The following is a 72,089-nucleotide window of genomic DNA, read 5'->3' as shown; positions in this document are numbered from 1 at the left end:
TATGAACCAATATAACTGGGAAATAAACAAAAAGCTCGAATAATATAGATACTTTTCAAGAAAAAAGGAACTAAACCTGATTTCAGAAGTCAAAACAACTTCTATGTCAGAAATACTGAAAGACATCAAAAGATCTGCCTTTTCCAAAACCACCAGTACCAGACAATTCCACAAGGAAATGTGGGTACCTTTGAAGAGCAGACATTTCCAAATCTATTTGGCACAGGAAAAAAAATTCAAAGTTTTAAAATAAACACAATGTTGATAGAAAAAAAATTGAGGAATTGCCTGAGAAAAATGAATAAAGCTATTTATGAATAATTAGCTAATACAATCTAACTACATTAAAAGAATATTAGCAAGACTAAATGGGCTTATTCCAGGAAGGCAACGATGCTTTAAAATAAGGAAATCAGTAACATTCAGTAACATAAATTATCCTATTAGTAGCTCCAAGGAGAGAGTTATATGACCATTTTCAGGTGCTGGTAGGTATTCGACAATATTCAACTATCTTGTTTTAAACACATCCCCTCATAGGAACCAATGGATACTTCCTTAACATGAAAGCATTTCATCTATTTATATGGTTAGCTATTTTAGCTCCAAAGCCAGCATTTTCCTTAAGAGTGAAATATTTGAGCGCTAGCTGGTTTGGCTCAGTGGATAGAGTGTCATATTGGGGACTGAAGGGTCTCAGGTTTGCTTCCTGTCAAGGGCAGATGCCCTTGTTGTGGGCTCAATCTTCAGTAGGGGGCCTGCAGGAGGCAGCCGATCAATGATTCTCTCTGATCATGGATGTTTCTATCTCTCTCTCCCTTCCTCTCTGAAATAAAAAAAAAATATTTTTTAAAAGGGTGAAATATCTAAGACATTTCTGCAAGTAATTAAAATAGTGCCGAAACCGGTTTGGCTCAGTGGATAGAGCGTCGGCCTGCGGACTGAAAGGTCCCAGGTTCGATTCCGGTCAGGGGCATGTACCTGGGTTGCGGGCACATCCCCAGTGGGAGATGTGCAGGAGGCGGCTGGTCGATGTTTCTCTCTCATCGATGTTTCTAACTCTCTATCTCTCTCCCTTCCTCTCTGTAAAAGATCAATAAAAAAATATATTAAAAAAAATAATAATAATAAAAAAATAAAATAAAATAGTTACAATTATTTATTGTTAGCTAGTATTGTTAATCTCTTCATGTGCCTAATTTATAAATAAACTTTATTATAGATATGTCTAGAAAAATACAAAGTATATCTATTCATGATTTTGGGCCTTCACTGTAGGTCTTAGAACCCCTACGGATAAGGAGGAACTACTGTCACCACTTAGTACATATTGGGGTCAGTATTCAAATCCAACTTACCAATTAATGCTATTTCTGTACTTGTCTTATCTTCCCTATGGAAATGATCATTTTTTCAAAACAGTCTAACTTTTTATTTGTTTAAATTGTCCATTGAAGCTATCTCAATACCTTAAGCATTATAATCACTCAATTCATATTTTTAAAGTATATTTTATTGATTACAGAGAGGAGAGGAGAGGTGAGGAGAAGAAGAAAGAAAGAAACACCAATGATGAGAGAGAATCATTGATTGACTGCCTCCTGCATGCCCCACATGGGGGATCAAACACACAATCTGATCATGCTGATAAAAATGGTTGAGTATATAAAAATTGGAGGAGAGCCCTGGCCGCTTGGCTCAGTGGATAGAACGTTGGCCTGTGGACTGAAGGGTCCCAGGTTCGATTCCTGCCAAGGACACATGCCTGGCTTGCAGGCTCGATCCTCAGTAGGGGGTGTACAGAAGGCAGCTTATGAATGATTCTCTCTCATCATTGATGTTTCTATCTCTCTCTCTCTCTCTCCCTTCCTTTCTAAAATCAATAAAGAAATACATTTTTTAAAAAATTGGAGGAGACAAATAAGTCCCTCCTGCAGAAGACTCCAAATAACCTATGGAGTACTGCATGTAAAGGAGGAGCTACTCCTGTGCCCTGAGTGGGGCCACTTGCCACAAGGAGTAGTAATTTTATAGTGGAGAATGCTGACAAATACTATTTCAGTTGAGTCCTAAATTATGTTGATAGCTTCTGCCTTTGATGTAAAAAATGGCACTTCACCTTTAAAATCTTCCTCTAAAAAACACATAAACCTGAGCTAATCATAAGAAAAACATCAGACACCCTGGCTGGTGTGGGTCAGTTGGTTGGGTGTCGTCCCATGCACATATGGGTTGCTAGTTCGATTCCGAATTAGGGCACATGCCTGCGTTTGGGGCTCAATATCCAATGGGAAGTGTGCAGAAGGCAGCCAATCAATGTTCTACTTGCAGGTTGATCTCTCTCTCTCTCTAAAATCAATTCGTAAAAACTGTTTTCTTAAAAAAAAACCATCAGACAAATACTTTCCCAAATTGTCAAGTTTTCATATAAGCATTTTGTCAAAAACAAATCTGAGAATCTCTGACAGCAGAGAGAAACTGAAAGAGACAATAAAAGTAAATGTAACTTGGAATTTTGGATGTGATCTTTTATTAAAAAAAAAAAAAATATATATATGTATATATATTATTGATTTTTTACAGAGAGGAATGGAGAGGGATAGAGAGTTAGAAACATCCATCAGCTGCCTCCTGCACATCTCCTACTGGGGATGTGCCCGCAAGCAAGGTACATGGCCTTGACCAGAATCAAACCTGGAACCCTTCAGTCCGCAGGCCGACGCTCTGTGCACTCAGCCAAACTGGTTAGGTCTAAATGTGATCTTGGAACATAAAAAGGACATTGAGTAAAAACTGAGGAAATCTGAGTAACAGATTTATTAAATAACATATAGGCATTGATTCATTAACTCTAACAAATGTACCATAATATTGTAAGGTGTTAATAATAGTGGAAACTGTAACTGAGGTAGCATGGGGGTAGTTATATGGGGGGAACTCTCCCAATTTTCTAAGCAATTTTTTAAATCTAAAACTCTTCTAAAAAATAAAGTATCACTAAGTGTAAAAAAATAATAAATAAGAGAAGGGGTCAATGAAGAATAGAAGAATGAAAACAATGAGAAATATAATCTATTTTTTATAACAGTCTTCAAAACAGCGCAATATAAAACAAACAATTCTATAAACCGGCACATGATAATTTTATTAAGCAGGAAGGTTTAACATTTTTTTAATTATAAAAATGTTTTATATAAATTCACAAAGCATGTTTGTACAGCTTAACTTACACATATTAAGAACTATTCACATCAATGAATAACCGTTGAGTGAACCAATTAGAACCACGTCCCAGGTCAAGAAACACTATATTGCCAGTCACTGGGTACCTGACTCAGGCTCAGGAGAACCCTCGCCCCCCCCCCCCAATGGTCCTACTGGCACCTCCAGTGTCCAACCCCCATCCCCCCATCCCCCCATCCCCCCCCCCCCCCCCCCCCCCCCCCGCCACCCCGGAATTAGGGAGAAGCAGCATTTCAGCGTGCAATCCTAGTCGTTTCAATCATCACAGAGGAGCAGCCCGAATGTGCAAGGATTTCCCTGGGAATTGGCTCTGGAAGCATTCTCAGCCTGGCGGCAGGATGCCAGCCTGTGCCCCTGACTCATGGGCATTAAGGGGCTCCTGATTTTGCCCTGGGGCTCAGTTCCGCAGGGGGAAGGTGAGGCTGGAGTGCAGGTGCCTGGCTCAGGGACACAGGTGTTAATAGTGATTGAACCTAAGTGCCATTTACCAAGTGCTGGGTGTGTGCCAGGCAGGCTGGGCTGCAGGGAGGCCTGGTCTCATTCAGAGGGCAGGGCAGCCAGGGGAAGTGGCAGGAGCCTCATTTCCTCATCTCCATTTTGCAGATGAGGAAACTGGGGCTCAGGGAGGCCTGAGTCAGCAACACCCCCCAACCCCCTCCCCGCTGGCCCCCAGGTCAAGGTTCAGGAATCGGCCGGTGATCCCTCAAGTCCAGAGCCCTTATGCTTATGGACTGAACTAATCTGAGCCTCCCTGTCCACAAGAAGGGAGAGAACAGGGCCTGGCTAGACTTGACACAGTCCTCCCAGGCTCTGAGGGGCGGTCCCAGCGCCATGGGGGCGTGGCGTCCTCCTCCCAGGCCACCTGCCAGAGAGGATCCAGGGGAAGGGGCGGGGCATTCACCCAGGAGCTGTGCTAGGTGGGGACTGGCCAGGTGCATGGAGGGGGCAGGGGTGTTCACAGGGATGTTCCTTAGGATGACGCACTGGCCATTGGTGTAAAGAAAATTATTGCCCTTGGGGTCGCCGCCAAGGATTTTGGAGACGCCCCTGCCCATCTGGGGGAGGCTGGCGAACACCTTCTCTGTGGAGACACAAATGCAGCAGTGCAAGATAGGGGCGCCCCGCCGGGGTCCCTGGCCTGGGGCCAAGGACAGAGGGGAGGGGAGGCCAGCGGGTGCTCAGGGCAGGTCCCAGCTGGGCACCTGTCGCCTCCACCTGGAGAGCCTGCAGCCACTTGGAAGGAGCTGGGGGGGGAGGGGGGGGAGGCGTGCGACTTCCTGGTCCTTGATCCCCGCCCACCCCTTGGGGGGGCGCGAGGGCTCCCCAGGCTGTGTCCGCACCTCCAACTTTGGGGGTTCCCGGGCCAGGGTTCCCGAGGGCGGCGGGGCGCTCGTGGGCCTGTGCAGGGGCCCTTCCCCGGCGACCGTGGACCTCCGCCGAGACGCCCACGCCCCGCGATAGCCCAGGGGGCCCTCAGCGCGGGAGCCCACCCAGGGGCCCCTGGCCAGGCCCTGAATGATCTAGGGCAGCATCCTTGCCCACATGTTAAGGTGCAGAGCTCGCCACGCCCTGGGGGACCGCCGGAGCTGTGAATTGGACCTGGGGGAGGCCAAGCTGGAAAGGACCTGAAGGAGGCGCCAGGCGAGCCGCAAGCAGAGAGGGCGGTGGGAGGCCTTGGCTCAGAGGTCTGCTCGCACCCTGCCCTGCACACTGCCCCCGCGGACCCGCGCCTGCTCGCCCCCAACTTTGACCATATACAGTGGGGCCTTGACTTACAAGGGTCCCCACTAACCAGTTTTTTGAAATATCAGCTGTCTCTCCGCCAATTTTTTGCTTTGAGTTGACAGAGTAATTTGAGTTAGGGAGCTCCTTAAGGAGCTTGGTCTTGGAAAGAATTAAACTCGCAAGTCAGGGCCCCACTGAATCCTCAAGTACTGGGCTCCGGGCAGACTCCCTTATCCCCACTCAGGATTTCTGAGCTTGAGATCTGAATTCCCTTCCTTCCCTCTCCTCCTCTCAGGCCAGGGCTTGCTCTCAGGTTCCAGGAAGATCAGAGTTTCCATGGGCAAGTGTGGACAGCAGCTTCCAAGCCAAAGAAACCTTAAGCAGGTTCTGGCCTCTGGAGGAGCTTTGTGGACTCTCACTCTGTGGTCTCCCCTCCCACTGTGAGCTGAATCTGTAGCTGGACAAGCAATGGGTCGGTGCTGCCTGTTGCTACTTGAGCCAATTTATAGGGTTGAATCCTATATGAGCGTTTATTCCAGTACTGCCAGCAGCATGGGAGAGCAGCAGGTCATCCACAAAAATCTACTCTGACCCCCACCATAAACCAGCTGCTTACATTGGGTAGAAGGACAGAGATTACATGAGGAAGTAGCAGAAAGGGCAAATGGGCTGTTTACAGGCATACAAAGGGCTGGGGATCTTCTGGGCTGGTGATTCTAGTTTCTGCAACAGGTTGTTAATCTCCTGGTAATAGGCAGCTCCAAATGGGAAGGGAGGGCTTCATTTCCAGGTGAGCTCCCAGTTCCTGAGTGCAGCTGTTAGCCAGGGTAGACTGTGTCTTCCTTAATCAGAATAAAACAATCGCGGTTAACAGAGCATGATTAATATTCCTGACAATTATAGCTGGTTCCCCAACCTTCTATTCCTGTCACTGTCAAACCCTGAGTTCTCCAGGGAAAGAAACGGGCCAGCACAGGCGCAGGCTGCAGTATGGCTTCTGAGCAATGCGCCTGATGTTCAGTGTGAATGAAGCAGAAGGTCAACCTGCGAGTAGAACATTGATTGGCTGCCTTCTGCACACTTCCCATTGGATATTGAGCCCAAAACCCAGGCATGTGCCCTAATCAGGAATTGAACTAGCAACTCATAGGTGCATGGAACGACACCCAACCAACTGACCCACACCAGCCAGGGAGTCTGATGTTTTTCTTATGATTATCCAGGGTTTATGTGTTTTTTAATAGGAAGATTATGAAGGTGAAGTGCCATTTTTTATCATATCAAAGGCATAAGCTATCAACATAATTTAAGACTTTCACTGAAATAGTTTGTGTCAGCATTCTCCACTATAAAATTACTACTCCTTGTGGCAAGTGGCCTCACTCAGAGCACAGGGTGTTACTCTTCCCTCCTTTCCGTACAGTACTACATAGGTTATTTGGAATCTTCTGCAGGAGGGACTTATTTGTCTCCTGCAATTTTTTAAAAGTATATTTCTTTATTGATTTCAGAGAGGAAGGGAGAAAGAGAGAGAGATAGAAACATCAATGATGAGAGATAATCATTGATAAGCTGCCTTCTACACATCCCCTACTTGGGATCGAGCCTGCAAGCCAGGCATGTGATCTTGGCAGGAATCGAACCTGGGACCCTTCAGTCCACAGGCCAACACTCTATCCACTGAGCCAAGCAACCAGGGCTCTCCTCCATTTTTTATTTACTCAACCATTTCTATCAGCATGACTCAGATATTTATATTGGTAGTTATAATTCAGTACTACTTTCTATTGTCGCTGAGATTGTTTGTCCTCTGGCCATTGGGAACCCTTTCCTTGGGTTCCTGTGCCCCTTTGATGTGTGCCCATTGATGTGTTTGTTTTCAGTATGTCCTTAATTTCAGGCACTACAAGATGCTCCAGGCTCGTGCTGTGTATTTCCTGCCCCGGTCCTGGAAACTTCTTCCTTCATCAGCATCTCCAGATCTGCCTTTTAGTCTTCTTTAAAAGTATCAGGTTTATGTTTTATCAATCATCTCTATTCTTTTTTTATCATCTCTATTCTTATATGTGTGTTTTCCTTTATTATTTTTAAGATTTTTAAAAACTATGTTTATATTGATTTTAAAGAGAGAGGGAGAGATAGAAATAGTGATGGATCGGGTGCCTTCTGCACACCCTGGGGATGGAGCCCACAGCCTGGAATAGACCCTGAGACTTCTTGGTGCATGGGTCTACACTCAGCCATAGAAGCACACTAACTGGCCTTATTTCCCTTTTTATCATCAATCAAACCTTTTCTTTTGCATAATTCTGTCTGTTTTTCCTAATTGCTTGAGCTGAACATAAAAATCAAAATATTTTTAGGTATGTAGATATTATTGTAGGTATTATGTGGAAAAAAATTTTTAGCAACTTAACCAGAATTCCCAGAGTAAACAGAAAAATTAAATAATGGCAACCAAAAATTGCCCAAACCCAGAAAATCCAAAACATCAACTGAACTTGAGCAGATGTTTCTTTCTTTTTTTAAAAAAAGTGTATTTTTATTCTTAAAAGGAGGACAGATACCATTCTTTTGATAGGGTGGAAACTATAATCTAATAGAGAACCTCAATTCATCTGAAAATATTATTTTAGATATTAGAACACATATAAATCGGTGAATAGGGGCTTAAGTTTCTTATATTTGAATAGAGGATTAAGTTTTTCTTAAGTTTTCTTTTCAAGGCCTGTTGGAAGCTATTAGGGAAGCGACTCAGCTGTGAATCCAGCCAGCAGAACCAATAAGCATGGTCAGGAGGACCCATCAGTAGTCAAAAAATCATCTCGTTGCCTGACAACTGATGACAATAGCTGACATCTGCAGACCTTCAGGACTGCATGTAGCTGCATTCCATTCCCTAGCCCCGGGGTGGGCAACCCCTGACATGCATGCCAAACATGGCACGCCAGTAACTTTGGCTGGCACCAGAAACCCTCTCTTATAACCTTCCAGTTACAATTCTTTTCTTAATATCGACTTTTTTTATTTTTCAGATAAATTCCGTGTAGATGCATCTTAGATAAATAAATAATTTTACATAACACGTTATCTTAAAGACCATAGACATGTATTGATGAGAGAAGGGAAGAGCAGTTCCTATGCCTCTGCCTTAACTCTCCCTGCCTTCCTAGATCCAACAAGTGTTTTGGTTTCATCTACGTACGCTTGTGAATCTTTGTTCTCAGTGATGAATTTTGTTAAGTCTTGTTGTATGTGTGTATTCCCCACGTCCCATGTGGTTTAGAGTTCAGGATCTGGAAGAGGAGCTGCACACAAATGAAAGAGAAGGGACAAGAGATAATTTGGAAATATTGGGGGACCAGGCAGGCAAGTCCAACTCAAGGGGAAGGACTTCCACTGGTGCCCAGGCCTCACCAGCCTTTTATTCAGCTTTGGTTAAACATAAAGCCCTTGGTCAGGCAGGTAATAGCAGTAGCAGACAGGCTATCATAAAGGTCAGTAAATACTAGAAGGATTTACTCTAAGACTATTTGATCAGGAAATAGTTTGAGCCCCCATTGTCAGGGCTAGACAATCAGTGCAAAACTCAGGCCCTGCCATGGGTACAAGTGTCACCAGCCTTCTGGGATCCTTCTTTGCCCTTCTCTGCTAGTGAAGACAATGGGTAGCGTCCTGCATCTCCCACAAGTCTCATAATAGGAGTAGCCTGACGGATGAAAGTAGTAGCTCGTGCATATCTTTGAAGGTCACAAAATATAAACCTGGTGTAAAATCTCTGTCATCAGCGATGCAGCCCCAAAAGTCCCAAGGATAATATCAAACGGAGTCATAAAGTTTTCTGTCAGACTATCAGTGTACGTCTATACATTTAAAAATAAATGTATTTTTCATCATCATATACTGTGTTATTGTCGCTCATATAATTTTTATCATTTCTTCAAGGTTCTTCTCAAATGTACACTTTAAGAGATATCAAGTAGGTGTAACATGTTCTCAAAAAATTAGGGTTGGCACGCAGAAGAATTTTGAGTCAGAGATTTTGCTGGTTTTGGCACGCACTCACAAAAAGGTTGCCCACCCGTGCCCTAGCCTCTTCCCCTTTAAAATCCTGTCCTCTGCACCTTGCTGGAAGGCAGGACTTGATGCCTGTAAGCACCCTGCCTTCTTGTTTGCTAGCCTTCTCAATAAACGCCTAATACAGTGGTTGGCAAACTGAGAGCCAACCAGAGCCAAATATCAATAGTACAACGACTGAAATTTCTTTTGAGAGCCAAATTTTTTAAACTTAAACTATATAGGTAGGTACATCATTATTAACATAATTAGGGTACTCCTAAGCTGGCCTTTGCTAAAAACGCCCTCAATCTGATTGAGGTATATTCGCTGAGGTCGACCCCTTCCAACTTTCCCATTCACACTCGTCTTGTATGCTTGTTTCGTCTATCTCTTTTCGTTCATCCTCTCTATATGTCCAAACCATCTCAACATACCTTTCTCAGTCCTCAACACTACATCTTCTTTCACTCCACAACGTTCCCTAAAATTAACTTAATCAACTCTACTTAAAGTTTTAAGTCAACTTTGCAGTATACATGCAGGCCGGCACATGGTATTTTGTGGAAGAGCCACACTCAAGGAGCTGAAGAGTTGTATGTGCCTTGTGAACCGTGTTTTGCCAACCACTGTCCTAGGCCAACACAAGAAACACAGTATTCAAATTGCATGCTTTAACAAGAGCAACATGAAATCTCATTTTGACACAAAGACAGGTTAAAAATACAATAATACCAGCACCGGCAGACTTCCTTAAATCCCTTTCCTTTCTGATCTGGAATTCTCTCTGCTACCTTATATAACAACATTCATTCATTCTTCAATATACAAAAAAGTAGATATTTAGAGATATATCACTGAATGAGTTCTACAACAGGCTCTTCTCTCTTGGGGAGATCTAAAAGCCAACGCTTCTGCTGAATGTTGAAGAGGGGAACAAGACATAGTGAGACAGCTGTGGGGGGGGGGTGTCCTTCACTTCATTCTGCGAGCACAGGAGTTGTGCTCAAAGGTTAGCATAGGAACTAAAGATGCCAAGAAATATCCCAACATTATTTTCAAGAGAAAGATTGTATTAATGTCTCTGAAAAAGTTATAAAGATGCCAGGAAGAGATATTGAAGTTATCAAGTTAAGTGAGAAAGAACACAAAACTGTATGTACAGTATAACCTCAACTATATAAAAACAAGCCAACCAAAATCTGCCCTAAAAAGGGCTGAAAACTCAAAATGTCAAGTTAGTGATTGTGTTTAAGCAGTGTGTCTACAGTGTTCTTTTTCTTCCTGCTACTTTCCTATCTTTTCCAAAATTTTCTCTACAGATTTTTTAAAAACTGTTACACAAAAGGAAGCCTAATGGAAGTACTGAATGAACTGAAGTCCAGCCTATAAGCAAGTACTTGCACATTTATAAACCGATAAAACATTGCAGGCTACTCCCTGGAGTACCTTCCCAGGGCTGTGAGGGCTTTGGTGCCTCCTCCAGCCAGGTGCAAAGTGTCACCAGATCGTGTCTAATGAAAAATGTTGAGCCAAACAGAGAAGCCATGGAGTCACAAAAAGAAACAGAAATACCCACACTCAGCAGGAACTCACTCATACTATGGCAGTATCTCCATACACCAGTTTACAGGAGGACAGCTATTTTCTCCTATCTTCTTTGCAAACGGCAAGTTTCAAAAGACCTATCATCATGGTAACTGTAAAAAGCGAATTCTGGTGTAGAAAAAGTAATAAAACAGCACTGGAACAATAGTGAACAGACAAAGCGCACAACTCAGGAAATTATAAGAAGTGCTTTCTCTAAAAATGATTCCCATTCAAACGTGTATTTACTGTACACGCTCTAAGGCCCCCTGTTTTCCTCTGCAAAAAGGGACAAACCTCCCAAACCCTTTCTACCAAAGTATCCACTGGTTTGCTCACTCAGCAAACACTGATGAAGGTTCATAATGGGAGAGGCCGTGGGGTGAGAAAGGGCAGACAGATCTGTCCCTGCCTCAAGGTCACCTCAGTCTTCTCACAGCAGGAGCCAGCCACTTCGCCAACCACAATACAGCCATTAAAGGCAGATGCCACCGCTTTCTTCCAATCAAAGAAGAGGCTGCAATTCTCACTGAATTATTGACACGGAACTTCTTCCACAGAAGAACCTTTCCCTTCATAAACTCTTCTAGGGAGGGCAGACAGTACATTCATGGACATTTGCCCCTGAACACCCCAATACCTAGTGAGGGCTTTTAAGCAATGGAGCATGTGACACTGTAAGAATGAGACCCTGAAACCGAGAATAAGTGACCAGTCCTCTATCTAGATTAAGACTAGCCTCTTCCTTCAACAACTGAGAGTTAGGAGTGCGAATTTCCATGAAATCTTGAGTCTCTTCCGTCCGTTAATTTTCAACATGCGCCTTTGTCCACCGCTCCTGGTCTTTCTTCACAGTTGGCTGGTCTTCCAGGTCTGTGCAGAGCGACCTCCTAATGTCCAGTCCCTGTAATTGTCAGGCTTCACTAGGCTTCGGACAGTGGGAGGCAAAGGCCGTTGTGGCTTCGTCCGGCCTCACACATTTCTGGCTGTTGGCCACACGTCGGAAGCCTGCCATCTCGCTTCGTGGATCCACGGTGCCCAGGAAGATTGGCTTGAACTGGTTCATGCCGGCGTTGACGAAGAGTCAAGTCAGCTGGGGTCGCCTTGGGCCGCACGGAAGCGCACGGCACGTGTCGGTGGCCATGGTGGTTCTGAAAGAAGCTCAGGAAGGCGTCCTGGAGGGCCGACGCCTGGGCTGGAGGGGGCTCGGAGGAGAGGGGCCTGGGGCTGGGGCCCCGCTACAAGGGCGATCTTCCCATGGCCCGCCGCCTCAGCCCTCCTCTGACTGCAGCTGCCACCAGCGCCGCCATCTCAACTCCTCTTTTTTTTAAAAAAACACAAATCTATATATATATTTTATTGATTGCAGAGAGGGAGGATAGAAACAGCAATGATCAATGATGAGAATCATCCATCTGCTGCCTCCTACACGCTCCCCACACTCCCCACTGGGGATCCAGCCCACAACCCAGGCATGTGCCCTTGGCAGGAATCGAACCTAGGACCCTTCAGTCTGCAGGCCCACGCTCTATCCACTGAGCAAAACCAGCTAGGGCGTTTTCTGCTACCCCTTAAAGCAATCTTTCTCAACGTGGGAATTAGCACTTTGCGAGCTTTTACCTTGTGGGATAATCTGAAAGCAAAAACAAACAAAAAACATAGCGAACACAAGCCTGTTTGGGGGACCGCATTGTACCTGGGTGTGGGCCTGTGTTGAATTTCCATTTGCTTTCTATGGAGCCATAGCCTTGCAGACAGGTTATTTGGTTATTGTTATTTGCTTCTGAGAGTCTCATGCCCTAATTCTCCATGGACTGAAGACAATCTCTGAATCCAGCTTGTACCCCTTGTTTCCATCTCTCCTGAGCCTTTTGCCTTTTTTTCATTGGCTGTCAATTCTCATCAGCTGTTTTATTTCCTCAGTTCTTTATGAATTTGAAGTGTAGGGAAAGTGGACACCCAGGGTTCCCTGCCTTCCAAACGTTATCTGTGTTCCTACCGTTTTGAGGTTGTACAAGTCATTTGATAAAAAACTGACCACGTATAAAATCAGTCTCCTCTCAAATATCCCTCCCTTCTTAACTCTGGGTTCTAGCACCTTCCTTCCCAATGCCCTGGAGGAAAACGCAGCATTACTGCAAAATGCAATCACAAATGTTGCTGTATTTTACGTAGTTGAGCAAAGTGACGGGGAAAATGGCAAGTCATGAACAAATGGGGACAGGGCAGGAAGAAAGTAAAAATTCATAAATTGAAATCCTATTGCCCCAGGAACTTCTGACTCATTGGCTATAAATCAGGGGTTCGTGGCCACCTCCTTCGGTTTTATTAATTTGTTAGAACACCTCACAGAATTCAGAGAACGTTTCACTTACCATGTTACCGGTTTACTATAAAACGTGATTGTGAGTGTCGCCAAAGGAGGAATGCAAGCAGCTAAGAGGGGTAAAGACTTATGAATTTATAAGGTCATCTGGAAAACTGGATAGGCTGTGCCCCAAATTGAGGCCAACATGCAGGGACAGGGAGTCAGAGGTTTTAGTAGACTCTAGGGGGGATTTTTCTGGGTGGAGCATTCCCTGGGCAGGTCCTGAGGGAGAGATAATGGCCTTAGCAAGTGGAACAGTGGTCTGAGCAAAAGGGAAATCCGTTGTGAAGTGCTCCAAAGGTCAGGTCCCCGGGAGGGGGTGTTGATTTCCACAATTGGGTCACACCGAACAGTTACAGCTCAGGAACAGCCAGATGGAGAGGTGCACAGAGCAAGTCGTGGGGCCAGGTGAGGAGCATCACCACACACACTCCCAACACCTCCATTTCTTCACCAATCAGAAAGCTCCCCAAACGCTGTCCTTTTTGGGTTTTAGGGAGGTTTTGTTCCATAATCATGAATAATTGAGTCGGTGGCCGGTGGAATTGATTGGCTCTCCAGCCCCTCTTTCCCCCCAGGAGATGGGGTTGGAGTGTGGGTTGGGGCTTCCAACCCTCTCATCACAAGGTTGGTTTCTGGGTGACTAGTTCCCATCTTTTGGTTACCAAGGGGCATTCTGAAAGTCACCTCATTAATATAACAAAAAAGACCTGTGTAGCTCTCAGCTCTTAGGAAAGCGAGGGTGTGCTGCAGAGCCAACCTGTGAAAGGGGCGGAGTTGCACTCCCTCCCCTGGTTCCTGGTATAAGTGGTCCTCTTTCCGAGTGGGCAGGGGTTGGGAGCGGAGTGTAATCCTGAAAACCACTGGGGTCCTTGGGCTGAAGTTCGCGTTCAGAGGTTAATTTGACTCCTCTCGAATTCCCAAGGGTTTTAGGAGCTCTGTGCCAGAAACAGGGATGAAAACCCAAAATATTTTTATTATACATCACAATTCGCATAAAAATTGCCTATTTTTATCTTTACATTCTTTATTAGTTAAGGAATTACAAATGTGTCCTCACCCCCCTCATCAACCCCTTCACCCCCACTCATGCTTTCATCCCCCTGTTGTCCATGTCCATTGCTTTGGCTTATATGCATGCCAAGACGAAATACGCACTGGAGAAAAAACTCAAATGCCCCATTGTCTCCACAGCGGGAGTCACAGAGCAGAAGACAGAGCCCTCAGGAAAAGCAGCAGCAGCGCCACCACTCAGTAGACACGCTCGAACTCCGTCTGGTTGGGATTGGTGGGATTGCGGCTCTGGTGAGTGGAAGGCTGGGTGACCTGGCAGCCCTTGACGCGTGGTGGCACCAGGTACTGGAACATGGATGTCTGGTGGGTGGAGAGCATGCCCTTGAGGTCTGAGGGCATGGGGTCAGACCAGAAGAAGTCATGGTTCAGGGCCTCGTCGCTGTCGATGCGCTGCTCAGGGTCCAGCACCAGCAACTTGTCGATGAGGTCCAGTGCATAGGGGTCGCGCACATAGGCCTTCAGCCGATCCTTCACCTTCCGCTTCTGGCCCTTCACTAGCTCCAGTTTCTCAAACAGCTCGTACTTGTGCACATTTGGCCACACCTCAGGGGTGATGGAGCCACAGAGCTGGCTGATGAGGGCAAGCTGGTGCTGCTCTGTGTTGCCCTGCATGATAGGGCTGCGGGTCCACATCTCCGCCATGATGCATCCAGCCCCCCACAGGTCAATGGGGGGGCCGTAGTCCCGCTCCCCGAGCAATAGCTCCGGGGGCCGGTACCAGAGTGTCACCACACGGTTGGTATAGCGGTTGGGCTGGCTGTTCTTGGCCAGACTGAAGGCCCTGGCCAGCCCAAAGTCTGCCAGTTTCAGGACCCCGTCTCGGGTGATGAGCACGTTGGCTGGCTTCAAGTCCCTGTGCAGGATCTTGTTCCTATGGATGTAGTACAGGCCATTGAGCAGCATCTGCATGACCTTCTTGATCTCAGACAGCGTGAACCTGACTAACACGTTGCTCAGCAGCCCTGCAAGGTCATGCTGGCAGAAGTCCAACACCAGGTATATACTGCCTTTGCGGCGGTTATAGGGGGAAGCTTTGGCTCGACAGATCTCAATCAAGTCGATCACGTTCTCATGTTTTAGAAGCTGGAGGATCTTGATTTCCCGCAAGGCCGTAATGGGGAACCCCTCCTTCTGGTTCTCCAGCAGGACTTTCTTCAGAGCCACCTTTTGGCCGGTCAGGCGATGCTTTGCCTTAAACACCTCCCCAAAAGTGCCTTGGCCGATCTTAGTGAGCACCTCATATTTGGTCACCTCATCACAAATAGGGGCACTCCACGGAGTCCTATTGCTTTGCCATGGCCGCCTCTGCCTCCAACTCGCCATGGGCGCCTCCAAAGCGCCACCGCTGCCTCCAAGGCTCCCCATGCCTCTGCAGCCGCTGCAGCCACAGCCTGCACCTCCACAGCCCCTCTGGCTCCGGGTCTCACCTCCGTGTTCCAGGCCAAAAGTATGGACTTTTAAACTGTGTTTTTCAGCCTGGCAGGTGTGGTGAAGGGTTGAGCATCGATCCATCATCCAGGAGGTCTCCAGATGAACTCCCCAGATTATGAATTGGATTCCCTGTATGGGGCACGCAGGGCCCCAAATCCCAATTCCAGGTGAAGGTAATGCAAGATCCAGGGAGACAGTATCCACTCCAGAGCTGGCTTTCAAATGCAACCCACATCCTCTTGGGCCTGACTTTATACCCGGGCCATAGTAATCTCCTCATTGCCCATCCAATGCGATCTTGGGAGGAGGCCTCCTTAATCCTTTCACTTGGAGTCGGCCACATTTTAAAGCAAAGTAAAAAGGAAACTCAAGTCCTTAAGCCGATTAGGATGTTAAAAATAAAGGAGTGTGCTAAAAATACAGGAGTAAGTGAACCTACACAAATATTCAAAAAGAGAACCCACCCTAGATTAGCAGTAATTAATATCATTTTCTCAGAACCTGATAGATAATCAATCAGAGGAGAAAGTTAAATACGATGAAAGTTTGAATAACTGTAACAACTTTGATCAGGTAACCTACAACCACATAACAAATGGAAAATGCTCTTAAATACGTAGGAAACATTTACAAAATCATATCAATATAAGACCACAAAATAAAGATCAATAACAATTCCACAGAATTAACATACTGAGAACCCTCTTGATCACAATCTAATAAAATTGAAAGGCAGCGATGAAAAGTCTCCCACCGGCCCCCTCCAGACTGCCTGGCTAAGTCACCATTTTCCTGACTTCTATTCTCATTATATTTTGCTCGGTGACTAATTTTAGGTGCATTCTTAGAAACTGTCAAAGCACTCTCATTTTGATAGCTTGTGATTAATTTTGAACTCCTTTGGGTTTTCCACCTCAACCTTTATTGGTAAAAAAAAACAAACAAACAAACAAACAAACAACAACAACAACAAAACAACAACAAAAAAAAACAAACCAAAAAGACCCCCACAGCAAGTCACTGTTGGGGCATGATGTGCAGTGTGACGAAATTTACATTTGTGGTTGTGGTTTTAAGTAAGGTTCACTTACTTTAAAAGAAGGACAAACTTCTGTTCAAGTTCTGCAGATGTTTGGGATTTCCTAGTTTGGGGCAATTTTATTCCTAGAAAAATACAACATTCCATAACTCAATCACTAAGAATCTAAAAATCTCAACAGGCCAATAACAATGGAAGAAATTGAAGCAGTCATCAGAAAGCTTCCAGCAAACAAAAGCCCAGGACAGGGCTTCACAGGGGAGTTTTACCAAACATTCAAGGAAGAACTAAAACCTATCCTCCTCAGATTACTACAAAAAATTTAAGAGGAAGGAACACTTCCAAGCTCATTCTATGAAGCCAGCATCACCCTAATACCAAAACCAGGTAAAGACAACACAATGAAAGAGAATTACAGGCCAATATCCCTCATGAACATAGATGCCAAAATCCTCAACAAAATCTTAGCAAATTGGAAACAGTAGTACATCAGAAAGATCATACACCATGACCAAGTAGGATTTATCCCAGGAAAGCAAGGATGGTACAATATAAACAAATCAATACATGTGATACATCACATAAACAAATATTGAAAGAAAAAAACCACATAGTTATATCAATTGAAGCAGAAAAAGCATTTGACAAAATCCAACACCCATTTTTGATAAAAACTCTAGGCAAGGTGGGAACAGAAGGATCATGCCTCAACATAATAAAAGCCATATATGACAAACACACAGCCAACATCATACTCAATGGACAAAAACTAACACCATTTCCCCTAAGAAAAGGAACAAGACAGGGATGCCCACTCTCACCACTCCTGTTAGATATAGTACTGGAAATATTAACCATTGCAATTAGACAAGAAAAAGAAATAAAAGGCATCCAAATTGGAAAAGAAGAAGTAAAACTGTCCTTATTTGCAGACGACATGATATTATACATAAAAAACCCTAAAGACTCCATCAGAAAACTATTAGACTTAATAAATGAATTCAGCAATGTAGCAGGATACAAAATTAACACCAAGAAATCAATGGCATTTGTATACAACAATACTGAACTTATAGAAAGAGAGACTAAAAAAATCAATCCCATTTACCATCGCACCAAAAAAATTAAGCTACCTAGGAATAAACTTAACTAAGGAGGTAAAAGACCTCTACTCAGAAAACTAAAGGATACTGAAAAAAGAGATAGAGGAAGACATAAACAGTTGGAAGAACATACCGTGTTCATGGATTGGTAGAATCAACATCATTAAAATGTCCATACTACCCAAAGCAATCTATAAATTCAACGCACTTCCCATTAAAATACCAATGGCATATTTCACAGGCCTAGAACGAACTCTCCAAAAATTCATCTGGAATAAAAAAAGACCTGGAATAGCTGCAGGGATCCCGAGAAAGAACAAAGTAGGTGGGATCTCAATACCAGATATCAAGCTGTATAACAAAGCCACTGTCCTCAAAACTGCCTGGTATTGGCACAAGATCAGATATATAGATCAAACGAATAAAATAGAGAGCCCAGAAATCAGCCCAAACCAATATGCTCAATTAATATTTGACAAAGGAGGCAAGAACACACAATGGAGTCAAGATAGTCTCTTCAATAAATGGTGTTGGGAAAATTGGACAGATTCATGCAAGAAAATGAAACTAGACCACCAACTTACACCTACACAAAAATAAACTCAAAATGGATAAAAGACTTAAATGTACGATGGGAAACCATAAAAATACCAGAAGAACCCAAGGCTACAAAATCTTAGACATATGCTGAAGCAATTTCTTCACCGATACAGCTCCTAGAGCATTAGAAACTAAAGAGATGATAAACAAATGGGACTACATCAAAATAAAAAGCTCCTGCACAGCAAAAGAAACCATTAAGAAAACAACAAGAAAGCCCACTGCGTGGGAAAACATATTTGCCAATGTTGTATCTGATAAGGGCCTAATTTCCAAAATTTATAGGGAACTCATACAACTTAACAAAAGGTAGATAAACAATCCAATCAAAAAATGGTCAAAGGACTTAAATAGACACCTTTCAAACCAGGACATTGAGAAAGCCAAAGACATAGGAAAACTTGGTCAAAAGTCACTAATCATCTGAGAAATGCAAATCAAAACAACAATGAGGTACCATCTCACACCTGTCAGAATGGCTATCCTCAGCAAATCCACAAACGACAAGTGCTGGAGAGGATGTGGAGAAAAAGGAACACTGGTGCACTGCTGGTGAGTCTGCAGACTGGTGCGTCCACTCTGGAAGACAGTATGGAGTTTCCTCAGAAAACTAAAAATGGAGCTCCAATTTGACCCTGTGTTCACACTTCTAGGAATATATCCCAGGAAACCAGAAGCACCAGTCAGAAAGAATATATGCACCCAAATGTTCATAGCAGCACAATTCACCATAGCTAAGATCTGGAAACAACCACAAGCTCTTTGCATATATACATTTACATGTCAATAAACTCTTTATTCATTCTGAAGTTCTTGAAAATATTCATCAAACATAGAAGACGACTCATCTTCATGTTCCTTTGGTTCTTTAAATGCCAAATCTTCTCCATACTGAATGGCAAAATCAATATGCTATAATACAATGTTCATGCTTTCTTCATCTGACTGATCATAAGGCAAAAATCGAACCATGCTGTAGTCGTCAATCAGTCCACATATAGCATTAGTCAATTTTTTGAATTTTTTGCTTCTTAAGTTACTTGGGGAATCATCTAATAAAGAATACATGTCTGGATCTAGAAACTTCTCAATTTCCTTCTTAGCTTTCTTACTCAGCAGGTCCATTTTCGTCATGATGTTAACTTGTGGAATTTCTAGAGAGATCATTGCACTCAAGGCCGCCAAGACACCAGAAATAAACTTAAAAGATTCCACCATAAACTGTGAATCGACCAGAAAAACTCCACAGACTCGGAACTCCCACTGTTCTAGCTGCTGGACCAGTTGTTTCATCACAGGCAGATGCGTATACAACTCGATCTGACCTGGACAGTCAAAAAGGATGTAGTCATCCTCTACGTGACCAAGACAGTTCCGTAGCCAGTCAAAATGATTGGCGAAGTACTCCATGCAAAACACCAATCCTCCATTGGGACCGAACCGCAGAGAATCATCCTCCATCACGTCATCCACCTCGATCAGTTCCCGGATGTCAGCCATTACGGAGTAGTTGAAGTGTTCTGCTGCAGGATCAAGGTTCACAACCTGGACAGACGGATTGAGGGCTTCACAGTGCTGGACCATGGTGGCGCAGTAAGTACTCTTCCCGCTGCCTGCGGGGCCCATGACCAGCTGCGCATACCGAGGCATGTCAGCTCCCCAAGATCCCACCCCGCAGCAGTCTCCAATTGTTGGGGTCCAACCCCAGCAAGTCCAGGGGTTCCCAAAGGTGTGGACGGAGTTGGCGAAGAAGGAATGTCACGGAGACAGCGTTCAGTCGATCAGCAGCCTGGCCAGGATCTCCAGCCAAGTTCTGTCTGGGTCCTCCAGCCAGGTTCTGAGATAACTGTCTGGTTGCATCTGTATATATACCAGTTGATTTTTATCCCATCAAGTTCTATTCCTAAGGTTAGGGGCGTTTGTTCTCTCCATTCCAGGGAGTAAAGATTATGTGGCTTAAGGGTGATTGTTTGTAGTTAAAGCGATTAAATCCCCACCTGGCACTTAGTTTAAGGGGTTTTACTGATAAAAATCCCCACCTGGGGAAGCAATCTTTCTCTCGGACAGGTGACCTTGGTGAAAACACATAGTGCAAAGGGGAGCCATCATATTAAGAACATTATGCCATATAAGCCAGGTCCCTTGAAACATATGCTGTGCAGATGTTTCTTCCCTGCAGCGACTGTGTCGAGCAGCAAGGATGGACTAGCTTGGGGCAAATTCCCCCCTTTTTATTTTTATTTTGTTATTTTTCTTTTCTTTCTTTCTTTTTTTTTTTTGAATTCAATCTTTCTTTCATGAAAATGTCCTTAATATTCCATGGTTCTCTGGGGGCACTGGGAGTCCCCCGTACCCAGGATAGCAGATGGATGAGCCCTTTCAATCAAATAAATATAATTTCTCTAAGTGGTGTTGCTAAGTTAGAATCCCATATCAGGGGCTGCATTTGACAATTTTGATATGCTATCCTGCACTGATATGTTAGGGGAAAGAAGGAACATAGAAATTGCTCAGTGCTCCAAAAATTACCAGTTGATTTACCCTTGGAAACTCACTTGTTCACGTTTAAGAATTTTCAGGCTAGATTTTTTTTTTTCATTTTTACTTTGAAATGTTAGGACTTGTTGCTTATTTAAATAAGTCCCAGTTGGAGAAGCATGTAAAAGTTACAGAGCCAAGGCAACATGATTGATTGTCTGATGTGAATTTTGGGTATTAGTTAAATGGAATAATATCATAAACACATAATGAAATTAAAACTTAAGTTACACGACAGAGATCAGAGACCAATAAATTAACAATGTGATAGTTGGTCTGATGGAAATTGCCAAAATCATTCATTCCTTCTTCTTAGGCAACTGAAGAGTAATCTCTTTTTCTTAATTGGTGTATTTAGACCGGGGTGGGCAAACTTTTTGACTCGAGGGCCACAATGGGTTCTTAAACTGGACCGGAGGGCCGGAACAAAAGCATGAATGGAGTGTTTGTGTGAACTAATATAAATTCAAAGTAAACATCATTACATAAAAGGGTACGGTCTTTTTTTTTTTTTTTTTTTTTTTTTTTAGTTTTATTCATTTCAAACAGGCCGGATCAGGCCTGTGGGCCGGAGTTTGCCCATGGCTGATTGAGACCGTTTACAGTTAAAGTAACTGATGTATTAAGGCCAAAGTCTTCTATTTCATTATTTGTTTTCTGTTTGCTTCTTCTGTGTGTCATTCCTCAGTTTATGATTTCTTGCCTTTCCGTGGGTTATTTGAACATGTTTAGGGGGCCTTCTTGATTTAATTGTAGAGCTTTTACGTGTATGGTTTTGTGTAGTTTTCTTTGAAGTTGCTCTATTAAAATATATATATACACATGTGACTCATAGTCCACTTTTAGTAAAGTAGAAACCTCTGTTGCATTTCATTCCCTTTACTCTTCTCACTTTTAAATATCATTATCTTTAATATCAGATATTGTTATAATTTTTGTTTTAATCATTGCATGTGAAATAAAACTCACGAGAAGAACCCCCATGGGGGCCACCACGAACACCTGGCACACACCCGGCTGCCCAGCTGTGCGCCTTGATTCTGTTAGTAATGCAGCAGCCATGTAGGAGAGAGGCAGGTGTCACTGGTATACTCACCGTGTACCCTGGAAGAACTTCCGGTCCCCAGTGTTGGGAAGTTAGTGACTGAGGCTCGTGCGCCATTTAGGTCCCCTACAAGGAAAGAAAGATGGTCATAAAGCGAGGCTGTGCCTGGTGCCTTGGGTTTGCCACCTGTGTCCCTGGGCTTCCTGTTGCCTGTGTAGATCTTGGAATGTGGTGATCACGGAATCTGGTGAGGGGCACACACCCAGCAGCAGGCCTCGTGGAGGCAGCAGGCGCTGGTCAGTGAGTGGCTGGGGATCGTTGACCTACACCACACCCCCCTCCCAGGCGGCCTTGGCCAACTGCAGGAGGCCTGTGCCAGGCTGCACAGCTCTGCAGCCCTGGACCCGTGATGACCGGGGCTCCTGCCACCCGTTATGTCCACAGATGTGTCTGGGAAGCTGCTGATCTGGGACACCATGCAGAAGGAGCACCTCCTGAAGTACAAGTACCAGCCTTTCGCTGGGAAGATCAAGGACATTCCTTGGACGGAAGACAGTAAGAGGATCGCTGTGGTCGGGGAAGGAAGGGAGAAGTGAATCTGGCCTTGGCCCTCCCCTCCATGTCTTCTTTCTGGGTGTCCCTTGTGGGAGGGGTGACTTCAGTGTGCCAGCTGGGACGAGTGTGTGTTCAGCCCCCCTAGGTGCCAGGCTCTGAGCCTCCTCACAGAGGTGTGAGCAGCACGGGCCACTGGCTCCTTCAGGGTGGGCTTCAGTGACATGTAACAGTACGTGAGCTCCTCGGGGTTTGTCTCAGGGTCCAGGCACCTTCTGTCTGTCTGTCTCTGGAGTCCTAGAACTCCTGCCACCATCATGCCCACCTTCCAGCACAGGAAGCAGCAAAGGGAGGCAGTGAAAGAGATGCAGCTCTCACAGAGCAGGGTTGGGTCCCTCCCAGCAGCAAAGGGAGACTGACATTTCCCAGCTGAGCACATCACCCAGGTTCCCTCACTAAGGAAGATAGGGTGTGTGGACACTGAGTAGGTGGCCCTCAGTGGCTGCTGCACTCCCAGGTCTAGTGACCAGAGAGGAACCCTGGTTTTCTTATTCCAAGTGCAATCAGGGTTTCCTCTGGGGTGCCATGGCTGCCCTCCAGAACTTGAACTTGGCAGGCATATGCCTGTCTCCATTATTGGGAGCCTCTTTGTAATGTGTATTATGGTAGGTATCAGTTCTTCCATAGAGTTTCAGATCATTCTTTTTTTAATGTTTTTATTGATTTGAGTGAGAGAGGCAGGGAGAGGGAGAGAGAGGTAGAAATATCAATGAGAGAGAATCATCGATCAGCTGATCCTGCATGCCCATATGCAACTCGGGCATGTGCCCTGACCAGGAATTGAACCGGCAACCTCTTGGTGCATGGGTTGATGCTCGACCAGCTGGGCTTTCAAATCATCCTTCTTGGTCTTAACAATTTCTTTTTTATTAGATTGCAAATAGTAACCAAACAATACGGTTTCATAGAATGCCAGCTGAAAGCAAGGCATCATCTCCCCTCAGAGGGGATGGGAGTTGTATTTTGTGGTCCTGCCCAGTAAGGAAACTAACCATAAAACTGGTCTCCTGGCAGATGCTTTCTCAGGGAGGCTTGCTGGCCCTGGACCACACAAGCACGGACCTCTGGCCCCTTGCGCAGACACATGGTTTCCATGCTTTTGACAAATACCGTATAGAGCCAAAATCGCAGTGCCGTCAGTGTGTGATTTGGATGGGAGTGTGGATGGGAATGTGAAGCGTGGTCATGAGCCGGGGCTGAATTGGACACTCAGCTTCCCGTGTCTCATCCAGCTTCGCAGGACTGATTGTTGTTCCTGTGACTCCTCTCGTTGGATAAAGGTTTGGAGCCATCTTCCTGTGGGACAGTGGCTCTTCTGTGGGCGAGATCACGGGACACAACAAAGTCATCAACAGCGTGGACATCAAGCAGACCAGGCTCTACCGGCTGGTGACGGGCAGTGACGATAACTGTGCCGCCTTCTTTGAGGGGCCACCATTCAAATTCAAGTTTACCATTGGCGTAAGTGGACTTCTCTCTGGAGAGTGGCTTTGGGTGAAATTTGTGGTTTGTATTTGAAGCCAGTGGAGCCTAAACCTGTTAGATGCTGATGGCAGAGGTCACAGCACACACCATTGGTGTGCAGGCAGAAAGCAGGGTTTGTGAGGGGACGCCACACGGTCTCCAGTCCTCCTAATCCTGCACTAGGACAGCGTGGATGTTCCGGTTCCAGCAGGAGGGGCCCTGCATAGGGCCGGGCTTCGTTCTGGGATGCAGTGTGCATTTTGGGGTGGGAGTCCCGAGCACCTATGAGCCATGTGACTAGACCAGCATCCTGGCCTGTAGCTGAGTTAGCAAGGGAGCCCAGGGCTGACGTCAGCCTGATCTCTGGTTGTGCCATCTTGAGACCAGCTGAGCCACCAGGGTGACAGGAGGTGGGCCTCCAGAGACATTCAGACTTGTCTCCAGCGCCTTCCCGGAAAGGTGAGGGGCAGGGACACAGCTGTAAGTGGCACATGAGAGGAATTAGATGCTGTGAATGCTCTGGTGAAATGCCCCACGTTGTGGGGTCTCAGTCCCAGCTTTCCACGTGCTCCTGGCTGGCACAAAGGCTTGACCTTGGCTGACAGCAGGTGGCTGCCTGGACAGCGAGTGGCCTACGGAAGATTAGAACAAGCCTTTGTCCCTTTGGTGTCAGGAGATGTAGGTGGAGGGCAGTCTCCTTTGTTCTCGGTACAGCTGAGGCAGGTGAAGGGCGCGGGGCTGCCTCTCCAGGTACCCTACAGCGGAGACCTGGCAGAGGGGGAAGCCAGGTGTGGGAGGGGCAGCAGCTAAAGAAAGGCCAGGTGGCATTCCCAGGTCAGGGAGGAGCCATGTCTCGGAGCCCCGAAGGGAGGAGGTGATGGTGGGCACATGTGTCTGAGCCTGTTTCTCTCCAGTCGCTCAGGACCAGAGCACAAGGCAGGTGGGACCAGGGAGGGCTCCCAGAGGGGACACCTGAGCTGTGGCTAGCCCACCTGTGCACACTGGAATCAGGCTGTGGAGCCCGAGGTTCTGTCCTGTCAATGACATGGACTCGGGTGCCTGACTTAATCATCACCTAATTGCTTGACGCCTCCATTTTCTCAGTAGGGAGAGGGAGGAGATGACAGAGGGCGGGGAGGCAATGACAGGAGGATTTTGGGAGCTTCGGTAAGTGCTGCTGTGACTAAAGGTCAGCAGGAGGGGACCAGCCATCAGGACCTTCCACATTGAGATCGCGGAGGCTGAGCCCACAGCTCGTGCTGTGACCCCACCGGGCTGATGCCCCAGTCCAGTAGGTGGCGGCCAGGTTGGACAGCCGTGAGATGCTCAAGTTTGGAACCCTCCCCAGATGCTGCCCAGACTGTTCCTTCTTTTTCCCGGCCCCTCCCACAGAAAGGGCTATTTTTAGCCTCCCTCTTTGGTTAAAGGAATGTTGGGGCTCCCTCCCTCTTTAGGTTAATGGGCTATTTCAGGAGCAGACAGCAGTCTCCTGCTCTTCTGGACACTTGGCTCCAATTGCAGGAAAGGCTGAGAGGAGTGTTTAAAGCCACCCAGACCTGACCAGGACTTGGAGTGGGAGTGGCATCTGTCTGAGGGGCCCCTCCCGGGAGCCTGCATGGTTCCCGGGCCTACAGGGCCACGCCAGCACCTGCTGTGGACCATGTCCCACAGCGTCGGGGGGCAGCTGAGTGCTGTGACTGAGGAGACAGGGACCGGTGCTGGGGGGCAGCCTTTAAGAAGAGAGGCAGTGGACGTGTGGAGTCAGGAGGGGAGGGCAAGGGCCTTTCAGGAGGGCGTCCTGACTTCAGTGAGCCAGGTTGTATGGGGGGTTCTTATTCTCTCAGGGAACCAGTGAAACTGCAGTTTATAACAACCCATCGGTGGCTCAGTGCCTGTAGTCTACCGCCTGTTGTACCCTGAAGCCCCGAGGCCTGCCTGCTGTGGCGAGCTCCCAGTTCTTAGGGAGGGAGCCCTGCCCCCTCTTTTTTTCTTTTTAAATTGTTTTTATTGATTGATTTTAGAGAGGCAGCAAAGGGGAGAGAGAAACACTGATTTGTTCTTCCACTTATTTATGTATACCTTGGTTGATGTTTGTACATGCCCTGACCAAGGATCAAACCCACAACCTTAGTATATTGAGATGACACTTTAACCAACTGAGCTACCTGGCCAGGGCTATTTTTTTTCTTAACAACAGCCATACTAATGGGTGTGAAGTAGTATTTCATTGTGTGTGTCTTTTTCCTCATCTATCATCCTTTTATTTCAATAGAAAGAAAATGACTGAGGAAGTATAATTAATTTGACATAGATAATTCTGGGCTGAGCATTTCAATATCAGAAGCATTTTAAGGCTATTATTAAAACTCGTGGTTTTCACATCAGTGCTTTTAAAAACTCCCCAGGTGAGCCCGGCTGGCTTGGCTCAGTGGTTGAGTGTTGACCTATGAACCAGGAGGTCATGGTTCAGTTGCCGGTCAGGGTATATGCCCAGGTTGTGGGCAGTTGATCAATGATTCTCTCTCATCATTGATGTTTCCATCTCTCTCTCCCTCTCTCTTCCTCTCTGAAATGCATAAAAATAGATTTAAAAAAAAATAAAAACTCCCCAGGTGATGCAAATTCATGGTCGAAGTTGAGGACCAATGTTTAGAACTTGAAGTCCAGGGAGGAATTATTATTGCAAAGCCCAGGCGGGGCTGGGTGTGCCCTGTGGAGGCTGCACCTCCCTCCATTTTATGGGAGCTTGGGCCACTCCATGCTCCAGCCCTCTCTGGACAATAGTCTTTTATCTCTAGAGTCAAGACAGTGACTGTCCCTGAGCCATGGGCCACCCCTCTAGCGGTGAAAGAGAAGATCCATCTGCTCCACCAGAAATCAGAGTTTGTGGAGAAGAACATGAAGCATTTCTCAGGTAGGTGGGCTTGGGGGAAGATAGAAGGTGCCTGCTACCTTCCTCCCAGAGATCCATGTAGCCCATAGCCCCCAGGCATCCCTTCTCCATCTCTTATAGTCTTCTGACTCTGCCTTCAGCCTCCTTCTGATCTGTCCCCAGCTGGGGAAATTAACTCCAGTTCTCTTTCTCCTTTAGGAACCCTGCGTTCAGAAATGGAAACCTTCAATGGTAAGTACTGTGGTGGTGGTATGTGCTGAGCAGGAGTTATTATGATATTTCCTTGTACTTTTGATTTCTGGACATTATTTAGAAGAGAGTGAGAAAAATACCTGTAACAAAGGCAAGAGAAAGGTCATAACAGGCCCTCACAGGTTCTGTGCGAAACTCCTTTAGCTGGATCAACCCATCAGACCAGAGAGGCCCTGGTGCCTGGGAGGAACGGGGTTATAGCCAAGCAGAGGGGTCAGGTCCTGAGCATATGGGTTCTTGTCTTTCCTTGTTGTGGGGATCCAGGTAGACTTAGTCCTCTGAGTGGGAATGCTCGGGATTTCCCCCCTCATCTCTTTTTTCTCTGTAGTTCCAGAACTAATTGATGCTCAGGCACATGCCGGTAAGTGCCAGATCAAGGCGAGTAGTCTTGGCTTGATGGATTCCTGTCCATGTTTTCTGGAGGTGGGGTGAACCTGAGGGGCTGTTGCCCATTAACTCCCAGCTAGGTATCCTAATTCTCTCTGCAGTTAATGTGATTCTGGATGCAGAAACTGCCCACCTCAACCTCATCATCTCTGATGACCTGAAGAGTGCTAGACTTGGAAACCAATGGATCCATATGCCTGACAGTCCAGAAAGATTTGATAGCTGCATTTTTGCCCTGGGCTCTCCGAGCTTCCGCTCTAGCCGTCATTACTGGGAAGTGGAGGTGGGGGACAAGACAGGGTGGGTCCTGGGTATCTGCAAAGCAGCCACAAGCAGAAAGGGAGCATGACTCTGTCACCAGAGAATGGCTACTGGGTGGTGATGATGATGAAGGGAAATGAGTACCAGGCATCCACCTTCCCCCCGACCCGCCTGCGGGTGAGAGAGCCCCCCAGGCGTGTGGACATCTTCCTGGATTACAAGGCTGGTGACATTTCCTTTTCCAGTGTGACAGCCAAATCACACATCTATACATTCACCAGCTTCTCTTTCTCTGGGCCCCTTCAAGCTACCTTCAGCCCTGGGACACATGGTGGAGGGAAGAACATGGGTCCTCTCACCATCTGTCCAGTCAGTGACCAGGGGCCTCACTGAAAGCCCTACACTTTGTATCTCTTTCCCAACTCCCAGCTTTATACTTTGAACTTATACTCTCCCCAGTTATTAATGAACATATATTGGGTTCTGGGTGCTTTGGGAAATATAATAAATCAGAGAATAGTCCTTGTGCCCTAGGAGCTTATGGAATAGTAGAAATAAGCTAGGTACACAAATAATGGTAAACCAGGGGTGAAGAGAACACATATGCTATGACATGCCATGTTTTTTCAGAGTAGAAAGTGCACGGCTTAATAAACCCTTGTTTGGATTAACACCCTAAGCTGCTCCTGCAACAGAGATTCCACCCTCATGTTCCCTCAGTACCCATGGCAAGGATATGTCCCCTTATTTTATTCTCCTCTGTCTTGAGGACTTGTCTAGGGGAAAAAAATTAAGCAAAGTGGCTTACTATAAATTTTTTTGTATCTGGATTAATGAACTATGGTTCTTAAGAATATTGGCTATGCCTGATAAATAAATTGATTAGAAAATTTAATCATAATTCCATTTGCTGTCACTTGATTGATTGCTGTGAGATACCTTTTCCCCACTGAACACCATGAAAGAGATGGAGCTACTGTGGTGGGAAAACATTTGACATATATTCTAAGTGTCAAATTTTCTGTCCTAATCTCTGTCTGAAAATCTGTGGGAATATTATGTGCTTTAGTTCACAGATGTCCCTCTATCATCACCCATTTAAAGACATGTAAAGAGAAGGGATATAAGGGGTGGGGGGATCCAATCAAGATTAAACTCCAGATACTTCCTACCGCACCTCCTCTTTCCATGTCTTCACACTAGAGCCAAATTGGACCCCAGTTCTGCGTGGTTATGACCAGACCACGAAACACATGCTTTGCTGTCTTCACCAAGCTTGGATCTATGCGAATAATCTATATGCTCACACAGTTCACATGCCCTACTTGTTTAGCTGTTCCCTATGGTTGGTCATTTATTACTCCCAATTATCCCTTACTAATAACCTTTTCACAACCAGCTTTGTATATATTTTCCCCCACCTCCCTGTACACTTATTTTTTTCTCCTGTTATTACTAAAATGGTTCTAAAATATAAACTGTTTGATGACACCTGCTACAGTGGCCAGATAATCCTTCAAAAAGATTTAAAAAATGTTTCTGCCCAAAGCAATGTTTGACTTTTTTTTTCTTTTCTGATTTAACAGAGATGTAATGGGGTTTTACCTGTGTTTTATAGCATTAATATTTATTGAATATTTATTTATTTATTTGAAGGAATCCTCAAAAGAAATGGAAACTTATTTCTACAAAAGGACTATAACTGGTTTCAAAGAAGAGTGCTTTGGGTGATTTCTGGTAATTCTTGGGAGAAAACAAAACAGGGAATATAATCTTAAAACCAATGGGTTAGAACGGAGGATTGAAGTAAGTAGGAAAGTATACCTTTCAAAAAATAATTATTTAAAACCCCACAAGCTAAAAATAAATAAAGAAAGAAAGAAAGAAAATGAGAGGAGGAAGCAAGATGGCGGCGATATAGGCAGACGCGTCCCAGGTCTTGTCCCGGAGCAAACGGAGTAAGCAGCTGAAACTAATAACACCCACCCCGAATTGGCAAATTTACTCAGCTGGTGAGACGGCTTGCAGCCTGGAAGGGCAGACCTCCCCTGGAAAGGTTAAAAACCAGGGATCTGGGCAGGAAAGTTTGCCAGACCTGAGCCCAGAGGGTCGGAGGGAGACCGCATGGCAGACAGCCGCGTCTCTTGGGACAGACACAGACCCTGACCAGGGTAAGGAGTTCCGCGGGTTTGCTGGCGCCAGGAGATTTGAGATTTGGATTTTGTGATTGCGGAGAACTGAGACTAAAGGGGGCATCCTGAGGAACTGATCAGACCGTGCAGTGCCCATAAGAGAGGAGCGTTTCCCAGACCATGCAGTGCTGGTAAGAGGAGCGTTTCCCAGACCGGTAAGAGGAGCGTTTCCGCGGCCGGCCGGCGTTTGTCTGTTTCTTTGTTTTCACTGAACCCTGCTCATAGGACAGTTCGGATACAGACACTCACCTGTGCTGAAGAGAGGGTGAAGGTGCAGACGAGGGGAATCTGGGGAGAGGCTGAGGAAAGAGGGGGAGCCGGAGGAGGTGGCAGCGAATTGAGTGCTGAGACCCCCCTGGGCCCAGGACTGGGGCAGCCATTCCTCCAGAGGGTGGAATTCCTCCCCCCAGCCCCCCAGGCAAGGAGCACAGCCACACCCAGATTCCACCCTGTATGAGATAAAGGACTAAAACAAGCTGATTAGTCCCTGGGAGTTACCAGGGTCTGGCCTATAGAGGGATTTTCAGTCCCACCAACAACACAGAGCAGGGTAAGGATTAAAAAAGGATAGAGAAGCTGTATAGCCTCAGAGGCCAACCCAAAAACACTGCCACCCAGAGGTTGAGCCACAAACTGACTCTTAGGGGAATACAAATTAAGGCAGACTGGATCACAAATACGGCCTGCTTTAAAATCAGGACTGTGATTTACAACACGGAGGAACAGTGTAATGCAGGCAACACTCTCCTAAATACCTGGCAGGACCAAGGCGAACCAGGCTGAAGAGTAGAAGAACCGAAAGACCATCACTACTGCAAATTTTTTCTTTTTCTTTTTCTTTTTAATTTTTTCACCTTTTTACTAAGAAACCAATTTTTTTTTTCTCTTTTTCTTCTTTTTCCATCACCTGATTTTACCCTTTCAATTACCACATTTTTATTTTTAACCAGTATTATTACTCCTACCATTTTACCATTTTTTAAAGTGCCATTTTATTTTCTCTTTATTTTCTTTTGGGATTAGTGTTCTCCATTCTATTTTCATCGTTCCTTTAGCATTAATTTTCCCTATCTCAATTCCACCTCTTTGCTAAAACCCTCTTCCTTACTTTTCCCCTTTTGGTGTCCTGTTTCTCTTACCCTATTCCTGCTCCAGACTTTCCCAATTCCCTCTTTTTACCCCCTGTCTAATTCCACCCTACTTATATATCCTATTTCCAATCTACTGCTCTAAATCCTTATACACCTATTCTTTATCCTTCTTCACTTTCCAACCATTTTTTTTTCTCTCTTATCTTTCTATTGTTTTCTTGATTGTTGAATATATTGGGCTTTTTTTTTTTTTTTTTTTTTTTTTTTAATTTGTTTGTTTGTTTTGTTTTGTGTTTTTTCTTCTTTTTTAGGACTGGTTGTGAGGTTGTTTTTCTTTTTCTTTTTCTTTTTCTTTTTTTTTTCTGCTGGTTTTTCCCTTCCCTCCCCCACCCCACCCCAGCTATTTTTGTGCTTCTGTTTTCCCTTACCCCTCTGGATATTATTGGTGGTTTGTAGTTTGCATTCATCTCCAGGGATCTGTTGCTGGAATTTGTTGAGATTAGTGGCAGTTCTATTGGAGTTTGCTCCTCATACGGGGAGTCTCTTCCCCACTTCTACTTCATTCTCTTTTTTCGCTCTCTTTTTTTCCCCCCTCTTTTTTCCAATTCTATTTTTGCACTCCTTTTTTGTTTGTTTTTTTCTTATTTTTCTTTTCTGTTCTCTCTTTTATCTTCTTCTCTTCTTTCTCCCTTATCCCCTAATTCTCTTAATTCGGGTGGTCACCTTTATTTGGAGTTATTAATATTGTGAATATACTTGTGTTCAGTGCCTGGTACGTTGTGCCTTGCTCTGTTGTATTTTGTGCCTTTAAATCAACGCAGCAGATCCAAGCAACAGCAGCCCCCTGATCACCGCAGCCTCCTGATCACCACAGCCTCCTGATCACCACACCCTCTGTCTGTGGAACAGCAACTGTACGTGAAGCCTCCCCCCACCAGCCAGAAGAGCCAACACAGCTGTGAACAACACCCACCAGAGGAGCTGCTGCCAACTGGAAAGCAGCTGCTACCGCAACCGTCTGAGCAGCAACCACAACCCAAGGAGCCCCTGCCACCCAGGGAGCAGCCACTGAACACCTCAACATCTACATATGTCAGCGAGATCAAACATGGGTAGGCAAAGAAACCCCCAAAGGAAAGAAAAGGAGGACTCGCCAGAAAAGCAGCTAAGTGAGACAGAGATATGCAACATGACGGAAAAAGAATTCAGAATAAGGTTCCTAGAGTACATGCACCACATGTTCAAGAAGCAAGAAGAAACAGATGAAAAACTCAACTACTTATGCAAGAAGCTAGAAGAAACAGATGAAAAAATCAACAACTTAAGTAAGTCCCAAGAAGAAATGAAGAGTGACATAGCTTCAATAAAAAACTCCATTGAAAGTATCAACAGTAGACTGGGAGAAGCGGAGGACCGAATTAGTGAATTAGAAGACAAGGAAGCAAAACACACTCAAACTGTACGGCAAATGGAGAAAAAAATTAAAAGACAGGAGGAGAGCCTAAGGGAGCTTTGGGACAACATGAAACGAAACAACATACGAATAATAGGGGTGCCAGAACAACAGAAAGATGAACATGGAGTAGAAAACCTATTCGAAGAAATAATATCAGAAAACTTCCCTGAGGTGGGGAAGAAAAAAGTCACACAAGCCCAGAGAGTCCCAAACAAGGTGAACCCGAAAAGACCCACACCAAGACACATCATAATTACCATGGCAAATGTTCAGGATAAAGAGAGAATTTTACAGGCTGCAAGAGAGAGACGGAAAGTAACATACAAGGGATCTCCCATTAGATTATCAAATGATTTCTCAACAGAAACACATCAGGCCAGAAAAGAATGGACGGAAATCTACAAAGTGATGCAAAGCAAAGGACTGAATCCAAGAATACTCTATCCAGCAAGGCTATCATTCAAAATTGAAGGGGAAATAAGAAGCTTCACAGACAAAAAAGGGCTAAGGGAGTTTATCACCACCAAGCCAGCCATGCAAGAAATGCTAAAGGGACTGGTGTAAAAAGAAGAAATATCAAGCTCAGAAAGAAAACAGCCACACACACACACACAAAAAGAAATGGCTACAAACAAATACCTTTCAATAATAACTTTAAATGTAAATGGACTAAATGCTCCAACCAAAAGACATCGAGTGGCTGAATGGATAAAAAAACATGACCCATACATCTGCTGTCTACAAGAGACCCACCTCATTAGAAGGGACTCACACAGACTGAAAGTGAAGGGATGGAAAAATATCTTTCACGCAAATGGAAAGGAAAAGAAAGCTGGGGTAGCAATACTTATATCTGACAAAGTACATCTCAAAGTGAAGGCCATAACCAGAGATAAGGAAGGCCACTTCATAATACTAAAGGGATCAATACAACAAGAAGATATAACCCTGGTAAACATATATGCACCCAATGCAGGAGCACCCACATACATAAGAAAACTTCTGGAAGATATCAGGGGAGAGATCGACAACAATACAATCATAGTAGGGGACTTTAATACACCACTGACATCACTGGATAAATCCGCTAGACAAAAACTCAGCAAAGAAACAGCAATCCTAAATGACTCACTAGATCAGATGGACTTAATTGACATCTTCAGAACACTTCACCCCACAGCTGCGGAATATACATTCCTCTCAGGTGCTCATGGGACATATTCAAAAATAGACCACATATTGGGTCACAAGCAAAGTCTCCACAAATTCAAGAAGATTGAAATCATAAAAAGCTTCTTCACAGACCACGATGGCATAATGTTAGAAATAAACTACAATAAAAACAACCCAAAATACTCAAACACTTGGAAGCTGAATAGCATGTTATTAAATATTGATTGGGTTACCGATGACATCAAAGAAGAAATTAAAAACATCCTGGACACTAATGACAATGAAAACACAACAATCCAAAACCTCTGGGACACAATGAAAGCAGTCCTGAGAGGGAAGTTTATAGCTCTACAGGCCTATCTCAAAAAACAAGAAAAAATGGTAGTCAATCATCTAACTCTACAACTCAAAGAATTAGAAAGAGAGCAACAAGAAAACCCCAGAGTGAGCAGAAGGAAGGAGATAATAAAGATTAGAGCAGAAATCAATGAAATAGAGACCAAAAAAACAATACAGAAAATCAATGAAACCAAGAGCTGGTTCTTTGAAAGGATAAACAAGATTGACAAACCCCTAGCCAGGCTCACCAAGAAGCAAAGAGAGAGGTCCCAAATAAACCAAATCAGAAATGATAGAGGCGAAATAACAACAGACCCCACAGAAATACAAATGATTGTTAAACAATACTACGAGCAACTCTACTCCAACAAACTGGACAACCTGGAGGAAATGGACAAATTCCTAGAAAAATACAACATTCCAAAACTCAATCAGGAAGAATCTAAAAACCTCAATAGGCCAATAACTATGGAAGAAATTGAAGCAGTCATCAGAAAGCTTCCAGCAAACAAAAGCCCAGGGCCAGACGGCTTCACAGGGGAGTTCTACCAAACATTCAAGGAAGAACTAAAACCTACCCTCCTCAGACTACTACAAAAAATTCAAGAGGAAGGAACGCTTCCAAGCTCATTCTATGAAGCCAGCATCACCCTAATACCAAAACCAGGTAAAGACATCACAATGAAAGAGAATTACAGGCCAATATCCCTCATGAACATAGATGCCAAAATCCTCAACAAAATCTTAGCAAATCGGATCCAGCAGTACATCAGAAGGATCATACACCATGACCAAGTAGGATTCATCCCAGAGATGCAAGGATGGTACAACATCCGTAAATCAATAAATGTGATACATCACATAAACAAATTGAAAGAAAAAAACCACATGGTCATATCAATTGATGCAGAAAAAGCATTCGACAAAATCCAACACCCATTTTTGATAAAAACTCTCAGAAAGGTGGGAATAGAAGGATCATACCTCAACATAATAAAAGCCATATATGACAGGCCCACTGCCAACATCATACTCAATGGACAAAAACTAACACCATTTCCCCTAAGAACAGGAACAAGACAGGGATGCCCACTCTCACCACTCCTGTTCAACATAGTACTGGAAGTATTAGCCATTGCAATTAGGCAAGAAGAAGGGATAAAAGGCATCCAAATTGGAAAAGAGGAAGTAAAACTGTCCTTATTTGCAGATGACATGATATTATACATACAAAACCCTAGAGACTCCATCAAAAAGCTACTAGACTTAATACATGAATTTGGCAATGTAGCAGGATACAAAATTAACCCCAAGAAATCTGAGGCATTTCTATACACCAACAGTGAACTTTCAGAAAGGGAGATCAGAAAAACAATCCCATTTACCATCGCACCAAAAAAATTAAGATACCTAGGGATAAACTTAACTAAAGAGGTTAAAGACCTCTACTCAGAAAACTACAGGACGTTGAAAAAAGAGATAGAGGAAGACATAAACAGATGGAAGAACATACCATGTTCTTGGATTGGTAGAATCAACATCATTAAAATGTCCATACTACCCAAAGCAATCTATACATTCAACGCACTTCCCATTAAAATACCAATGGCCTTCTTCAAAGATCTAGAACGAACTCTCCAAAAATTCATCTGGAATAAAAAAAGACCCCGAATAGCTGCAACGATCCTGAGAAAGAACAAAGTAGGTGGGATCTCAATGCCAGATATCAAGCTGTATTACAAAGCCACTGTTCTCAAAACTGCCTGGTACTGGCACAAGAACAGACATATAGATCAGTGGAATAGAATAGAGAGTCCAGAAATTAGCCCGAACCAATATGCTCAATTAATTTTTGACAAAGGAGGCATGAACATACAATGGAGCCAAGATAGTCTCTTCAATAAATGGTGTTGGGAAAATTGGACAGACATATGCAAGAAAATGAAACTAGACCACCAACTTACACCATACACAAGAATAAACTCAAAATGGATAAAGGACTTAAATGTACGACAGGAAACCATAAAAATTCTAGAAGAATACAAAGGCAACAAAATCTCAGACATATGCCAAAACAATTTCTTCACTGATACAGCTCCTAGGGCAGTTGAAACTAAAGAGAAACTGAACAAATGGGACTACATCAAAATAAAAAGCTTCTGCACAGCAAAAGAAACCATCAACAAAACAACAAGAAAACCCACCTCGTGGGAAAACATATTTGCCAACGTCATATCGGATAAGGGCTTAATCTCCAAAATTTATAGGGAACTCATACAACTTAACAAAAAGAAGATAAACAATCCAATCAAAAAATGGGCAAAGGATCTAAATAGACACCTTTCAAAAGAGGACATTCAGAAAGCCAAGAGACATATGAAAACATGCTCAAAGTCACTAATCATCCGAGAGATGCAAATCAAAACAACAATGAGGTACCATCTCACACCTGTCAGAATGGCCATCATCAACAAATCAACAAACGACAAGTGCTGGAGAGGATGTGGAGAAAAAGGAACACTTGTGCACTGCTGGTGGGAATGCAGACTGGTGCAGCCACTATGGAAGGCAGTATGGAGGTTCCTCAAAAAATTGGAAATGGAACTCCCATTTGACCCTGTGATCCCACTACTAGGAATATATCCCAAGAAACCAGAAACACCTATCAGAAAGGATATATGCACCCAGATGTTCATAGCAGCACAATTCACCATAGCTAAGATCTGGAAACAGCCTAAGTGCCCATCAGTAGATGAATGGATTAGAAAACTGTGGTACATCTACACGATGGAATACTATGCTGCTGTTAAAAAGAAGGAACTCCTACCATTTGCAACATCATGGATGGAACTGGAGAGCATTATGCTAAGTGAAACAAGCCAGTCAATGAAGGAAAAATACCACATGATCTCACTCATTCATGGATAATAAAGACCATTACAAACTTTTGAACAATAATAGATACAGAGGCAGAGCTGCCTCAAACTGATTGTCAAACTGCAGTGGGAAGGCCAGAGAGAGTTGGGGGGCAGGAGGGAGGGGAGTAAGAGATCAACCGAAGGACTTGTATGCATGCATATAAGCATAACTAATGGACATAAGACACTGGGGGGTAAGGGAGGGTAGTGGTTTGTCAAGGGCGGGGGGGGGAAAAAGGATACTTATGTAATACCCTTTGTAATACTTTAAGAGGAAAATAAAAAAAAAAAAAAAAAAAAAAAGGAAATAACATTGAACATAATATGCTAAAAATAAAAAAAAAAAAAAAAAAAAAAAAAAAAAAAAAAAAAAAAAAAAAAAAAAAAAAAAGAAAATGAAATCCACAAGCTAAGGGGAGACACTTTTGAGAATAGTTGAAATACAAAGAACAGAATATAAATGCTATAATTACAGGAGCATATCATAGTCACCTGGGCACATGAAGGATACAGAAGTTATTTTGACAACCATCTCAGAGATTAAGTAGAGGAGGGAGAGATTTGAACTCTTCATGTAGATGCCGAAAGTCTCACCATCTAAGAATAGCAACAAAAAGTTCTATGACTTTAAAGCTGACTCTATTCAGTGAATGTCTAGTTCATGCATGCTATGCCCCAGGAGCTGGAAATGTAAAAATAAATCTTTGAAAAGCTACTGAAATGTAGGTTTAGAGTTGTTGCTGGGGAAAATGATAACTAATAAATAAAAACACAGGAATAAAATCTGCTCCCACAAGTGTGCCTCAGTTGGGAAGGTGTCATCCATTGCACTGAAATGTCCTGGTTCATTTCCTGGTCAGTGCACAGTCCCACCTGGGTCTCCAGTAAAGGGTGTGCAGGAGGGAGCTGATGGGCATTTCTCTCACTCCCTCTGCTTTCCTCTCTCCCAAGAAATATAAATAAAAGTATTTAAAAATATGTTTTAAAAGAGCAAACTCTGTGGTTTGTGTATTCACAACTTTAAGTTTACTTTTGCCACGCCTTGTTTATGAGTGACAGAGTAGATTATTTCATATGTGATGGTTTCACAGCTGTATTTCTATGTCAAGGCTCAACAATAGTACACATTAGGAAAGTGCACTTTCTTGGATGTCTGTTCTCATTTCCTGGGAGGAACAGCTTTGTCTCAGTGACAGCAAATGTTGACAAGCAGTGAAGGTGATTGCCACTGTAATCAGCAGAAATGCTGACTGGCTACAAAAGTCACCTCCTGGGACTGATTACAGGATTATCCTTCCTCCAGCCTCGAGTTCTTACATATTGAGAAATGACCTTGTGGTGAACACCATATAGAGACGGGAATATACAAAACCATAACGTATTTTATCTGCCAATGACTTCAGCTACAAGAAAAGCTTTTGGAGGTTCTGAGAATGTCTGTACACAAAGTTCACACAAGTCACAGGCTCAGGAACATCACTGCATTTATGTCAGAAGAGACACTTTCCATCTAATGTACTGCAGTCTCTGCCATCCCTATGAATACAGTGTTTCTGCCTCAATAGCAGTTTAACTTCAGAGTCTTACAACAAATGTCACAAGATTATGAAATTTTGTACTTCATGGCACATGGCTCCTTTGCAGTACATGGGTAAGAGTTCCCCTAAACATTTCTGAGACTTATGCAACATATACTATGAACAGAGACTATAATTCATATTGTTAACAGAAGGACAGCAAAGGTCTCCTCTTCTGGGTGACCATTGACCTCACCAATAACCAAGGTACTGGGATGCAAATTACAACCACAAAGTCATGCCATCTTTCTTTCATGGCCTTGGGCAGCAATGCAAAATAAGCTGGTTTTGGACTGTGCTGGGCTGCATATCTGGTGCTCGGCCAGACCAGTCATGCTGTGCTGTCTGTTCCTAAAACACATAGATAGGAAGGTACTGACATCAGGCCAGGCCTTGAGATATGGTCTCATGGCCCCTTCCCAGCACTCTGTACTCTCTCTTCCTAGAACACATAGATAGGAAGGTAGTCACTGTAATGATGCTGTACTGTGTCAGGAACTATGGTTTTGTAACTTTGTGGTATTTGCAAATAAAAATGTTGTAACTCTTGCAGTCAGCACTGCAGTTCAGCCTCTGTTTCAGCAGGGTGTTGTAACTATAGTCGCTGGCCATGGAAGTCAGCACTGTAGTTCAGCCTTTGCTTCGGCAGGGTGCTATGACTGTAGTCAGCTGGCCAGCTAAATAAAGGCTCTTAAATTTAAATTCTGAGTGGGTGGTCTATCTCGCTGAGTGAACCCATAATAGAACAAAGAGAGATTTTTTGACATCATGCTCTGCCTTCTGAAGCACTGAAGTTTTGATGTCCCCACAATATCTGTTCATATCTACATGCTGACAGATCACAACAGTGCTTTCAAATCATGGCATGCAGTGAATAAAACCAACACAATGGTACAATAGGAAAACATTTTTACCAAAATACCATAAACCAGAGCCAGCGGTGTTCTGATTGGTGAAATAGAACCTAAGCCAATCATCACAGCATAATGTGAAAACTACAAACCCCCTAAACAGGTACCATTTCCTTGCTGAGGATGGGTGTTCTGGACAAACCCTGGGTCAGTCCCATTCCACAGTCAGAGAGAAAAGAATGAAGATCCTGCCAAGAGTTCAGAATATTCAGAATTTATTTAAGCACAAGAGAGAACTCAAGGTTTGTGGCTGGTTCACACTGTTCAGGTGAGCCAGGTGGTTGAGGAGAAACCACTTCAGCTACAATCACTCACAGTGACATCAATCGGATAGTAGGCCTGGGCAGGACAGCAGTGCAAGCAGCTCCTTCAAGCCTCTCTTGTACCTGAAACTCATGGGGAATCTAGCAAAGTGTATGTCCTGATAAAAAGGGATTATATTAAGATAAATGTGTAAGATAGAGTCACCTTAAGTGTTGCTATTCTGAGTAAAAAAAAAATGAAATATTCCCGACACATTTAAGGCAGCGTCTGCCTTCCCTGTCATGCACCCCCTAATTTTTTTCTTTGTGGAGAAGAAGCTGTAAATGTTTTGTAGCTGCCAGCAGCTGTTTCCTGTGGAAACCTGGGGTGCCAGCCTGTATAGATCCTGTTCCTGGGGGCTGCACAGCCCTCTTGCTTTGTGTTATGGGGACTTCCCTTTTGTGCCCTGCGTGCACCCCTCCCCAGTTTAGACGTCTCTAGGGGCAGTGGCCATTTTCGCCCCCTGGGGAGGGGGGCCCTGTGCCTCCCAGTCCTGGGACTCCGTGCCTGGAACCCTGCCTCATCTTCTGTTCCTGCCAGACCCTGTGGGTCACCCTCCTACCCTGGTGTCTGTAAGCTCTGGTTGGGCCAGGCCAGGATGGCGGGAGGAGCAGGCCCTTCCTGTTGGGCTGGATTGTACATATGTTAATAGCAAAGACCCAATGCCACATTTTTTTAATTGTGATTAAACTTTATTGTACAAAAAAACTGCTGGAAAGAAACAGAGAATCAAACAGTATTTCATTGCAAGCAAAAGCTAGACAGTAACCACACACTCCCCGACTGAACGCACTGGGAACCCGCGGCCCTGAGGCCGGCCACGGGCTCAGTGGAACGTGATCCGGAAGCTACGCTCCTGCTCCTTACTCCGCCCCTCGCACACCTTGGCCACCTCCTCCACCTTCCTCTGTAGCAGGGCCGAGTTCTGGTCGATCCACTGCAGGGAGTCCATGTGTGCGTTGAGGATCTTGCAGATCTGCTGTAGCGGGTCGCTGGTGTCGGCGGGGCCCCCGGATGTGTTCAGGTGCTCGATGATGTCCTTGAGGTCCTGGGCCATGCGCTTCAGCTGTGCGTCGATGTTCTCGGCCAGGTTGTAGGTCTTCTCACGTTAACAGGTGCTGGGTCCCCGGGGCTGCCGGATCCTGGATTCGTGGAGCGGTGCAGAGGAGGCGCCTCTCAAAAGTACTCCCCACAGTCGGAGATGATCACCTTCTCCTTTGGCTTCCCATCCTTGTTGCCCTGCTCCTCGATCTGCCGCAGGACATCCAGGCCTTCCGTGACCTCCCCGAACACCACGTGCTTGCCATCCAGCCAGTCCGTCTTGTCACACGTCAGGAAGAACTGGGAGCCGTTGGTGTTTGGCCCGGAGTTGGCCATGGAAAGCAGGCCTGGTCCCGTGTGCTTGAGGATGAAGTTCTCATCATCGAACTTCCTCCCGTAGATGGACTTGCCCCCGATGCCGTTGTGGTTGGTGAAATCGCCGCCCTGGCACATGAACTGGGGGATGATGCGGTGGAAGCTGCTCCCCTTGAAGCCAAAGCCCTTCTCGTGGGTGCACAGGCAACGGAAATTCTCTGCCGTCATGGGAACGACGTCTGAGCGCAGGAGTATCTGGATGCGGCCGGCTGGCTTGTTCCCAATCTGGATGTCCATGTACACCTGAGGGTTCAACCGGGCCTTTTTGGCAGTGGGCTCTCCCTCCTGTGCTTCTGCTTTGGGGGGCTCCGACCGCTGCTCCTCTTTATTCTCTTCCAGAGTCTTCCCAGAGAACTTCTTCAACCAGTCATCATCTGACCAAACTGGTCTGGAAGAGCCTTCCTTAATCCTCATTGGTTTGGCCAAATTGACGCAAATCGTCCGTCCAAAGAGTTCAGATTCATTCATGTTGTCGACGGCTGCAGCAGCATCCTCTGCCAACTCAAATTCAACAAAAGCAAGTCCTCGGTGCTTTTCTGTTTCATAATCCAGAGGAATCTGAATATCTGTGATATCTCCAAAAGGAATAAAAGCTGCATGAAGAACTTTGTCATCCACCTCCTCTGCAAGTCCACCCACGTACAGCACACGCTTGGTAGTGGCCATCTTGCTCCCGCGCTCTCCCTCTGGAAGCCAGGCCTAAGCTTATTTTTTAAAAAATTGTTTTAAATACAGCAAAACCCACACAGCCCCGCGGCACTTCCCTGATTCCAAGTAGTAAACAGCTTTCAACGGTAGAGCATGAGACTCTTAATATCAGGGTCGTGGGTTTGTGCCCCACGTTGGGCACCAATTATTGGGGTTCAACCCCAGCAGGTCCAGGGGTTCCCAAAAATGTGGAAGGAGTCGGCAAAGAAGGAATGACAAGGAGACACTGTTCAGTTGATCAGCAGTCTAGCCAGGTTCTCTAGCCAGGTTCTAGCCAGGGTCTCCAGCCAGGTTCTGAGTTTATTTCTCCTGCTACATCTGTATTTATACCAGTTGATCTTAGTCCTATCCATTCTTTTCCAAAGATTAGGGTTTTTGTTATCTCCATTCCAGGGAGTAAAGATTATGTAGCTTAAACGTGATTGTTCATAGTTAAAGTGATTAACTACCCGCCTGGCACTTAAGGGGTTTTACTGATAAAAATCCCCACCTGGGGAAGCAACCTTTCTCTGAGAGGTGACTTTGGTTAAAACACATAGCACAAAGAAGGGGAGCAAACATATTAAGAACAGTATGCCATATATGCCTGGTCCCTTGAATCCTATGCTGGGCAGATGTTGCTTCCCCGAAGCAACTGTGTCAAGCAGCAAGGGTGGTCCGGCTTCCGGCAGAGGATCTTTTCTTTTCAGTCAGTAACTTAAAGCTGTCTTTTTTTTGTCTGCTGAAATAAGAATTATGAAGTCAGTGTGTGCAGGGATAAAGGATAAAGTTTAAACACAACAGCTCCATTTTGTATGCATTTTGCATGCTTGTACTAAGTAGAGAAGGAAACTGTCAGATATTTTTCACAAAGTTATCCTATTGATTGTACACTGCAGGTACTGTATTTCTTTGCTTTGATTCACTGAAAAGACCTATCCAGTTAATATTAGTAATGGAAAGGAAGTGTTAACAATGAAAAATAATGAAAATTAAACTACTTCTGTCTGTGAATCATTTAAGCAAAATCTATCTTTAGAGTCTCACATTTCTGCAGTTGTGAATAAAGACTAAGGTGATACATCAAAACAGAAAAAGAAAAAAAGAAATGACTTTTAAAAAGGTGAACGAGGGCCATTGCCGCGAGAGCAGAAGATGCGAGGCGAGGTGTTTTGGCCTAGGAGGGCTCTGGCCTGTTGCTTCCACGGAGGCGGGACGGTGATTATCTGGACACACTAGTATCTCCTCTGCTCAGTGGAGGGAGGTGATCTGACTGGTAGACCAGCCCAGGGAACCAGCCAGGCCTAGCGTCTGCCGCCTCCAGGGGGTCGCATGTTTCCCTGTAAGTGGAGCCTGTTGTTGCCCAGACCTGCACATGACTGGAAAGATGTCTTTGCTGGAGCTGCGGTAACTGAGTACCACAGCTGAGGGGCCGGAACGACAGACCATCTCCAGTGGAGGCTGGCCATCAGGTCAAAGCCTCAGCCACGTTGGCTCCTTCTGCAGGCTTCGAGGAAGGGTGAGCTCCGTGTCCCCAGCTCCTGGGGCATCACCCCAATCTCGGTCCATGTTCACATGATGGTCTCTCTGAGTGGATCTGTGAACCAAACCCCTCTCCCACCCTTTTATAAAACAACACCAACCATGTTAGAATAAGCCCACCATACTCCAGCAAAACTTCTTTTTAACTAATTACACAGGCAGTAGCCCTGTTTCTGCATAAGGCCCCGCTCTGAGATCTTGTGTATGGGGACTTGACTGTGCCATTGTGGGGGACACAACTTTTTTTTTATTATTTCTGGAGTTTTTTATTTTTTATTTCTGCAAGTCCACCTCAGTGTGACATACCTAAGTGGCCTGGCTGTTCACAGCACAGTCCACAGTGCACATGATGTGAAGGGTCATTCTTTAAAAAGGTCTACATTCCAGAGGACAAGATGGCAAAGAGGAAGGAGGGGCACTGTTTGGCAATTGATCGTTTTTTTCATTCATCACATCAGGCTAAGACATCCATTTCACAGAGAAGAAGGTACAAGCATGCGCCATGGCCTGGAATGTGCTGATTGCATCTGATGCTCCATCACTAGTCAGCTGATGGCTCAGTGAATTTGATGCTTCAAACACACCTTTGGCAGGCCATCTCAGAGGCAATGCTCTAAGGATGGGATGCCATCCTCCAGGATTAAGGGTGCATTTTTTTATTCCAGGACTTGTATACGGCACTGTGACAGTAATCAGAAGGATGCCTGGAACCAAGGGGCACACGCAGGAGTAGCTCCACTTGCCATCACTCCCCCAAAGCCACTCAAGGAACATGTGCTTTCCATTCATGCACCTGTAGGGACCAGGAGCTCTCCTCCTGCAGAGCCCAGGTGAATACTCCTTCCAGGAGACATTTGGGGTTCTTTATATCTAGGAACCAGTAGTCAAGAAGAGTCACAATCTTGTCATAGGAATTTGACTGATCAGCAAGAAAATGTAGGGCTATTGCTCTTGCTTCAACTGTGTGGACGGCACAGACCCAGGGATGCCCCTTCTTCCAGCCTCCAACCACCCTCCAACCTCTTTTCCAGTCATCACCTTCAGAAACACCACAGCTATCCTCAACCTCTGAGACCAGCCAATACTGTTTTTCTCCTTAACTTCTTATTGTGGAACATCCATGAGATCCCAAATTCTCCAGAATTATTCCACCAAGGTGGAGGCTGCTGTCAACTGCCTAGTCAACCTGCATCTGTGGGTCTCCTACTTGTCTCTGGGCTTCTATTTAGGCCTCGACTATGTGGCTCTGGAGGGTGTTGGCCACCTCTTTCTCGAGTTGGCTGAGGAGAAGTACAAGAGAACCAGTGTTCCACTTCTATGGGAACGTATGCACAGGTGACCCAGAGTGCCTCATTTGGATACACCAATACAGACGTCAAAGGGTACTTAATTAAATAAGGCCGAGCTTAAACCAAAACTAAAAAGAGAGGAGACACAGGAGACAGACAGAGTGCAAGAATCACACAGGTTTATTTACCAGATAGCTGATGGGTTTCAGTCTTTGGCAGGCCACCCGAAGATACTCGCTGACAGAGACACACGGAGGTCATCAGATACGCCGCAGCAGGAGCTTGGTCTCTTGACTCAAAGAGAGGCCTCTAACAGTCTGAGCACAGCTGACTCCTCCCCTGACACCGACACCACCATCAAGCACGGCCCTGGTGGACCCTTTGATGCAGCCCTTCAACTTGCTGAAGCTTTGGAAAGCCCATCGCCAATGACACCGCCCGCTGGCTAGATCAACAAGGATAACCAAACCACCGACTTGAGGACAGCTGAAATCCCTTGACTGAAGAGGCCAGCAACCTTCTACTGGAACAAGGCTCCTTGTGCACTCCATCCACTATGTTTATAGGTATGCTTGCTATAAACACTGCTTGTCAGTCTTCTTCTGAGTCTTTAACAACCCAATCCGAGAGGTGGCTGCTGGTTTACATGCGCTATCATTTAAAAAATTAAAAAAGGGGGAATTTTCCGGAAGCTGGTCCATCCTTGCTGCTTGACACAGTCTCGGCAGGGAAGAAACATCTGCACAGCATATGTTTCAAGGGACCTGGCGTATATGGCATACTGTTCTTAATATGTGTGCTCCTTTTCTTGGCGCTATGTGTTTTAACCAAGGTCACCTCTCTGAGAAAGGTTGTTTCCCCAGGTAGGGATTTTTCCCTGAAGTTAGGGAGGGAATAAAACCCCTTAACTAAGTGCCAGGCCAGTAGTTAATCACTTTAACTACAAAAAATAACGCTTAAACTACATAATCTTTCCTCCCTGGAATGGAGAAAAGAAACACCCAAACCTTTGGAATAGAAATTGACAGGATTAAAATCAACTGCTATAAATACAGATGTAACAAGACAATAAGACACAGAACTTGGCTGGAGATCCTGGCTAGAGAACCTGGCTAGGCTGCTAATCAACTGAACCCTGTTCCCTGTCATTCCTTCTTCACCGACTCTTTCCACACCTTTGGGAAACCCTGGACCTGCTAAGGTTAATCCCCAACAGGCGGAGGCAGAGGCAGCGGGGCCGGACGTGGGCACCGGGGGAGCCCGGCCCGGGGGCGTGTTTGCGGGGAGCTGTGGTGCCAGTGCCAGTGCCAGTGCTGGGTAATGCCCGCCGCCCTCGCCCTCAGGGAAGCTGGGCAGCCCAGCTCTGCAGCATCGCTTCATGCTGCCCACTGTCTTGGAGCCCGTCAGAATGAACAGGAAGAAAGGAGACAAGGGCTTTGGAAGTCCAAAGCCATACAAATTAACCCATCAGGTCGTCTGCATCAACAACATAAACTTCCAAAGAAAATCTGTTGTGGGATTTGTGGAGCGGACTATATTTCCCACAGTTGCAAACTTGAATAGAATCAAGTTGAACAGCAAGCAGTGTAGAATATACCGAGTAAGGATCAATGATTTAGAAGCTGATTTTATTTATAATGATCCAACATTAGAAGTTTGTCACAATGAATCACAACAAAGAAATCTCAATTATTTTTCCAACGTCTATGCAGCTGTGCTGAGTGCTGTGGATCCTGATGCAGGAAATGGAGAACTTTGCATTAAGGTTCCACTAGAGTTATGGAAACACGTTGATGAATTAAAGGTCCTAAAGATACACATCAGTTTTTCTTTGGATCAGCCAAAAGGAGGTCTTCATTTTGTGGTACCCAGTGTAGAGGGAAGCATGGCAGAGAGAGGTGCTCACGTTTTCTCTTGTGGGTATCAGAATTCCACAAGATTTTGGTTCCCATGTGTTGACTCATACTCTGAATTATGTACATGGAAATTAGAATTTACAGTAGATGCTGCGGTGGTGGCTCTTCCCAATGGCGATTTGGTGGAGACAGTGTATACCCATGATATGAGGAAGAAGACCTTCCATTATGTGCTTACCATTCCAACAGCTGCGTCAAATATCGCCTTGGCCATTGGACCTTTTGAAACACTTGTAGATCCATATATGCATGAGGTTACTCATTTTTGTTTACCCCAACTTCTTCCATTGCTTAAACATACCACATCATATCTTCATGAAGTTTTTGAATTTTATGAAGAAATTCTTACATGTCGATACCCATACTCCTGCTTTAAGACTGTATTCATCAATGAGGCTTATGTTGAAGTGGCTGCTTATGCTTCCATGAGCATTTTTAGCACAAATCTATTGCACAGTGCCAGGATTATTGATGAGACACCTTTGACTAGAAGGTGTTTTAGCCCAGTCCTTGGTCCAGTAGTTTTTTGGATGTTTTATATCCAGAATGTCTTGGTCTGGTGAATGGGTACTGAAGGGAATTTTAAGCTATATTTATGGACTTTGGATGTAAAAAACTTTTGGAGTGAATGAATACCGCCATTTGGATTAAAGAAGAGCTGGACAAAATTGTGGCATATGAGCTGAAAACTGGTGGAGTTTTACTACATCCCATATTTGGTGGAGAAAAAGAGAAGGATAATCTGGCATTCCATCTATACTTTTCAATAAAGCATCCACATACGCTGTCCTGGGAGTACGACAGTATGTTCCAGTATAAAGCTCACCTTGTGATGAGATTGATTGAAAACAGGATCAGTATGGAATTTATGCTACAAGTTTTCAATAAACTGCCAAGTTTGGCTAGTACTGCTTCATCTCAGAAGTTCCAGTCCCATATATGGAGTCAAATGTTGGTTTCCACATTTGGGTTTTTGAAATCCATCTCGAATGTCTCTGGCAAAGACATTCAGCCTTTAATAAAGCAGTGGGTAGACCAGAGTGGAGTGGTAAACTTTTATGGAAGTTTTGCATTTAATAGAAAAAGAAATGTCTTGGAATTGGAAATAAAACAAGATTATACATCACCTGGAACTCAGAAATATGTGGGACCACTTAAAGTGACAGTGCAGAAATTAGATGGATCCTTCAATCATACATTGCAAATTGAAGAAAACAGCCTTAAACATGATATACCTTGCCATTCCAAAAGCAGAAGGAATAAGAAGAAGAAAATTCCACTGATGAATGGAGAGGAAGTTGATATGGATCTTTCTGCAATGGATGCTGATTCCCCTTTGCTGTGGATAAGGATAGACCCTGATATGTCAGTCCTGAGGAAAGTAGAATTTGAGCAAGCGGGTTTCATGTGGCAGTACTGGCTCTGCTACGAGAGGGATGTGGTTGCACATCCAAGAGTCCATCTTGGCCTTGGAAAAGTTCCCCACACCAGCATCGCGGCTTGCCCTCACTGACATTCTAGAGCAAGAGCAGTGTTTCTACCAAGTAAGAATGTCAGTTTGCTTCTGCCTTGCAAAGATTGCAAATTCAATGGTGAGCACTTGGACAGGACCACCAGCCATGAAGTCACTCTTTACTAGAATGTGGTGTTGTAAAACTTGTCCAAACATTGTGAAAACAAACAACTTTATGAGCTTTCAAAGTTATTTTCTACAAAAGACTATGCCAGTTGCAGTGGCTCTATTGAGAGATGTTCACAACCTTCATCCCAAAGAAGTCTTAACATTTATTTTAGACTTAATCGAGTACAATGACAACAGAAAACATAAGTTTTCAGATAACTATTATTGTGCAGCAATGATTGATGCCCTTGCCAACTCTGTAACACCTGCAGTCAGTGTGAAGTTCGAACTTTAGATAATTTAAATCCAGATGTGTGACTCATTCTTGAAGAAATCACCAGGTTTTTGAATATGGAAAAACTTCTTCCAAGTTATAGACACACCATCACTGTGAGTTGTTTGAGAGCCATACAAGTGCTTCAGAAGAATGGTCATGTTCCGAGCGATCCAACTCTTTTTAAATCCTATGCAGAATATGGCCACTTTGTGGACATTAGGATAGCAGCTCTGGAAGCAGTTGTTGATTATACTAAAGTGGACAGGAGTTATGAAGAACTGCAGTGGCTCCTTAATATGATTCAGAATGACCCTGTATCCTATGTAAGACATAAGATTCTACACATGTTGACTAAGAACCCACCATTTACTAAGAACATGGAGTCTCCCTTATGCAATGAAGCCCTGGTGGATCAACTTTGGAAACTTATGAATTTGGGTACTTCACATGACTGGAGGCTATGGTGTGGTGCTGTGGACTTGTACTTCACACTTTTTGGACTCAGTAGGCCTTCCTGCTTACCCTTGCCAGAGCTTGGGTTGGTTCTTAACCTAATGAACAACAAATTATGAACAACAAATACACATCTATTAACAAGTGAATCTAGAAATCTAAAAATCAAGTGAATAAAAAATCTGATGGGGGGGAGACCAAGATGGCGGCATAGGTAAACACCGGAGACTGTTGCCACAAACAACCACTTCAAAAATACAACTAAAAGACGGAACGGACATCACCCAGAACCACAGGAAGGCTGGCTGAGGAGAGACTCTTCAACTAGAAGGAAAGACAACAGCATACCGAGGCTCAGAGGAGGCGCAGTGTGGAAAATATAAAGGTGCGGTGGTGCGCGCTCAAAGCGGGCTGGTGGCTGAGGGCTGGGTTGTCGTTTTCAATCAGGAGGGAGTCTCAGACTCTGAGCTCCAGATCCGGGCGAGTCTCTAGGGACTCAGACTCAAACGGGAGAAGCGGAATTGTCTGGCATCAGTTGGAACGTGAGGGCAGCTTTCTCTCCGAGGTTTGCAGCGGTTGCTGGGGTTCTGAGAAGCAGAGCCTCTGGGAACGGGACTGAGAACAGCCCCGTTGATCCCCTGGGACCCTCCCCGCCCAAGCCCTGCGAAGAGCCATTTGCCGGATAGCCTCAGGCAAAGGCTAGATTAGCACCTCTCCAGAGGACAGAAGTTTTCCCGCCGGCAGACACAGCTGATTCTCACAGCAAGTCGGCCTGGTGGTCAAATCCCTCTAGTATTAACTACAACAATCAAGGCTTAACTAGAACAAGACTGCACACAAAGACCACAAGGGGGTGCACCAAGAAAGCATAAAAAATGCGGAGACAAAAAAACATGACAGAAATGGAGGATATAGAGGTAAAAAACGCAATTTTGAGGGCTTGCAATAATGTGCTAGAAGCTGCCAATAAACTTGATGAGAGCCTCACGAAAACTAATGAGACCCTCGATGCTATGATAAAGAACCAACTAGAAATTAAGCATACACGGACTGAAATAAAGAATATTATACAGACACCCAATAGCAGAACAGAGGAGCGCAAGATTCAAGTCAAAGATTTGAAATGCGAAGAAGCAAAAAACACCCAACAAGAAAAGCAAAATGAAAAAAGAATCCGAAAATACGAAGATAGTGTAAGGAGCCTCTGGGACAGCTTCAAGCGTACAAATATCAGAATTATAGGGGTGCCAGAAGATGAGAGACAGCAAGATATTGAACACCTATTTGAAGAAATAATGGCAGAAAACTTCCCCCACCTGGTGAAAGAAATGGACTTACAAGTCCAAGAAGCGAAGAGAACCCCAAACAAAAGGAATCTAAAGAGGACCACACCAAGACACATCATAATTAAAATGCCAAGAGCAAAAGACAAAGAGAGAATCTTAAAAGCAGCAAGAGAAAGAGGCTCAATTACCTACAAGGGAATACCCATACGACTGTCAGCTGATTTCTCAACAGAAACTTTGCAGGCCAGAAGGGAATGGCAAGAAATATTCAAAGTGCTGAATACCAAGAACCTACAACCAAGAGTACTTTATCCAGCAAAGCTATCATTCAGAAGTGAAGGTCAGATAAAGAGCTTCACAGATAAGGAAAAGCTAAAGGAGTTCATCACCACTAAACCAGTATTATACGAAATGCTGAAAGGTATCCTTTAAGAAGAGGAAGAAGAAAAAGGTAAAGATACAAATTGTGAACAACAAACACGCATCTATCAACAAGTGAATCTAAGAATCAAGTGAATAAATAATCTGATGAACAGAATGAACTGGTGATTATAATGAATCAGGGACATAGAAAGGGAATGGACTGACTATTCTTGGGGGGGAAAGGGGAACGGGAGATGCTGGAAGAGACTGGACAAAAATCGTGCACCTATGGATGAGGACAGTGGGTGGGGAGTGAAGGTGGAGGGTGGGTCTGGAACTGGGAGGAGGGGAGTTATGGGGGGGGGGGGGAAGAAGAACAAATGTAATCTGAACAATAAAGATTTATTTTTATTTATTTATTTACTTTTATTTTTTATTTTTCGCTTAAAGTATTACAAAGGGTATTACATAAGTGTCCTTTCCCCCCCCCCCGCCCCCCCCGCCCTTGACAAGCCCCTGCCCTCCCTTACCCCCCAGTGTCTTATGTCCATTAGTTATGGTTATATGGGTGCATACAAGTCCTTCGGTTGATCTCTTAATCCCCTCTCTCCTCCCCCCCAACCCTCCCTGGCCTTCCCACTGCAGTTTGACAATCAGTTTGAGGCAGCTCTGCCTCTGTATCTATTATGAACAATAAAGATTTAATTTAAAAAAAAAAAAAAAACAGAAACAGACTCATAGATACATAGAACAGATTTGAAGTTGCCAGAGAAGGTGGGGTGAGGGCTCGGTAAAATGGGTAAAGAGGGTCAAAAGATACAAATTAGTCCTGGGGATGTAATGTAGAGCATGGTGACTATAGTTAGTAATATTATATTGCATATTTGAAAGTTGCTAAAAGGGTAGAACTTAAAAGTTCTCATCACAAGGAAAAATGCTGTAATTATGTATGCTGTTAACTAAATTATTGTGGTAATCATTTCATAATATGTAAAAATATGGAATCACTATGTTGTATACCTGAAACTAATATAATGTTACATGTCAATTATACCTCAATAATAAAAACAAAACAAAATATAAAAAAAAATCTGATGAACAGAATAAACTGGTGAATATAATAGAATCAGGGACATCGAAAGGGAGTGGACTGACTATTCTCGGGGGTCGGGGGAAAGGGGTGTGGGGGTGCAGGAAGAGACTGGACAAAAATCATACCCCTATGGATGAGGACAGTGGGGGGCGAGGGAGGTAAGGGCAGAGGGTGGGGTGGGAACCGAGCGGGGGGGAGCTATGGGGGAAAAAAGAGGAACAACTGTAATAATCTGAACAATAAAGATTTAATTTTTAAAAAATGTTTATGAAAAAATTGTTAGGAAAGCCATCGCTAGATTTTTATGTCGCTAAAAGTGTCAGGTACTCTGTTCCAAGCATTCAAAATTTCTTGTTCGTAGTTGCACTCTTCATTATTCAAACGATTTCATACCAGATTTTCAAGTTTTGACCTTAAGTCAACAAACACATGAGTCCAAATGCTACCTTGAAAATCTGCAAGTTGCATCTCTAAGTCATCAATTTGCATCCATTGGAAATCCTTTAATTCCAAAGTACTGTAAACAACTACATCCAGATACTTAATTATTTTAATGGTCTGTTCTAGGCTTCTAAATTGGTTGAATCTTTCTCTGAACTGCTCAAATAACGAGTTTACTATATTCTGGTACATAAGTATGGACGCCATTACACTCGTTGTAGTGGCCTTCTCGAAATACTTTTTTATCCAAGGAAAATACTTATAAGTTTTAATTTCAATATCTCCCTTGAAAATTTTAAGTTTACTTTCAAAAGATTTGATGTATCCAAACATAACGTCAATACTTTTGCCAAAACCTTCTAATTTTAAGTTCAGTTCATTCATATGAACAGAGACATCTGTAAAAAACATCAAATTGCTGACCCACTTATGATCATTGATCTGAGGAAAGTTTGCCAGATCCTTATTCTCAATAAATACCGTAATGTCTTCAAAACACTCCATAAGTCGCTCAAATGCCTTACCTTGACCCAGCCATCTCACATTATTGAACATCAGTAGTCCACTGTAGGTTGAATCTACTTCCTGTAAAAGTGCAGAAAATTCTCACGTGTGAAGGGGTCAAGAAGCTATAAAATTCACAATTTTTGTTACAACTGACATTAAATCATTCAACTGTGAGAATCCCGTCTTCACACACACCTCCTGATGGATAATGCAATGAAAAGGTACAAGTGGATGTCTAATAGCTTCCATAAACAATTTCAGGAATGCCACATTTTTTCCCACCATATTTGGTGCCCCATCTGTTTTGACTGACACAATTTTAGAGATATCAATGTTTAGGTCACTGAATGTTTTTATAACAATCTTACAGAGTTCGTTTCCTGATGTACTTATTGGCACTGATTCTAACTTTATCAACTCTTCTCTCATTGTGAGACCATCAGAATATCTAGCAATAATGGACAACCGAGCATTCGATGTGACATCAGTAGTTTCATCAAGAGAAATAGAAAAATATTTACAACTAATTAAGTCCTTTTTTAATTGATGTTGTACGTTTTTGTTAAGATCTATTATTCTGTCTTTGATAGCATTTCTACTGAGTGGTAACTCAGAAATTCTTTTAATAATATCATCTTTATTTTTCATATCGTGAAATAGAGCTGGTGCACATCTTAGATGTGTTTCCTTAATAAATTCTCTGTCACTGAGGGCGTTTCCATGCTGAGCTATGGAGTGAGCAATACAGTAACTTGCTGATGTTAAATTTTAGAGCATCTTACAAGTTTAGTGATGGAATTTCATTGACTTTTATACAGGTGTAGCTGCCTAGAAATGTATTCCTTCCTTTCATCGATACTTTTTTTTCAAGAGCTGACAATGATTAGTTTCAAAATGTCTCTTTACATTCCACATTCTGCTTACTACCGTTTCATTACACAGTATGCACAATGACCTGTTGTTTCTGTCGACAATCCCGTACATCTCGGTCCATATGTCTTGAAAGGGTTGGCTACTGCTACTTCCAATTCCTTTATCATTCAATCTTGCTTGGTTATTTTTTTGATTCTTCATCACAAGGCTGCAAAAATAAATAAATATAAATCACAGCATTTTTTTATAAAAGGTTGATAGGTTTCTTACCTATTAACTTTTTTCAGTTTTGTTGCACTGACACCTGGTGCAAAAACAATTCAAAGACAGAATGTATAAGCAACAAATATTCGGTGGTGTAATCAATTATCCAACAAACAGAATGTCTCATCGAGCACTGTTGCACTGTATATCTTTTAGAGAGGAAGGGAGAGGGAATGAGAAGTAGAAACATCAATGATGAGAATCACTGATTGGCCGCCTCCCCAATGGGGATCGAGCCCCCAACCTAGGCACATGCCCCTGGCCGGAATGGAACCTGGGGCCCTTCAGTCAGCAGGTTGACACCCTATCCACTGAACCAAACCAGCCAGGGTCTTGATTCCTTTTTTTTTTTTTTTTTAATATATTTTATTGATTTTTTACAGAGAGGAAGGGAGAGATAGAGAGTTAGAAACATCGATGATGAGAGAAACATCGACCAGCTGCCTCCTGCACATCTCCCACTGGGGATGTGCCCGCAACCCAGGTACATGCCCTTGACTGGAATCGAACCTGGGACCCTTGAGTCCGCAGGCCGACGCTCTATCCACTGAGCCAAACTGGTTTCGGCTCTTGATTCCTTTTTTATCATTCAATCATGTCTTTCTTTTTCTTTTGCATAATTCTGTTTGTTTGTTTGTTTTTTTACTAATTGCTTGAGCTAAAAATAAACATCAATAGATTTTTAGATATATATATTACTATAGGTATTATATATACATTAATTTTCAAATAAATATGGTTGGTTCAGTTTTTATTGTTGGCTTTATTATTTTTCTCTTGAAAACATTTTTAAATGAGAAGATACCAGATCAGAAATTCAATTAACATCTCTCGCTCGCTCGCTCTCTCTCTCTCTCTCTCTCTCACTCTCTCCTCCACTCTCATCTTTAATTTCCTACCTGAAAAATAGAAAATCTGAGAAAATGACTTATGTCCAGCCTGTCTGAAAGCCAGAAAGGGAGTTTATGTCCCTTCAGGACCCAAGGATTATCACCCTAACAAGAATTCCTTAAGTAAAGACAAAAAGTAAATAATGGCAACCAAAAATTGCCATAAACTAGGAAATCCCAAACATCTGCAGAACTTGAGCAGAAGTTTCTCCTTCTTTTAAAGTAAGTGAACCTTACTTAAAACCGCAACCACAAATGTAAATTTCGTCACACTGCACATCATGCCCCAACAATGACTTGCTGTGGGGTTTTATTTGGTTTTGTTTTTTGTGGGTTTTTTTTTGTTGTTTGTTTGTTTGTTTTTACCAATAAAGGTTGAGGTGGAAAACCCAAAGGAGTTCAAAATTAATCACAAGCTATCAAAATAAGAGTGCTTTGACAGTTTCTAAGAATGCACCTAAAATTTGTCACTGAGCAAAAAAATAATGAGATTAGAAGTCAGGAAAATGGTGACTTAGCCAGGCAGTCTGGAGGGGGCAGGTGGGAGACCTTTCATCGCTGCCTTTCAATTTTATTAGATTGTGATCAAGAGGGTTCTCACTATGTTAATTCTGTGGAATTGTTATTGATCTTTATATTGTGGTCTTGCCTGAAGCCGGTCCATCTTTGCTGCTTGACACAGTCACTGCAGGAAAGAAACATCTGCACAGCATATGTTTCAAGGGACCTGGCATATATAGCATATTGTTCTTAATATGTTTGCTCTCCTTAGTGCCATGTGTTTTAACCAAGGTCACCTCTCTGAGGAAGGTTGTTTCCCCAGGTGGGGATTTTTCCCTGAGGTTAGGGAGGGGATACAACCCCTTAATTAAGTGTCAGGCGGGTAGTTAAGCTACATAATCTTTACTCCCTGGAATGGAGATAAGAAACGCCCTAACCTTTGTAATAGAAATTGACAGGATTAAAATCGGCTGGTATAAATACGGATGTAACAAGACAATAAACATCAGATCCTCATCAGATCCTCATCAGTTCCTCATCAGTTCCTAACCAGAACTCCGACCAGAACTTTGGGTGGAGATCCTGGCTAGAGGTCCTGACTAGGCTGCTGATCAACTGAAGGCTGTCTTCGTGTCATTCCTTCTTCGCCTACTCCGTCCACACCTTTGGGGACCCCTGGACCCGCTGGGGTTGGATCCCAGCAACTGGCACCCAACGTGGGGCATCTAGGTAAGTCCCCCCGAACTTGGGACGTACTTGGGACGGATAGGACTGCACCGTAGGGTGCTGTAGACCCCTCCTATAGAGGATAAGTAGGGTAAGCGGGTAGTTAGTACAAAACTTAGATTGACAAGATGGGTCATACTGAGTCTAAAGAAAAAAGACTCTGTATTAATCTTTTAATGCATCTGCTTGCTAGCAGAGGAGTTAAGGTTACTCCCAGTCAGATAGAAAGTTTTATAGAATATGCATGTCAATGGGTTCCTGAGGATGGAACTGTTAATTTAACAACTTGGACTAAAATAGGAGAGCAATTTATGTATTATGACACCTTCCATCCGTAGGACCAGAAGGTCCCGGAAAATACCTTTTCCCTCTGGAATTCAATTCGTGGCATCTTGGCACCAGAGGCAGAAACTATTGAACTTTCTCAAACTTTAAATAGTCCCTTGGATCCACCTAGAGAGGACACATCATTATTGTCTCCAGCTCAATCTAAGAGCAATTTAGCTATGCCTACTGATCAGAAGGAGAATAAATATCATAAACATGATCATTGTTCCTTTCCAGTCAGTAGAGAGGAGAGAGGCCCTCCCATTCAAAACAGGCTCCCTAAATTAGAAAGGAAGCCTAAACCAGGTCCTGCGGCTCCTAGGAGCTCCATGTCTAAATTTCAAAGGGCGATAAGAGAAGCTGAAGCTAATGGAGATCTTGAATTCTCATTTTGCTTCCCAGTTGCATATGAGAATGAGTTTGATGAGGACGAAAACCCCACCTGGGAGGATATACCTTACAAAATACTTAAAGAATTAAAATTGGCCTGCTCTGAATATGGACCCCTAGCTCCTTACACACTAACCTTGGTAGAAACCCTAGCCAATAAATGGATGACTCCTTATGATTGGTCACAGGTTTGTAAATCCTGTCTCTCAGGAGGCAATTACTTATTATGGAAAACTGAATATGATGATCTTGCTAAGAAAGCTGTAGCCACTAGCAAAAATTCCAGAGGAGGAATAACCCTAGACATGATATTAGGAGAAGGTGATTTTAACACGGCTCAGGAGCAAATGTATATGCCCAAAGAGGCACTTATTAAAGTAACCAGTTGTGCAGTAAATGCCTGGAAATCCCTACCTTATACAGCAGGAAAAACAACCTCCCTTACAGAGGTTAAACAGAAGGTCGAGGAACCATATCAGGATTTCCTTTCTCGCCTCATACAGGCAGTCAAGAGAGTAACCAATAATGAAGAGGCTGCCGATATCCTAATCAAACAACTGGCTTTTGAAAATGCTAATAATACCTGTCAGGCTTTATTAAGGCCGATTCGCAGAACGGGAACTATAAATGATTTTATAAAACAGTGTGCTGATGTAAGTCCAGCATTTATACAGGGTGTAGCTATAGCTGCAGCTCTCAAAGGGGAGACATACCCTCAATATGTACAGGGCATAGGACAAGCCAGCAATAATACAGGTAATAAGAGAAATATGAACTGCTACTCTTGTGGCTTATCTGGGCACTTTAGCAGAGAATGCCCAAATAGAAATAATAATACTCAAGCCAGATGGCAAGCTCCTCGACGGCCTGGAAATACATCGGGGAATAATATTAATCCTCCAAAAACCGTTTGTCCCCGATGTCAGAAAGGATTCCATTGGGCAAAGGAATGTAGATCAAAATACCATAAAAACGGTCGGCCTTTAAATTCTACAAACCGCTCCCAAGGAGGTTCTATCCCATCACCTCAATCGGGAAACTTGAGAGGGGGCCAGCCCCAGGCCCCTGCAATGATAGGGGCATCAATCCTCAACCCCTTTGCAAATTTCAATCAGTCAGTGACCTCTTCAGGGCAACCCCAGGCAGTGCAGGATTGGACCTCCATTCAACCACCCACGCAATACTAACCCCAGACTCGCCAGTAGCAGCCATTCCTACAGGAGTGTCCGGGCCCCTGCCCGAGGGAACTGTAGGATTAATATTAGGGCGGAGCTCTACCTCGTTACAGGGGATCTTAGTCATCCCAGGAGTTGTTGATGCAGACTACACAGGAGAAATACAGATTTTACTTTCCCCACCCACCACAACGATACAGATTCAGCCCAACTAGAGAATTGCCCAATTACTTCTGTTACCAATACATAAAATAGGGACAGCAATTACCCAGGAAGCTAGAGGGGCCAGAGGCTTTGGATCTAGTGATGCAGCATTTTGGATACAAGAAATCCATGCTACTAGACTTACAAAAATTTTACAAATTCAGGGAAAACCAATTGAAGGTATATTGGATACAGGAGCAGATGTTTCCTGCATAGCAGGGAAGGATTGGCCCTCTTCGTGGCCCACACACACCACCTCCACTTCTCTAGTAGGACTAGGCAAGGCATCTAATGTAAAAAAGAGTTCTCAGATTTTAACTTGGGCTGATGAAGATCAACATTCAGGAACATTCTGTCCCTATGTAATTACGACTATCCCCTTTACATTATGGGGAAGAGATATCTTGTCTCAAATGGGAGTTCTATTATATAGCCCCAGCGGTGTTTGATTTACTCCTGTTACAAAAAATTACAAGAAAATGAGTTTAAATATTCCTCTCCTCATCATGTTCTACAACATACTTTATTTGTAATTAACATACTAAATGTAGATTCTGAGGGAAATTCCCTGATGTACAGGCATTGGAACCCTGATCTAACTAAACCTAAAGTCCTCGTCAAATGGAGAGACTTGCTTACAGGAGCCTGGAAGGGACCTGATGTACTTTTAACCCGGGGGAGAGGATATGCTTGTATATTTCCACAGGACACAGACTCACCTGTGTGGATTCCAGACCGTCTAGTCCGACCTTATGTCTCACCGCCCTCCATCTCCGCCTCATCCTAGCACACCTGACCAGTGGCTTTTTAATATGACTATTTGTTTGTTGGTCTTTGGCCTTTCTCCTTCTCTCCTGAACACAGCCTTTTCTAGAATCTCCCTACCCTACTGTTCCAGGAAGGGCACCTCCCTTTTATGGCCTGACTATGGGTGTCTGGTATATGTACCATACATGGAGTTGTCTTGTGCCAAGAGCCTGACATCCTGGGCTGAGAAAGCCCTGTCCCAGGACTCTCCTTTGTCCTATATTAGCCCCTCTTACCCTCGTGTCAAGAGGGACCCTCTTCTTACAATCCAATTGCCCATAGCTGTTGCCTGAGCTCTCTGTTCATGCTGAGGTTGAAGCCTCATGGTGGCTGGTACCATGGATCTGTCTCTCACCCAATGGCATGAGCTGGGCCCTCACTGGAGAAGAAACCTCGGTTCCCCAAGATATGTGATCAATGCCTGGGCTCTGCCAGTAGGCAAGGAGATCCCAAGGCAGTTGCTGGGCGTGGAGGCCACGGGGGCATAGGCTACCAAGGAGACAGAACTGAACCTCACATCACCCTGCTTGGCCCCAGAGCATGGCTGGTTAGTCAAAGACGGGTAAGATTCCTCAGGGAGGAACAACCTAAGACAGGCACAGTCACAGAGGAGCCAGCAGGAGAGAACTTGGGGGTCAACAGAGGTGGGGCACAGATCCTCACCCCCCCAACTATGCAGGGGCTTGAACACTAGCCCCTTCTGAGGGAGGTCTCCTGCCCCCATGGCTGCTTCCCGCTTCCCACGCCTAGCTCAGATCGGGACCCAGATAACAGAAAGAGACTTGGCCCAGCTCAGATCAGGACCCAGGTAAAGAAAGCAGCTGCCCTCTCACTGCAACAGGACTTGTTTCCCATTTCTACCTTGGACCACAGGGAAAGGGGCAGCTGAAGGAAAGGGCTGTGTCAGGATGCTGCCTTCTTCCCTTTATTCTCCCTCTTTTTTCTAAACACTTCCATGCCTTGTAGTTCTTTTGCTTTCTTTTCTTTTTCTCTCTACTACCCTCCATCCTCCATAACAGCTGACCCAGAGGACACAGCTTACTCCTCCTTGGACACCGACACCACCATCAAGCACGGCCCTGATGGACCCTTTGATGTAGCCCTTCAACTAGCTGACGCTTTGGGAAGCCCGTCGCCAATGACACTGCCCACTAGCCAGATCAAGAAGGACAAGTAAACCAACAACTTGAGGACAGCTGAAATCTCTTGATTGAAGAGGCCAGCAACCTTCTCCAGGAACGGGGCTCCTTGTTCGCTCCATCCACTATGTTTATAGCTATGCTTATTGTCATTGCTTGCCAGTCTTCTTCCGAGGCTTAAATAGCCCAATCTGAGAGGTGGCCACTGATTTGCATGCGCTATCATTTAAAAAATAAAAAAGGGGGAATTTGCCGGAAGCCGGTCCATCCTTGCTGCTCGACACAGTCGCTGCAGGAAAGAAACATCTGCACAGCATACGTTTCAAGGGACCTGGCATATATAGCATATTGTTCTTAATATGTTTGCTCTCCTTAGTGCCATGTGTTTTAACCAAGGTCACCTCTCTGAGAAAGGTTGTTTCCCCAGGTGGGGATTTTTCCCTGAGGTTAGGAAGGGGATGCAACCCCTTAATTAAGTGTCAGGCGGGTAGTTAAGCTACATAATCTTTACTCCTTGGAATGGAGATAAGAAACGCCCTAACCTTTGTAATAGAAATTGACAGGATTAAAATCGGCTGGTATAAATACGGATGTAACAAGACAATAAACATCAGATCCTCATCAGTTCCTAACCAGAACTCCGACCAGAACTTTGGCTGGAGATCCTGGCTAAGGGTCCTGACTAGGCTGCTGATCAACTGAAGGCTGTCTTCGTGTCATTCCTTCTTCGCTGACTCAGTCCACACCTTTGGGAACCCCTGGACCTGCTGGGGTTGGACCCCAGCATGGTCTTATATTGATAAGATTTTGTAAATGTTTTATATGTATTTAAGAGCATTTTCCATTTGTTATGTGGTTGCAGGTTACCTGATCAAAGTTGTTGCAGTAATTCAAACTTTCATAGCATTTAATTTTATTCTCTGATTGATTATCTATCAGGTTCTGAGAAAATGATATTAATTACTGCTAGTCTAGGGTGGGTTATCTTTTCCAATATTTGTGTCGTTTGACTTACTCACTCCTTTATTTTTAACATCCTAATCTGCTTAACGATTGGAGTTTAGTTTTAACTTTGATTTAAAAGGTGGCCTACTCAAAGTGAAAGGATTAACAAGGCCTCCTCCCGAGATCTGATTGGATGGGTAATGAGGAGATTACTATGGCCCGGGTATAAAGCCAGGCCCAGGAGGATGTAGGCTGCATTTGAGGGCCAGCTCTCAAGCAGATACTGTCTCTCTGGAACCTGCAGTACCATCACCGGGAATTGGGATTTTGCTGGTGGAAGGTAGGTCACTTGATTTCTGCTATTTGTGCTTGTGAGCAAAAGAGCTATTTTCCTATTACAAGTTTAAAGAACTGACTATAGTTTTATATTATTTACCATGGAGAAATATGCATCTGAATATCATCCCCTTGAGCTAAAGCAAGTTTTTATTCTTTTAAAAATCAATTTATTTATTTAGAGAAAGCGGGAGGAATAGAGAGAAATGGAAACATCAATGAGAGTGAAGTCGATCAATTTAAAAACTGATCTTGTCTTCCGGTTTAGCTTTTAAACTTCCTTGAGGAAACTTTCCACTACAGTGGGGTGAGAAGCCATCCAGGCACTCCAGCCTGTTAAAAACACAGTTTAAAAATAAAAACTTTATTTTTCTTGGGAGAGAGAGAGAGAGAAACATCAATGTTGAGAGAGAATCATTGATTGGCTGCTTCCTGCATATCCCCCATTGGGGATCAAGCCCACAACCCAGGCATGTGCCCTGTCCAGGAGTTGACCATGATCTACTGGTTCATAGGTTCATGCTTAACCATGGAGGCACACTAGCCAGGGCATATATGTACTTTTGAGAAAATGATTTATTTTACTTTTCAAAATTATTGTCAACAAGGTGTTCATAAGATTAGTGTTTTTTTTTATGTTTTATTGATTTTTTACAGAGAGGAGGGGAGAGATTTAGAGAGTTAGAAACATCGATCAGCTGCCTCCCGCACATCTCCCACCGGGGATGTGCCCCCAACCCAGGTACATGCCCTTGACCGGAATCGAACCTGGGACCTTTCAGTCTGCAGGCCGACGCTCTATCCACTGAGCCAAACCGGTTTCAGCGATAAGATTAAAGTTTAATTTTTTAAGACTCTCCTGCCGAGTAAGACTCCCTCCATGTCTGTGTGGAGTAGGGTTGGTATCTGAAAGAGGAGCCGTACACAAATGAGAGAGAAATGATGCGAGATAATTTTGCAATATTGGGGGACCAGGCGGGCAAGTCTGGAAGGACTTCCACCGATGCTCAGGCCTCTCCAACCTTTTATTTGGTCTGGGGTAGCCCTAGGGTAAGGAGATTTGTCTGGGGTAGCCCTAGGGTAAGGAGGTTTCAATGACACACAGACTAAGTCATAGCATGACCCTTAGGCAATTTACATGATTAAAGGAAGGGAGGTTGCTTCAGCTACCATTATCTAGATTAACTGGGTGGTATCTAGATTAACTGGGTGGTACACAGCCCTGACCTTTGCTAGGGCTTCAAGGTTACTAACTTTTGGGGGTCTCCGTCTATACTCAGCTAGTGAAGACAATAAATAGACTCCGGCACTCTCCCTGATGCATTTTAAGATGTGTCCCCTATTTTATTATACGGTGCTTATTTATTTGTAGTTTTATGTCTTTTCATTTCTAATGGTCTTTTCTAAGAATAATTCCTATTAGGTGTTAGGTGTGTGTATGTAATTATTTATGAATATTCTGTGTTCTTGTCTTCCGGTTTAGCTTTTAAACTTCTTTGAGGAAACTTTCCGCTACAGTGGGGTGAGGAGCCATCCAGGCACTCCAGCCTGTGATCCAGGAGAAGCCTCAGAGACTCTAACACTCCAACTGAGGAGACTCACAGTGCTTCAGGCTGAGACCGCTCTGCCCCTCCCCCCGAAAGCGTCTGCTCCTGAGTCACACCTGCTAGACTGAAAAACACAGTTTAAAAGTCAACACTTTTGGCCTGGAGCATGAAGAGGGAATCCAGAGTGGGAGCTACAGCGGGGGGTGGCGCATTGGAGGCGGCCATGGCAAAGCAATATGACTCAGTGGTGTTCCCCTTTTGTGATGAGGTGACCAAATATGAGGTGCTCACTAAGATCGGCCAAGGCACTTTTGGGGAGGTGTTTAAGGCAAAGCATCGCCTGACCGGCCAAAAGGTGGCTCTGAAGAAAGTCCTGCTGGAGAACGAGAAGGAGGGGTTCCCCATTACAGCCTTGCGGGAAATCAAGATCCTCCAGCTTCTAAAACATGAGAACGTGGTCAACTTGATTGAGATCTGTCGAGCCAAAGCTTCCCCCTATAACCGCCGCAAAGGCAGTATATACCTGGTGTTCGACTTCTGCCAGCATGACCTTGCTGGGCTGCTGAGCAACATGTTAGTCAAGTTCACACTGTCTGAGATCAAGAAGGTCATGCAGATGCTGCTCAATGGCCTGTACTACATCCATAGGAACAAGATCCTGCACAGGGACTTGAAGCCAGCTAACGTGCTCATCACCCAAGGCGGGGTCCTGAAACTGGCAGACTTTGGGCTGGCCAGGGCCTTCAGTCTGGCCAAGATCAGCCGGCCCAACCGCTATACCAACCGTGTGGTGACACTCTGGTACCGGCCCCCGGAGCTATTGCTCGGGGAGCGGGACTACGGCCCCCCCATTGACCTGTGGGGGGCTGGATGCATCATGGCGGAGATGTGGACCCGCAGCCCTATCATGCAGGGCAACACAGAGCAGCACCAGCTTGCCCTCATCAGCCAGCTCTGTGGCTCCATCACCCCTGAGGTGTGGCCAAATGTGCACAAGTACGAGCTGTTTGAGAAACTGGAGCTAGTGAAGGGCCAGAAGCGGAAGGTGAAGGATCGGCTGAAGGCCTATGTGCGCGACCCCTATGCACTGGACCTCATCGACAAGTTGCTGGTGCTGGACCCTGAGCAGCGCATCGACAGCGACGAGGCCCTGAACCATGACTTCTTCTGGTCTGACCCCATGCCCTCAGACCTCAAGGGCATGCTCTCCACCCACCAGACATCCATGTTCGAGTACCTGGCACCACCACGCCGGAAAGGCAACCAGATCACCCAGCCTTCCACTCACCAGAGCCGCAATCCCACCAATCCCAACCAGATGGAGTTCGAGCGTGTCTTCTGAGTGGCGGCGCTGCTGCTGCTTTTCCTGAGGGCTCTGTCTTCTGCTCTGTGACTCGCGCTGTGGAGACAATGGGGCATTTGAGTTTTTTCTCCAGTGCTTATTTCATCTTTTCCCACCTGGGCACTGGGAATGCCATCCCAGTGGACTGGAGTAAAGCTTTGGCTCCATGTCCAGAAAGGCACTGAGGCGGCCTCCCTGGTTCCCTGGCTCTGGAAAATATCCAGAGCGTCTCCACTTACCTTAGGACTGGGATGAGGTGGGGGAGAGGTGCACCCCACCAGTATCTTTCTAGGTTCCCAGCATGATGGGAGGAGGGACAGGTCCTCCCAGTTTTTCTCTTGGCCTAAGCAACTTGCATGGGGGACACCAGCCTGGAATATGGGCTGCTCTTGGCCTGAGCTCAGAGGCACTGGGGCTGCCAAAAACCTGGTTTCCTCAGTAGGAGAATTTTATCACAGCACCTCCCAGCCAAGCAGCAATCTGGGCTGGCCCTGTCCACAGACAAGATGCTTTATCTCCTAGAAAAGACACATTTCTTAAGCTGCCAGATGTTTCTACTACTATGACAAGCAGGGCTACCAGTTGCTAGCCAAACGGACCTCCCCATTGGGCAGCTGCTCTGGAATGCTGTGGTACCTCTCAGGCATTCTCAGCCCACTCCTAGATGCCATGGACATGGCTGGTTTTGATATCACCTTCAGGATCCCTCCCCTGCCATAGTGTGCCTTGATAAGGAGAACATTCTCAGGTTTTCTAAACTAAATTACAGCAGGAGATGATAGATAGATAAATAGATAGATAGATAGATAGATAGATCTGTTAGTCGCTTAAAGGCTTGGAGCCAACTACCAAAGGAGAGCTCACATTCCTGTGGAAGTGTTTGGAAGTGTGTATTAATTTCCAGATGACTCGTTCTGCAGAGTCCTAAGATCCTGGTTTCCACTGGACCCTGGTTCCCTCTGGACATGCTGCAGCCACAACTGAGCCTAGCAGCTTCTCTTACTCGGCAGCTCTGACACACCTACACACGGCTCAGGCCTCTGCTCAGGCTGGAACTAGAACTTTACCCAATGAGTCAGTCAGCCAGTACTCTCTTGGAGATGTTTGTAATTTGTTAAATAATATGTTTGTATCGATATTATAGAGAGAGAAGGGGAGAGGGATAGAGGGATAGACACATCTAACCCCAGGAGCTTCCACTTGTTTGCATGTGGGCTTTCTGGACCACTGCCCACAGCGTCTCCAGGAGCACGCCTTTCTTCATTCAAATTCTGCTCCTATCCCAGAGCTGGCCTCCTCCTTCTCTCACCCTTTTGCCTATAGGTCATGTAAATTTCTTTTAGATTAACTCTTTTTCTCATCTCTTCCCCCCCCCCCCCCCATTTGATGTATAAAAAGCTTGCAGTACTCTGGGACAATGGGCATGTAGTCTTTTCTACCATGCTGCTGGAGGGTTGGACTCCATGCCTCAAGACGGGACTTGCTTTTGGTGAGCATTTTGATTAATAAAACCTTACTTACAAAAAAGATTTTCAGCTGTGGAAGTGAAATTTTTTTCATCAGCCTCTAGCCTCCGGAATTATATGGGGGCAGCATTAGGTGATTCTGAGAACCTAGCCTCTGAGTCACTGCACATGCTAAAAGCTACATCTGAGCCCAGGAGCTTTCTCCTGCAGCTCTGACTCACCTACTCCCAGGTCACTGCTCAGGCCTCTCCTCATACCTGAAACTAGTCCGTTACCCAATGAGTCTGTCAGTCAGTACTGCCTTAGGGATGTTCATAATTTAAAAAAAAAAAAAATATGCTTTTTGGCCCCACCCACACAGTTCAGTGTTTGAGCACCTACCCATGAACTTTGTTAATGTAAAAAAACCATTGAAACCTGTACAGAATTTTTGTGAGTTTATTTGAGCCAAACTGTCCACATATGCCAGGAAGCAGAACCTCAATGAATTGAGATAATGCTCCGGAGAATGGAGGGTTACATCTGTGTTTATACATTGCAATCAAAGAAAAGGGATGTAGATGGGTTACATGAAATTCATTGGTGATAGATTAAGGAGGTGGGATTAAGCCAAGCAGGGAAACCCCTAGGATAGGATAAAAAGTGAAATGATAGACAGGTGCTTCTCTTACACAGATAGGTACAGGATAGCTTAACATAATTAACAGTTGACAATTAACTTGATAACAATAAAAGTGAGGGAATGTCCTGGTGCCATTTGTTGTGCCATGAGGGGTCCGGGGGTAAAAAGGAAGTTACAAGTTACCCAGACATCTCACAGATATGTTATCTTAGAGGCAAAAAGGCTAATGGGCTCAGTAAGGACCAAAGTTGATCTTTGTCAGGGAAAATATCTGCTTAGGACATGACTACCCACTATAACCTGTTTATAGTTAAATATTTAATTTTCAGACCTTCTTTTGTGGTTATTTTAGGTCTCTGAGTCTGCAAGACTGCCACACAGGCCTCCCCTGAGCTTGTCAGGTTAGCATGTGGCTCCTTTCGTCCACAACTTGCAAGTGGTGGTTCGATCCCCAGACAGGGCACATGCCAGGGTTCAGGGCTTGATCCCCAGGAAGGGGCATGCAGGAGGCAGCCGGTCAATGATTCTCTCTTATTGATGTTTCAATCTCTCTTTCCCTCTCCCTTCCTCTCTGAAATCAATAAAATCATATTAAAACAATCCAGACATGTGCCCTGACTGGGAACGGACCCGGGGACCTCTTTAGGAGCCCTGGGCACCGTCACTGCTCGCAGCCTGAGCAGAGCTTCGTCTTTTCCCACCTGAGCGTCTCCTCCCCCACATCCCAGCTCCAGGCCCCCAGGCCCAAGCAGGTGGGCTGGAACCCCTGATTTATAGCCAATGGGTCAGAAGTTCCTGGGCTTGTGACTGGCATCTGAAGACCGTGGTCGGGTGGGGGCAATGGCAATTTTGTAGGACTGAGCCCTGTAGTTGTGAGATCTGATGCTGTCTCCAGGGATGTAGTATCAGAACTGAGCTGAACTGTGGGACAACCTGCTGGTGGCCTGAGCATTGTTGGTGTTGATGTGAGGACAAATCTTGGCCACACATCGGAATTGGATGTTCAGAGGCCTCTTTTACTTCGTGTTGTGCAAGACAAAAACCAACAACATATAAAATAGACAAGCTTAAGGATACAGAAAGCTTAAACCACAAGAACAATAAGGTAGAATTCATGTATCTGGTAATAGAATGCTCTCTTTTGTAACGTGCCAGTGATCTGACCAATCACAAAACTAATAGTATAGTAGTATTAGGCTGAAGAGAAAACATTCATAAATTCCAAAGCAGAGAAAAAATCAGGCTTCTTAATTTCCATGCAATAAAAGTAGACATGAATGTTCAAAATGAGAAACTACCTAAGTCTTTCTTTTGGGAAAGTTAAACATTTTCAATGGACTGACTTGTAGGTTACAGGAACAGATGTAGGTTGCAGGGAACAGGGAACCAGAATATTTGTTAACTCTGAACTCTGGAGCTATACTGCCTGGTTTTGAATTCCAGTTTAACTTATACCAGTTTGTGTGACCTTAGCAAATTACTTACGTGCCTGGTGACTCAGTTTCCTCAACTGTAAAATGGGTATAGTAATCACATCAACCTCATATGATTATGACAGTTTTATGAGTTAATGTTTGTAAAGCACTAAAGCATATTAAGCTTTATGGAAATGTTTTCAGATTTCAAAACGAATGAAACACACATGAAAATACATGTGATCAGTTAAAATAGGATTGAGGAAAATTTTCAATCTTATCAATGAGATTAACTGGATTATGCTTCTGCCTCATAAAATCAGGAAAAAACAAACTTACCTAAAGTAGCAGGAAGAAAATAAAAACATATGCAGAAATTAATGAGTTAGATAAATTATAAATTAATATAACTGGGAAATAAACTAAAAGCTCAAATAATATAGATACTTTTCTAGAAAAAAGGAACTAAACCTGATTTCAGAAGTTAAAAAACTTCTATGTAAGAAATATTGAAAGATATCAAAAGATCTGTGTTATGCCCAGATTTCAAGATTCCCAAGAAACCACATCAGGGAGCCAGCCAATCCGATGCAAAAGCATAAGAATCTATATTTCAAGCTAGTTTGAGCTCTCCATCCACCAGATTCACCGACACATCGGCTAGCCAAGTGGCCAAGAGACAGAACCCCGCCTAGAGACGGGTTTTAAAGGGGGGGGTTGGAGTAAGGGGAGGAGAAAGGACTGTGCTCTGCCGATTGGCCAGGCGCAAGTCGATGTCTTGTTCCTGGGTGTGCCTAGCAGAGTCTTAGACTTCCGGGAAGAACCTTCTTGCCAAGCACGTGGCCAAGGTAAGATGGAGGATGTAGCCCTTACCCTGGGGCAAGATGAAGGGTGTAGCCTTTACCCTGGGGCAAGGTGGAGGGCCTAGCCTTTACCCTGGGGCAAGGTGGAGGGCCTAGCCCTCGCCCTTTCAATCTGTCTTTTCCAAAACCACCAGTACCAGACAATTCCACAAGGAAATGTGGGAAACCTTTGAAGAGCAGACATTTCCAAATCTATTTGACATAGGAAAAAAAATTCAAAGTTTTAAAGTAACACAATGTTGATAGAAAAAAAAAATGAAGAATTGCATAATGAGAAAAATGAACAAAGCTATTTATGAATAATTAGCTAATACAATCTAACTACATTAAAAGAATAATATCATGACTAAATGGGTTTATTCCAGGAAGGCAATGATGCTTTAAAATAAGGAAATCAGTCACATAACTTATCCTATTAGTAGATCCAAGGAGAGAGTTATATGACCATTTTCAGGAGGGACAGGATGGGTGGAAGTAATCAACCAGGACCTTGTATGCATATATGCATGGCCCATGGACACAGATGAGGCTATGCATATTTGGGGTGGTGAGGGCCTGGGGCAGAGGGTGGGCTGGAGGGGGTTAATGGGGGACAAAAGGGGACATATGTAATATTTTCAACAATAAAGAATTATTTTTTAAAAGAGAATTAAGGATTGGCAAAAAAAATGTTCAAAAGAGATTAAAGCAAGACTATTTACATTTAAAGTGGAGTCTAAAATGTTTAAATCTTTACCTTTTGTTTTGGTGATTATTTTTTATTTTATTTGGTGAAATTTTCAGTTTATTGAGGCTTTTATGGGGTTTTGTGTATTTTCATATTCGGCTTTCAAAGAAATACTTTCACTGAAAATAGTTTTCTTTAGTGAGATGATAACACAAGGTTTACTAGCAGTGATAAAGAACATTTTGGAGCATGTGGTTGATCAATTACATTGGACCTGATTGAATAAAATTATTTTTTCATTCGCATCTATCATACTAAGGTTTTTTAATGAACTGTCAATGAAAATATCCCATTTGTTTTCTGCTGAATCTTGTATGTATTTTCTGAATGAATTGGCAAGCTGGGAGATATTTTTATAATTGTAGTTGCTTTAAGAGTTCAAGTTCAGCCAAAACCGGCTTGGCTCAGTGGATAGAGCGTCGGCCTGCAGACTGAAAGGTCCCAGGTTCGATTCCGGTCAAGGGCATGTACCTGGGTTGGGGGCACATCCCCGGTGGGAGATGTGCGGGAGGCAGCTGATCGACATTTCTCTCTCATCAATGTTTCTAACTCTCTATCTCTCTCCCTTCCTCTCTGTAAAAAATCAACAAAATATATTTTTAAAAAAAGAGTTCAAGTTCAAATTGTTGGTGCTGTGTGACATAAGTGAGATGTTATGTTGTTGTGGTGGTTAATATTTATGTGTTCGATAATAGTCGTTTCATGCAGTTCTCTAGCAACCTTAGCTGTATTCAGAACAGACTTTGGGATTTGGGGAGTTTGGTGCTTATTAATTTAAAACCATGGCATCTGAGGAACATGGCATCTAGACTCTAAGATTTAAAATAATGACATTTCATCCAGTTGTGAAAAAATATATTTCAAAAATGTATTGTTTACATGGAATCCACAGACAGAGCAGGCCTAGCTAAGAAACTCAAAATCAGGAGTCCATAGCATTGTAATGTCCACTCCTGTCCAGCAGGTGGCGGGAGAGGATGTTTCAGGAAAAATCCTCACGTTTTGGGGAAAAGCTGAAAGTATTCGACCCAGGCACCTAGGATTTGGAGGATTTGGAGTGAAAATATTTGAAGAAACCTTTATACAACCAAATTATGTCATTGAACAAAAATCAATGACACCTTATATGATAAAAACGCTGTGAACTATTTATTCAGTACCTACCAGAGCAGGAGTGTGGAGTGTCGCTGGACACTCGGAGGACATGGACCTTTACAGCAGCAACTACCTGCACTTCGGGGAGCCCAAAACGTGGTACGCGGTGCCCCCAGAACACGGCCAGCGCCTGGAACGCCTGGCCAGGGAGCTTTTCCCGGGCAGCTCTCTGGGCTGCCAGGCCTTCCTGCGGCACAAGGTGGCCCTCATCTCGCCCCCTGTCCTCAAGGAGAACGGGGTCCTGTTCAGTCGCATCACTCAGGAGGCTGGAGAGTTCATGGTGACCTTTCCCTATGGCTACCACGCTGGCTTCAACCATGGCTTCAACTGTGCGGAGGCCATCAACTTTGCCACCCCGCGATGGGTCGACTATGGCAAAGTGGCCTCTCAGTGCAGCTGCGGGGAGGCCCGGGTGAGCTTCTCCGTGGACGAGTTCGTGCGCCTCCTGCAGCCCGAGCGCTATGAGCTGTGGAAACGCGGGCAGGACCGGACGGTTGTGGACCACGTGGAGCCCACGGCGCCCGGCGGCGGGGAGCTGAGCGCCTGGAGGGAGGGCTGCCCTGGCTCTGCACCCAGCTGGCAGACATGGTCACGATGGTTGTCTTTCGGAACAGGATAGGCAAGAAAGGGCTGCGCAGGCCTGGGTCAGAGGCACCGCTCCGTGGGCACAGAGTGCAGAGCTCCACACCCTGAAGTGGAGGACAGCCTGTCCCTCCCCACTTCCTCCTGTTTGCCTCGTGTGCGCCACCACTGGACGCTCTTAATAATCATTGGAGAGAAAGGAAGAAAGGAAGAAAGAATGAATCGTTGGAGCTCTGGGGCAAAGTCAAATTTGCAAAACACTATTATATTCACTGAAAATAGTGAGATGATAAAACGAGGTTTACTAGCAGTGGAAAGAAACATTTTGGAGCATGTGGCTGATCTGCTGACAATGCAATTATATTGGAGCTGATTGAATAAAACTATTTTTTCAATCATCTCTGTCATACTACTATGATGTTTCTGATAGAGCTCCAAAAACACTGCTGAAAGCAGATGAATTCAGCATCCCCGGCAATAGCGTAAGTCCCCGGTTTCATTTGTACCTCTGAGATGAAAAGGATTAAGTTTGACACTAAGCAGGTTTAAAGCCTAGTTCGGTCACTCGCTGCAAATTAGGGGAGTTTGAGCAAGTTGATTCCCTCTCTCCGATTCGATTCCTCATCTACAAAGTGAGTTCCTATGCCCACTGCACAGATTGCGGTAGGGGCCTTAGTAGCTAATGCGTTAGAGTTTAGCGGTTATAGACCATCCTTTAACAGTGCCTGCCATATACTCAGAGTTCAATTAGCGGTCATGACCATTCTATCTTGATTGCCTCTTCAGAGGCCACCTGGGTATATGACCTCTGCGTGACCTCTGCAAAAGTCTGGGTCAGAATAAAGAGGGCTCAGCCGGGGTTGCTCAGTGGTTGAGCTTCAACCTATGAACCAGGAGGTCACAGTTTGATTCTCCCATCAGAGCACATGTCCAGGTTGCAGGCTTGATCCCTAGCGGGGCGGGTCGGCGGGGGGGGGGGGGGGGGCTGTGCAGGAGGCAGCCGATCAATGATTCTCTCTCATCATTGATGTTTCTATCTCTCCCTTCCTCTCTGAAATCAATAAAAACATATTTTAAAAAAGAATAAAGAGGATTTTTAGCTGAGCACCTTAGGAGCATAAACATAGAGGTGAAAAGTCCAGAGGGGACCTGTGATTACCGTCGGGGAAGGGAGCTGGAACTTTGTCAGGTCATGGAACTGTGTGCATGTGCATGTGTGTGTTGCCTCCTTCTGTTTTCCTGCAGCGCTAAGCAGTGAAGCCTT

At 44.4% G+C, this 72,089-nt stretch overlaps 1 protein-coding gene and 5 pseudogenes across 1 annotated transcript; 3 read left to right on the top strand and 3 right to left on the bottom strand.

Moving 5' to 3' along the window:
• Positions 1 to 14,230: 14,230 nt before the first annotated feature.
• On the bottom strand, positions 14,231 to 15,350 carry LOC139018272 (cyclin-dependent kinase 9 pseudogene; annotated as a pseudogene).
• Positions 15,351 to 19,029: 3,679 nt separating this feature from the next.
• Positions 19,030 to 19,881, bottom strand: LOC139018271 (GPN-loop GTPase 3 pseudogene; annotated as a pseudogene).
• A 2,362-nt stretch (positions 19,882 to 22,243) lies between these two features.
• Positions 22,244 to 28,071, top strand: LOC139018494 (pyrin-like). Its single transcript, XM_070427059.1, is given in 7 exon segments — positions 22,244 to 22,401; positions 23,702 to 23,882; positions 26,670 to 26,799; positions 26,977 to 27,009; positions 27,359 to 27,391; positions 27,519 to 27,758; positions 27,761 to 28,071. Coding segments are annotated over 7 exon segments (1,086 nt in total).
• A 12,743-nt stretch (positions 28,072 to 40,814) lies between these two features.
• On the bottom strand, positions 40,815 to 41,730 carry LOC139018492 (peptidyl-prolyl cis-trans isomerase E pseudogene; annotated as a pseudogene).
• A 4,220-nt stretch (positions 41,731 to 45,950) lies between these two features.
• LOC139018491 (transcription initiation factor TFIID subunit 2 pseudogene) lies at positions 45,951 to 48,958 on the top strand (annotated as a pseudogene).
• Positions 48,959 to 62,819: 13,861 nt separating this feature from the next.
• On the top strand, positions 62,820 to 63,995 carry LOC139018270 (cyclin-dependent kinase 9 pseudogene; annotated as a pseudogene).
• The last annotated feature ends 8,094 nt before the right edge of the window (positions 63,996 to 72,089 follow it).

The sequence above is a fragment of the Myotis yumanensis genome, unplaced genomic scaffold (genome assembly GCF_028538775.1).
Source record: "Myotis yumanensis isolate MYYU_CA2020_CCGP unplaced genomic scaffold, mMyoYum1.0.hap1 SCAF_10, whole genome shotgun sequence".
In the NCBI taxonomy this organism is placed as follows: Eukaryota; Metazoa; Chordata; class Mammalia; order Chiroptera; family Vespertilionidae; genus Myotis; species Myotis yumanensis.
The sequence above is the reverse complement of the archived record's forward strand: the minus strand, read 5'-3'. Positions and strand labels throughout refer to the sequence as shown.